The 66,923-nt window shown below is 56.6% G+C and overlaps 4 long non-coding RNA genes across 5 annotated transcripts; all 4 read left to right on the top strand.

Moving 5' to 3' along the window:
• The first annotated feature begins 30,997 nt into the window (after positions 1-30,997).
• LOC135310986 (uncharacterized) lies at positions 30,998-51,521 on the top strand. Of its 2 annotated transcripts, XR_010370898.1 has the most exons (4): positions 30,998-31,139; positions 37,469-37,578; positions 43,962-44,071; positions 51,418-51,521. It is a non-coding gene; the product is annotated as an uncharacterized LOC135310986 (long non-coding RNA). The 2 variants fall into 2 exon arrangements; XR_010370897.1 differs by lacking the exon at positions 30,998-31,139 and having other exon boundaries at positions 37,213-37,578.
• Positions 51,522-61,671: 10,150 nt separating this feature from the next.
• LOC135310985 (uncharacterized) lies at positions 61,672-62,012 on the top strand. Its single transcript, XR_010370896.1, has 3 exons — positions 61,672-61,737; positions 61,826-61,881; positions 61,967-62,012. It is a non-coding gene; the product is annotated as an uncharacterized LOC135310985 (long non-coding RNA).
• Positions 62,013-63,152: 1,140 nt separating this feature from the next.
• Positions 63,153-64,050, top strand: LOC135310988 (uncharacterized). The gene is made up of 3 exons (XR_010370900.1): positions 63,153-63,615; positions 63,835-63,880; positions 63,990-64,050. It is a non-coding gene; the product is annotated as an uncharacterized LOC135310988 (long non-coding RNA).
• Positions 64,051-64,258: 208 nt separating this feature from the next.
• LOC135310987 (uncharacterized) lies at positions 64,259-66,198 on the top strand. The gene is made up of 5 exons (XR_010370899.1): positions 64,259-64,337; positions 64,432-64,524; positions 65,704-65,763; positions 65,985-66,030; positions 66,140-66,198. It is a non-coding gene; the product is annotated as an uncharacterized LOC135310987 (long non-coding RNA).
• Positions 66,199-66,923: the final 725 nt, after the last annotated feature.

Below are 66,923 nucleotides of genomic sequence, written 5' to 3'. Positions count from 1 at the left end.
TCCGGTGTTTGCACGGCGGCCCCGATCCGGTCCGGTTTTTGCGCGGCGGCCCGTTCCGCGGGCCGGAGCCGGTCCGGTTTTTGCGCGGCGGCCCCGAGCCGGTCCGGTTTTTGTGCGGCGGCCCGTTCCGCGGGCCGCATCCGCTCCGGTTTTTGCGCGGCGGCCGCGATCCGCTCCGGTTTTTGCGCGGCGGCCCGTTCCGCGGGCCGGATCCGGTCCGGTTTTTGCGCGGTGGCCCCGATCCGCTCCGGTTTTTGCGCGGCGGCCCGTTCCGCGGGCCGGATCCGCTCCGGTTTTTGCGCGGCGGCCCCGATCCGGTCCGGTTTTTGCGCGGCGGCCCGTTCCGCGGGCCGCATCCGCTCCGGTTTTTGCGCGGTGGCTCCGATCCGGTCCGGTTTTTGCGCGGCGGCCCGTTCCGCAGGCCGGATCCGGTCCGGTTTTTGCGCGGCGGCCCCGAGCCTGTCCGGTTTTTGCGCGGCGGCACGTTCCGCGGGCCGGATCCGCTCCGGTTTTTGCGCAGCGGCCCCGTTCCGCTCCGGTTTTTGTGCCGCGGCCCGTTCCGCGGGCCGGATCCGCTCCGGTTTTTGCGCGGCGGCCCGTTCCGCGGGCCGGATCCGCTCCGGTTTTTGCGCGGCGGCCCCGAGCCTGTCCGGTTTTTGCGCGGCGGCCCGTTCCGCGGGCCGGATCCGCTCCGGTTTTTGCGCGGCGGCCCCGATCCGCTCCGGTTTTTGCGCAGCGGCCCGTTCCGCGGGCCGGATCCGATCCGGTTTTTGCGCGGCGGCCCCGATCCGTTCCGATTTTTGCGCGGCGGCCCGTTCCGCGGGCCGGATCCGCTCCGGTTTTTGCGCGGTGGCTCCGATCCTGTCCGGTTTTTGCGCGGTGGCCCGTTCCGCGGGCCGCATCCAGTCCGGTTTTTGCGCGGCGGCCCCGATCCGGTCCGGTTTTTGCGCCGCGGCCCGTTCCGCGGGCCGGATCCGCTCCGGTTTTTGCGCGGCGGGCCCGATCCGGTCCGGTTTTTGCGCGGCAGCCCGTTCCGCGGGCCGGATCCGCTCCGGTTTTTGCGCGGCGGCCCCGATCCTGTCTGGTTTTTGCGCCGCGGCCCGTTCCGCGGGCCGGATCTGCTCCGGTTTTTGCGCGGCGGCCCCGATCCGCTCCGGTTTTTGCGCAGCGGCCCGTTCCGCGGGCCGGATCCGCTCCGGTTTTTGCGCGGCGGCCCCGAGCCGGTCCGGTTTTTGTGCCGCGGCCCTTTCCGCGGGCCGGATCCGCTCCGGTTTTTGCGCGGCGGCCCGTTCCGCGGGCCGGATCCGCTCCGGTTTTTGCGCGGCGGCCCCGATCCGGTCCGGTTTTTGCACGGCGGCCCGTTCCGCGGGCCGCATCCGCTCCGGTTTTTGCGCGGCGGCCCCGATCCGTTCCGATTTTTGCGCGGCGGCCCGTTCCGCGGGCCGGATCCGCTCCGGTTTTTGCGCGGCGGCCCCGATCCGCTCCGGTTTTTGCGCCGCGGCCCGTTCCGCGGGCTGGATCCGGTCCGGTTTTTGCGCGGCGGCCCCGATCCGGTCCGGTTTTTGCGCGGCGGCCCGTTCCGCGGGCCGGATCCGGTCCGGTTTTTGCGCGGCGGCCCCGATCCGCTCCGGTTTTTGCGCGGCGGCCCGTTCCGCGGGCCGGATCCGCTCCGGTTTTTGCGCGGCGGCCCGTTCCGCGGGCCGCATCCGCTCCGGTTTTTGCGCGGCGGCCCCGATCCACTCCGGTTTTTGCGCGGCGGCCCGTTCCGCGGGCCGCATCCGCTCCGGTTTTTGCGCGGTGGCTCCGATCCGGTCCGGTTTTTGCGCGGCGGCCCGTTCCGCGGTCCGGATCCGGTCCGGTTTTTGCGCGGTGGCCCCTATCCGCTCCGGTTTTTGCGCGGCGGCCCGTTCCGCGGGCCGGATCCGGTCCGGTTTTTGCGCGGCGGCCCCGATCCGCTCCGGTTTTTGCGCGGCGGCCCGTTCCGCGGGCCGCATCCGCTCCGGTTTTTGCGCGGCGGCCCCGATCCGCTCCGGTTTTTGCGCGGCGGCCCGTTCTGCGGGCCGGATCCGCTCCGCTTTTTGCGCGGCGGCCCCGATCCGCTCCGGTTTTTGCGCGGCGGCCCGTTCCGCGGGCTGGATCCAGTCCGGTTTTTGCGCGGCGGCCCCGATCCGCTCCGGTTTTTGCGCGGCGGCCCGTTCTGCGGGCCGGATCCGGTCCGGTTTTTGCGCGGCGGGCCCGATCCGCTCCGGTTTTTGCGCGGCGGCCCGTTCCGCAGGCCGGATCCGCTCCGGTTTTTGCGCGGCGGCCCCGATCCGCTCCGGTTTTTGCGCCGCGGCCCGTTCCGCGGGCCGGATCTGCTCCGCTTTTTGCGCGGCGGCCCCGATCCGGTCCGGTCTTTGCGCGGCGGGCCGTTCCGCGGGCCGCATCCGCTCCGGTTTTTGCGCGGTGGCTCCGATCCGGTCCGGTTTTTGCGCGGCGGCCCGTTCCGCGGGCCGCATCCGCTCCGGTTTTTGCGCGGCGGCCCCGATCCGCTCCGGTTTTTGCGCGGCGGCCCGTTCCGCGGGCCGGATCCGCTCCGGTTTTTGCGCGGCGGGCCCGATCCGGTCCGGTTTTTGCGCGGCAGCCCGTTCCGCGGGCCGGATCCGCTCCGGTTTTTGCGCGGCGGCCCCGATCCTGTCTGGTTTTTGCGCCGCGGCCCGTTCCGCGGGCCGGATCTGCTCCGGTTTTTGCGCGGCGGCCCCGATCCGCTCCGGTTTTTGCGCGGCGGCCCGTTCCGCGGGCCGGATCCGCTCCGGTTTTTGCGCGGCGGCCCCGATACGGTCCGGTTTTTGCGCCGCGGCCCGTTCCGCGGGCCGGATCCGCTCCGGTTTTTGCGCGGCGGCCCCGATCCGCTCCGGTTTTTGCGCGGCGGCCCGTTCCGCGGGCCGGATCCGCTCCGGTTTTTGCGCGGTGGCCCCGATCCGCTCCGGTTTTTGCGCGGCGGCCCGTTCCGCGGGCCGGATCCGGTCCGGTTTTTGCGCGGCGGCCCCGAGCCTGTCCGGTTTTCGCGCGGCGGCCCGTTCCGCGGGCCGGATCCGCTCCAGTTTTTGCGCGGCGGCCCCGAGCCGGTCCGGTTTTTGTGCCGCGGCCCTTTCCGCGGGCCGGATCCGCTCCGGTTTTTGCGCGGCGGCCCGTTCCGCGGGCCGGATCCGCTCCGGTTTTTGCGCGGCGGCCCCGATCCGGTCCGGTTTTTGCGCGGCGGCCCGTTCCGCGGGCCGCATCCGCTCCGGTTTTTGCGCGGCGGCCCCGATCCGGTCCGATTTTTGCGCGGCGGCCCGTTCCGCGGGCCGGATCCGGTCCGGTTTTTGCGCGGCGGCTCCGATCCGTTCCGATTTTTCCGCGGCGGCCCGTTCCGCGGGCCGGATCCGCTCCGGTTTTTGCGCGGCGGCCCCGATCCGGTCCGGTTTTTGCGCGGTGGCCCGTTCCGCGGGCCGGATCCGCTCCTCTTTTTGCGCGGCGGCCCCGATCCGCTCCGGTTTTTGCGCGGCGGCCCGTTCCGCGGGCTGGATCCGCTCCGGTTTTTGCGCGGCGGCCCCGAGCCGGTCCGGTCTTTGCGCGGCGGCCCGTTCCGCGGGCCGGATCCGGTCCGGTTTTTGCGCGGTGGCTCCGATCCGGTCCGGTTTTTGCGCGGCGGCCCCGATCCGGTCCGGTTTTTGCGCGGCGGCCCGTTCCGCGGGCCGCATCCGCTCCGGTTTTTGCGCGGCGGCCCCGATCCGCTCCGATTTTTGCGCGGTGGCCCGTTCCGCGGGCCGGATCCGCTCCGGTTTTTGCGCGGCGGCCCCGATCCGCTCCGGTTCTTGTGCGGCAGCCAGTTCCGCGGGCCGGAGCCGGTCCAGTTTTTGCACGGCGGCCCCGATCCGCTCCGGTTTTTGCGCGGCGGCCCGTTCCGCAAGCCGGATCCGGTCCGGTTTTTGCGCGGCGGCCCCGATCCGGTCCGGTTTTTGCGCGGCGGCCCGTTCTGCGGGCCAGATCCGCTCCGGTTTTTGCGCGGCGGCCCCGATCCGCTCCGGTTTTTGCGCGGCGGCCCGTTCCGCGGGCCGGATCCCTCCGGTTTTTGCGCGGCGGCCCGTTCCGCTGACCGCATCCGCTCCGGTTTTTGCGCGGTGGCTCCGATCCGGTCCGGTTTTTGCGCGGAGGCCCGTTCCGCAGGCCGGATCCGGTCCGGTTTTTGCGCGGTGGCCCCGATCCGCTCCGGTTTTTGCGCGGCAGCCCGTTCCGCGGGCCGGATCCGGTCCGGTTTTTGCGCGGCGGCCCCGATCCGGTCCGGTTTTTGCGCGGCGGCCCGTTCCGCGGGCCGCATCCGCTCCGGTTTTTGCGCGGCGGCCCCGATCCGCTCCGCTTTTTGCGCGGTGGCCCGTTCTGCGGGCCGGATCCGCTCCACTTTTTGCGCGGCGGCCCCGATCCGGTCTGGTTTTTCCGCGGCGGCCCGTTCCGCGGGCTGGATCCGGTCCGGTTTTTGCGCGGCGGCCCCGATCCGCTCCGGTTTTTGCGCGGTGGCCCGTTCTGCGGGCCGGATCCGGTCCAGTTTTTGCGCGGTGGCTCCGATCCGGTCCGGTTTTTGCCCGGCGGCCCGTTCCGTGGGCCGCATCCTGTCCGGTTTTTGCGCCGCGGCCCGTTCCGCGGGCCGGATTCGATCCGGTTTTTGCGCGGCAGCCCCGACCCGGTCCGGTTTTTGCGCGGCGGCCCGTTCCGCGGGCCGGATCCGCTCCGGTTTTTGCGCGGCGGCCCCGAGCCTGTCCGGTTTTTGCGCGGCGGCCCGTTCCGCGGGCCACATCCGCTCCGGTTTTTGCGCGGTGGCTCCGATCCGGTCCGGTTTTTGCGCGGCGGCCCGTTCCGCGGGCCGCATCCAGTCCGGTTTTTGCGCGGCGGCCCCGATACAGTCCGGTTTTTGCGCCGCGGCCCGTTCCGCGGGCCGGATCCGATCCGGTTTTTGCGCGGCGGCCCCGATCCGCTCCGGTTTTTGCGCGGCGGCCCGTTCCGCGGGCCGGATCCGCTCCGGTTTTTGCGCGGCGGGCCCGATCCGGTCCGGTTTTTGCGCCGCGGCCCGTTCTGCGGGCCGCATCCGCTCTGGTTTTTGCGCGGCGGCCCCGATCCGCTCCGGTTTTTCTGCGGCAGCCCGTTCCGCGGGCCGGATCCGGTCCGGTTTTTGCGCGGCGGCCCCGATCCGCTCCGGTTTTTGCGCGGCGGCCCGTTCCGCGGGCCGGATCCGCTCCGGTTTTTGCGCGGCGGCCCCGATCCGCTCCGATTTTTGCGCGGCGGCCCGTTCCGCGGGCCGGATCCGCTCCGGTTTTTGCGCGGCGGCCCCGATCCGCTCCGGTTTTTGCGCGGCGGCCCGTTCCGCGGGCCGGATCCGCTCCGGTTTTTGCGCGGCGGCCCCGATCCGCTCCGGTTTTTCTGCGGCAGCCCGTTCCGCGGGCCGGATCCCGTCCGGTTTTTGCGCGGCGGCCCGTTCCGCGGGCCGGATCCGATCCGGTTTTTGCGCGGCAGCCCCGACCCGGTCCGCTTTTTGCGCGGCGGCCCGTTCCGCGGGCCGGATCCGCTCCGGTTTTTGCGCGGCGGCCCCGAGCCTGTCCGGTTTTTGCGCGGCGGCCCGTTCCGCGGGCCGCATCCGCTCCGGTTTTTGCGCGGTGGCTCCGATCCGGTCCGGTTTTTGCGCGGCGGCCCGTTCCGCAGGCCGGATCCGCTCCGGTTTTTGCGCGGCGGCCCCGATCCGGTCCGATTTTTGCGCGGCGGCCCCGATCCGCTCCGGTTTTTGCGCGGCGGCCCGTTCCGCGGGCCGCATCCGCTCCGGTTTTTGCGCGGCGGCCCCGATCCGGTCCGATTTTTGCGCGGCGGCCTGTTCCGCGGGCCGGATCCGCTCTGGGTTTTGCGCGGCGGCCCCGATCCGCTCCGGTTTTTGCGCGGCGGCCCGTTCCGCGGGCCGGATCTGGTTCGGTTTTTGCGCGGCGGCCCCGTTCCGCTCCGGTTTTTGCGCGGCGGCCCGTTCCGTGGGCCGCATCCGGTCCGGTTTTTGCGCGGCGGCCCCGAGCCGGTCCGGTCTTTGCGCGGCGGCCCGTTCCGCGGGCCGGATCTGCTCCAGTTTTTGCGCGGTGGCTCCGATCCGGTCCGGTTTTTGCGCGGCGGCCCGTTCCGCGGGCCGCATCCGCTCCGGTTTTTGCGCGGCGGCCCCGATCCGGTCCGGTTTTTGCGCGGCGGCCCGTTCCGCGGGCCGGATCCGATCCGGTTTTTGCGCGGCGGCCCCGATCCGGTCCGGTTTTTGCGCGGCGGCCCGTTCTGCGGGCCGGATCCGCTCCGGTTTTTGCGCGGCGGCCCCGATCCGCTCCGGTTTTTGCGCGGCGGCCCGTTCCGCGGGCCGGATCCGCTCCGGTTTTTGCGCGGAGGCCCGTTCCGCGGGCCGCATCCGCTCCGGTTTTTGCGTGGCGGCCCCGATCCGCTCCGGTTTTTGCCCGGCGGCCCGTTCCGTGGGCCGCATCCAGTCCGGTTTTTGCGCCGCGGCCCGTTCCGCGGGCCGCATCCGCTCCGGTTTTTGCGCGGTAGCCCCGATCCTGTCCGGTTTTTGCGCGGCGGCCCGTTCCGCGGGCCGCATCCGCTCCGGTTTTTGCGCGGTAGCCCCGATCCTGTCCGGTTTTTGCGCGGCGGCCCGTTCCGCGGGCCGGATCCGCTCCGGTTTTTGCGCGGCGGCCCCGATCCGCTCCGGTTTTTGCGCGGCAGCCCGTTCCGCGGGCCGGAGCCGGTCCGGTTTTTGCACGGCGGCCCCGATCCGCTCCGGTTTTTGCGCGGCGGCCCGTTCCGCGGGCCGGATCCGCTCTGCTTTTTGCGCGGCGGCCCCGATCCGCTCTGGTTTTTGCGCGGCGGCACGTTCCGCAGGCCGGATCCGGTCCGGTTTTTGCGCGGTGGCCACGATCCGCTCCGGTTTTTGCGCGGCGGCCCATTCCGCGGGCCGGATCTGGTCCGGTTTTTGCGCGGCGGCCCCGTTCCGCTCCGGTTTTTGCGCGGCGGCCCGTTCCGCGGGCCGCATCCGGTCCGGTTTTTGCGCGGCGGCCCCGATCCGCTCCGGTTTTTGCGCGGCGGCCCGTTCCGCGGGCCGGATCCGCTCCGCTTTTTGCGCGGCGGCCCCGATCCGGTCTGGTTTTTGCGCGGCGGCCCGTTCCGCGGGCTGGATCCGGTCCGCTTTTTGCGCGGCGGCCCCAATCCGGTCCGGTTTTTGCGCGGCGGCCCGTTCTGCGGGCCGCATCCGCTCCGGTTTTTGCGCGGCGGCCCCGATCCGCTCCGGTTTTTGCGCGGCGGCCCGTTCCGCGGGCCGGATCCGCTCCGGTTTTTGCGCGGCGGCCCCGATCCGCTCCGGTTTTTGTGCGGCAGCCCGTTCCGCGGGCCGGAGCCGGTCCGGTTTTTGCACGGCGGCCCCGATCCGCTCCGGTTTTTGCGCGGCGGCCCGTTCCGCGGGCCGGATCCGCTCTGCTTTTTGCGCGGCGGCCCCGATCCGCTCTGGTTTTTGCGCGGCGGCACGTTCCGCAGGCCGGATCCGGTCCGGTTTTTGCGCGGTGGCCACGATCCGCTCCGGTTTTTGCGCGGCGGCCCATTCTGCGGGCCGGATCTGGTCCGGTTTTTGCGCGGCGGCCCCGTTCCGCTCCGGTTTTTGCGCGGCGGCCCGTTCCGCGGGCCGCATCCGGTCCGGTTTTTGCGCGGCGGCCCCGATCCGCTCCGGTTTTTGCGCGGCGGCCCGTTCCGCGGGCCGGATCCGCTCCGCTTTTTGCGCGGCGGCCCCGATCCGGTCTGGTTTTTCCGCGGCGGCCCGTTCCGCGGGCTGGATCCGGTCCGCTTTTTGCGCGGCGGCCCCGATCCGCTCCGGTTTTTGCGCGGCGGCCCGTTCCGAGGGCCGCATCCGCTCCGGTTTTTGCGCGGCGGCCCCGATCCGCTCCGGTTTTTGCGCGGCGGCCCGTTCCGCAGGCCAGATCCGCTCCGGTTTTTGCGCGGTGGCTCCGATCCGGTCCGGTTTTTGCCCGGCGGCCCGTTCCGCGGGCCGCATCCAGTCCGGTTTTTGCGCGGCGGCCCCGATACAGTCCGGTTTTTGCGCCGCGGCCCGTTCCGCGGGCCGGATCCGATCCGGTTTTTGCGCGGCGGCCCCGATCCGCTCCGCTTTTTGCGCGGCGGCCCGTTCCGCGGGCCGGATCCGCTCCGGTTTTTGCGCGGCGGGCCCGATCCGGTCCGGTTTTTGCGCCGCGGCCCGTTCTGCGGGCCGCATCCGCTCTGGTTTTTGCGCGGCGGCCCCGATCCGCTCCGGTTTTTGTGCGGCAGCCAGTTCCGCGGGCCGGAGCCGGTCCGGTTTTTGCACGGCGGCCCCGATCCGCTCCGGTTTTTGCGTGGCGGCCCGTTCCGCGGGCCGGATCCGGTCCGGTTTTTGCGCAGCGGCCCCGTTCCGCTCCGGTTTTTGCGCGGCGGCCCGTTCCGCGGGCTGGATCCGGTCCGGTTTTTGTGCGGCGGCCCCGAGCCGGTCCGGTTTTAGCGCGGCGGCCCGTTCCGCGGGCCGGATCCGCTCCGGTTTTTGCGCGGCGGCCCCGATCCGCTCCGCTTTTTGCGCGGCGGCCCGTTCCGCGGGCTGGATCCGCTCCGGTTTTTGCGCGGCGGCCCCGATCCGCTCCGGTTTTTGCGCGGCGGCCCCGAGCCGGTCCGGTTTTTGTGCGGCAGCCCGTTCCGCGGGCCGGAGCCGGTCCGGTTTTTGCACGGCGGCCCCGATCCGCTCCGGTTTTTGCGCGGCAGCCCGTTCCGCGGGCTGGATCCGCTCCGGTTTTTGCGCGGCGGCCCCGATCCGGTCCGATTTTTGCGCGGCGGCCCGTTCCGCAGGCCGGATCCGGTCCGGTTTTTGCGCGGCGGCCCCGTTCCGCTCCGGTTTTTGCGCGGCGGCCCGTTCCGCGGGCCGCATCCGCTCCGGTTTTTGCGCGGCGGCCCCGAGCCGGTCCGGTTTTTGCGCGGCGGCCCGTTCCGCGGGCCGGATCCGGTCCGGTTTTTGCGCGGCGGCCCCGATCCGGTCCGGTTTTTCCGCGGCGGCCCGTTCCGCGGGCTGGATCCGGTCCGCTTTTTGCGCGGCGGCCCCGATCCGCTCCGGTTTTTCCGCGGCGGCCCGTTCTGCGGGCCGGATCCGGTCCGGTTTTTGCGCGGCGGGCCCGATCCGCTCCGGTTTTTGCGCGGCGGCCCGTTCCGAGGGCCGCATCCGCTCCGGTTTTTGCGCGGCGGCCCCGATCCGCTCCGGTTTTTGCGCGGCGGCCCGTTCCGCGGGCCAGATCCGCTCCGGTTTTTGCGCGGTGGCCCCGAGCCGGTCCGGTTTTTGCCCGGCGGCCCGTTCCGCGGGCCGCATCCAGTCCGGTTTTTGCGCGGCGGCCCCGATACAGTCCGGTTTTTGCGCCGCGGCCCGTTCCGCGGGCCGGATCCGGTCCGATTTTTGCGCGGTGGCCCCGATCCGCTCTGGTTTTTGCGCGGCGGCCCGTTCCGCGGGCCGGATCCGCTCCGGTTTTTGCGCGGCGGGCCCGATCCTGTCCGGTTTTTGCGCCGCGGCCCGTTCCGCGGGCCGGATCCGCTCCGCTTTTTGCGCGGCGGCCCCGATCCACTCTGGTTTTTGTGCGGCAGCCCGTTCCGCGGGCCAGAGCCGGTCCGGTTTTTGCACGGTGGCCCCGATCCGCTCCGGTTTTTGCGCGGCGGCCCGTTCCGCGGGCCGGATCCTGTCCGGTTTTTGCGCGGCGGCCCCGAGCCTGTCCGGTTTTTGCGCGGCAGCCCGTTCCGCGGGCCAGATCAGCTCCGCTTTTTGTGCGGCGGCCCCGAGCCGGTCCTGTTTTTTGCGCGGCGGCCCGTTCCGCGGGCCGGATCCGCTCCGGTTTTTGCGCGGTGGCTCCGATCTGCTCCAGTTTTTGTGCGGCAGCCTGTTCCGTGGGCCGGATCCGGTCCTGTTTTTGCGTGGCGGCCCCGATCCCGTCCGGTTTTTGCGCGGCGGCCTGTTCCGCGGGCCGGATCTGCTCCGGTTTTTGCGCGGCGGCCCCAATCCTGTCCGGTTTTTCTGTGTCACTGCATTCTGGGGGTGAGGTTTTTCAGCGCTGGCCATTCCAGGTCCGCTTTTACGCCTAATTCATGGCAAGTGTGAACACTTAAAGTTATTTCCAGGTGTCTGCATTCATCGCCCTACAGCACTTTGCCTCGTCGAAAGCTTACTCTTTTACGTGTTTTATCATTATCAGACTTTCCTGACTGGATCTTCCTAAGGATTACAGAGACGACCGGAAGTGCTCGGCTGTAGCCATATTAAGAGTTCCACTGACTCATGTAGGTGTCTGTCCGGGTGACACTGTCTTTCCAAATACCGGAAGTACCTTGTAGGATCCTTTTAAGTGCTGCGTCGACTCCGGAAAAGCCCGGTAGGACACCATTAGCTGTTGCCTACGTGAAATAATGTCGCGAACGCGACTAAATTCTGCGCAGATGAGTGCAGATACCCTGCAGGAAGGCATTAATTTCTGCACAACGTAGTAGAAGAGCGTATCCAAATGACAGCAAGTGTTGACTTACAACGGGAAGATACCGGCGGGATGACATTAGTTGTCGCATTGACTACCGGAAATGCCAGGCCGGGCCCTTTTACTTGTTTTGCCGCCTAACAAAAGTGCCTGGTAGGATCCCGTTAAATGTTTCTGCGGCGAAGAAATGTGCCTGGCCGAACCCCATTAAGTGTTGCACCGACACAGGCGGGTTAACGCATAACCTACCATGTTTGCTCCCACAACTAAGTGGCCATGCCATGACACATTGCCGGGACTCTCCGTCCTCCAGGGACACACGAGCACACACAGGTTGGATCTCTGAACCTGCATAGCCTCCCACTAAGCAAAACCTTCTTATTCCGGGCTACTGCATTTTTCTCTTATATTAGTGCCCCATAGGCCAGATTTTACCCACACCAAAAGGCAATGTCCAAAGTTGTAACTGGGTCTCTGGGATATCTGGTGGAGCAAGCGCATGCAAAAGAATACTTGTGCTTTGCTCCTTGCTCTATGCTAAAGGCGCCTCTTCTAGGGTAAGAGTATTTTTTGCAATAAACACTCAGAACATGGAGCTGCAGAAAAAAAAGGAGGAGAGAAGGGGAAAGAAGCATCTGAACGGCTAAATTGTGCCAGCAGCGCTGAGAGCCAGAGTCACGGTGAATCCTGGGCCACTGGGGCCCCATTGCCTCTCTTGTGCGTCCTGGGCCCTCCCTGTCTCTCCCCTGGCCCACTCTCTTTCCCTGCACCTTCTTTCTCCATCTAGCTCTGAGTGGCTGCATGACTCCCTGTAGTCAGACATATTCATTATTGTCCTGTCTACTGATTGGTACAAACTTGCTCTTTCCTTATGTAAATTACTGCGCAGGCTCGGTTGTCCTCTTCTGAGTAGGTGGTGTTACTTGAGTCGGTGGTGGTCCGTGAGTCGGTGGTCGCGATCTTCCCCCTGCCGGAATTACCTTTTGCCGTCTTGGCTCTTAATCTTGCCAGTCTTGGCTAGTTTTCTCAGTCCGCTACACGAAACCGCGTTTTGTCATCCTTTTCTGACAGAAGCACATTGCCTATTGGTCTGTTCACATTAATGATTACCTAGGGACTAAAATGCAGATCAACAGATACACTGATTCGTACGCTCCATGTTCCCATAGTGTAACAACGTCTCTGGTTGATTGATTTCATCGCTTTGGTTACACTTGTTCCTGTTGTTCTGTTTCTTCTTTTTTGGCTTTGTGTGATCCTGTTTTTCTCTGCCTCTCGCTTTTCCCAGCTCCCGTCCCTCACTTTTAATGCCCGTTATCCTTCACCAACTCACTCTTCCTTGGTTCCCGTCCCCGTTTCTGAATTCCTCCTGCTTTGCCACGTAGCCCGTGACATTTTCTTAATCTCTCTGTCTGCCTCAACGCTCCCCCCGCGCTTTTTATTCGTCTTCTCTGCTCTGTACCCTGCTACTGTTCTTGCCTTTCTGAGTTCTTCTCTGTCCAGCTCCCTTTCCCTATTCTTGAATTCCTGCTCTTCCTGCACCCACCGCTGTTCCCTGTGATCTCCATCTCTCTGTCCAGCTCCCTGTCCCTAGGTTTTAATTCCTGCCTCTGCCCACTGTAGCCTATCTAGATTTCTCTCGGCCCCTCTCTGTCCGGCTCTCTCTGTGTTCTAATTCCACGTAGACCCGTCCCTATTTAGAATTGTTTTTCTTTTCTTTCTGTACGCATTGCAATTCCTTTTGCTCTCCATCTCCCTTTTGGTGTATTTTCTTTTTCCTCTGGCTCGCTGTCCCTAAATGTTAATTCCCTCCCTGCTCATGCTCTGTACCACGTTGCCCCGTCGTTCGTTTTGTGGTGTTCCATCCCCGGCCCCTTCCCTCCGCCGTTGCCTGTCTAGGCTCCCTGTCCCTGTGGCTTCTTTCTTCCCTCTCTGCCCTGTTCTTGTCGCTTTTCTTGTCTTTCTCCATCTTGCTCTGTCAGCTTTCTGCCCCAGTCTTCATTCCTCCCTCGCTGTCGTGCTGCCTGCCCCAGGTTCTTTGTGTGTTTCCAGCCTGCTCCTCATCGTCCTTTCTTGGTCTCTGTCCTGCTCTTCCCTCTTTCTGCTTCCTCTCTTCTCCTCTCTGCTGCTTTTATCTCCACCTCTGACAGGCTCCCTCTCTGTGTTCTAATTCCACGTTCTCTGTCACGTAGACCCGTGCTGTTTGTTTGTCCTCATCTCTCTCTGTCCAGCTCCTTGCTGCTATGATTTATTGCCCAATTTCCTCCCTCTCTGTCTTGCTAGCCCATTGCTGTTGGTTTGTTTTCACTTGTTTCTTCGTTTGTCTCTGTCTGCCTCCCAGTGCCTGATCTTTAATTCCTCCTTCCCCCTAGGCCGCTGTTCCTTTTTTCCATACTACATTGTGTTCTCTTTGGCCTCTTTTCCTTATTCCTCGGTTCCCTCCTCGCTGCCCTGTGGCCCGTCCCCATTTTATTGTTGCCTCTCCCTCCCTCTCTCTGGCCTCTTACCCCTGTTTTTTAAATTCCTCCCTCTCTTCCCTGGTGGCCGTGTGATCTTTAGCCTTTCTCCGTCTCTTTCTGCCCAGCTCTCTGTGTCTATTCGTTAATTCTTCCCTCTCTGCCCTGTAGCCTGTAGCTTTTGTCCTTTCTGGCTTCCCCATGTCCCTATTTTACAATTGGTTCTCTCTTCTTTCTGTACGCATTGCGATTCCTTTTGCTCTCCATCTCCCTTTTGGTGTATTTTCTTTTTCCTCTGGCTCCCTGTCCCTAATTGTTAATTCTCTCCCTGCTCATGCTCTGTACCACGTAGCCCCGTGGTTCGTTTTGTGGTGTTCCCTTCCCTCCGTCGTTTCCTGTCTCGGCTCCCTGTCCCTGTGAATTCTTACTTCCCTCTCTGCCCTTTTCTTGTCTTTCTCCATCTTGCTCTGTCAGCTTTCTGCCCCTATTCTTCATTCCTCCCTCGCTGTCGTGCTGCCTGCCCCAGGTTCTTTGTGTGTTTCCAGCCTGCTCCACATCGTTCTTTCTTGGTCTCTGTCCTGCTCTTCCCTCTTTCTGCTGCCTCTCTTCCCCTCTCTGCTGCTTTTATCTCCACCTCTGACAGGCTCCCTCTCTGTGCTCTAATTGCACGGTCTCTGTCACGTAGAACCGTGCTGTTTGTTTGTCCTCATCTCTCTCTGTCCAGCTCCTTGCTGCTATGATTTATTGCCCAATTTCCTCCCTCTCTGTCTTGCTAGCCCATTGCTGTTGGTTTGTTTTCACTTGTTTCTTCGTTTGTCTCTGTCTGCCTCCCAGTGCCTGATCTTTAATTCCTCCTTCCCCCTAGGCCGCTGTTCCTTTTTTCCATACTACATTGTGTTCTCTTTGGCATCTTTTCCTTATTCCTCGGTTCCCTCCTCGCTGCCCTGTGGCCCGTCCCCATTTTATTGTTGCCTCTCCCTCCCTCTCTCTGGCTTCTTACCCCTGTTTTTTAAATTCCTCCCTCTCTTCCCTGGTGGCCGTGTGATCTTTAGCCTTTCTCCGTCTCTTTCTGCCCAGCTCTCTGTGTCTATTCGTTAATTCTTCCCTCTCTGCCCTGTAGCCTGTAGCTTTTGTCCTTTCTGGCTTCCCCATGTCCCTATTTTACAATTGGTTCTCTCTTCTTTCTGTACGCATTGCGATTCCTTTTGCTCTCCATCTCCCTTTTGGTGTATTTTCTTTTTCCTCTGGCTCCCTGTCCCTAATTGTTAATTCTCTCCCTGCTCATGCTCTGTACCACGTTGCCCCGTCGTTCGTTTTGTGGTGTTCCCTTCCCGGCCCCTTCTCTCTGTCGTTGGCTGTCTCGGTTCCCTGTCCCTGTGGCTTCTTTCTTCCCTCTCTGCCCTGTTCTTGTCGCTTTTCTTGTCTTTCTCCATCTTGCTCTGTCAGCTTTCTGCCCCAGTCTTCATTCCTCCCTCGCTGTCGTGCTGCCTGCCCCAGGTTCTTTGTGTGTTTCCAGCCTGCTCCACATCGTTCTTTCTTGGTCTCTGTCCTGCTCTTCCCTCTTTCTGCTTCCTCTCTTCCCCTCTCTGCTGCTTTTATCTCCACCTCTGACAGGCTCCCTCTCTGTGTTCTAATTCCACGTTCTCTGTCACGTAGACCCGTGCTGTTTGTTTGTCCTCATCTCTCTCTGTCCAGCTCCTTGCTGCTATGTTTTATTGCCCAATTTCCTCCCTCTCTGTCTTGCTAGCCCATTGCTGTTGGTTTTTCTTCGTTTGTCTCTGTCTGCCTCCCAGTGCCTGATCTTTAATTCCTCCTTCCCCATAGGCCGCTGTTCCTTTTTTCCATACTACATTGTGTTCTCTTTGGCATCTTTTCCTTATTCCTCGGTTCCCTCCTCGCTGCCCTGTGGACCGTCCCCATTTTATTGTTGCCTCTCCCTCCCTCTCTCTGGCTTCTTGCCCCTGTTTTTTAAATTCCTCCCTCTCTTCCCTGGTGGCCGTGAGATCTTTAGCCTTTCTCCGTCTCTTTCTGCCCAGCTCTCTGTGTCTATTCGTTAATTCTTCCCTCTCTGCCCTGTAGCCTGTAGCTTTTGTCCTTTCTGGCTTCCCCATGTCCCTATTTTAGAATTGGTTCTCTCTCTTCTTTCTGTACGCATTGCGATTCCTTTTGCTCTCCATCTCCCTTTTGGTGTATTTTCTTTTTCCTCTGGCTCCCTGTCCCTAATTGTTAATTCTCTCCCTGCTCATGCTCTGTACCACGTAGCCCCGTGGTTCGTTTTGTGGTGTTCCCTTCCCTCTGTCGTTGGCTGTCTCGGCTCCCTGTCCCTGTGGCTTCTTACTTCCCTCTCTGCCCTGTTCTTGTCGCTTTTCTTGTCTTTCTCCATCTTGCTCTGTCAGCTTTCTGCCCCTATACTTCATTCCTCCCTCGCTGTCGTGCTGCCTGCCCCAGGTTCTTTGTGTGTTTCCAGCCTGCTCCTCATCGTTCTTTCTTGGTCTCTGTCCTGCTCTTCCCTCTTTCTGCTGCCTCTCTTCCCCTCTCTGCTGCTTTTATCTCCACCTCTGACAGGCTCCCTCTCTGTGTTCTAATTCCACGTTCTCTGTCACGTAGACCCGTGCTGTTTGTTTGTCCTCATCTCTCTCTGTCCAGCTCCTTGCTGCTATGATTTATTGCCCAATTTCCTCCCTCTCTGTCTTGCTAGCCCATTGCTGTTGGTTTTTCTTCGTTTGTCACTGTCTGCCTCCCAGTGCCTGATCTTTAATTCCTCCTTCCCCCTAGGCCGCTGTTCCTTTTTTCCATACTACATTGTGTTCTCTTTGGCATCTTTTCCTTATTCCTCGGTTCCCTCCTCGCTGCCCTGTGGCCCGTCCCCATTTTATTGTTGCCTCTCCCTCCCTCTCTCTGGCTTCTTACCCCTGTTTTTTAAATTCCTCCCTCTCTTCCCTGGTGGCCGTGTGATCTTTAGCCTTTCTCCGTCTCTTTCTGCCCAGCTCTCTGTGTCTATTCGTTAATTCTTCCCTCTCTGCCCTGTAGCCTGTAGCTTTTGTCCTTTCTGGCTTCCCCATGTCCCTATTTTACAATTGGTTCTCTCTTCTTTCTGTACGCATTGCGATTCCTTTTGCTCTCCATCTCCCTTTTGGTGTATTTTCTTTTTCCTCTGGCTCCCTGTCCCTAATTGTTAATTCTCTCCCTGCTCATGCTCTGTACCACGTAGCCCCGTGGTTCGTTTTGTGGTGTTCCCTTCCCTCCGTCGTTGCCTGTCTCGGCTCCCTGTCCCTGTGAATTCTTACTTCCCTCTCTGCCCTGTTCTTGTCGCTTTTCTTGTCTTTCTCCATCTTGCTCTGTCAGCTTTCTGCCCCTAGTCTTCATTCCTCCCTCGCTGTCGTGCTGCCTGCCCCAGGTTCTTTGTGTGTTTCCAGCCTGCTCCACATCGTTCTTTCTTGGTCTCTGTCCTGCTCTTCCCTCTTTCTGCTGCCTCTCTTCCCCTCTCTGCTGCTTTTATCTCCACCTCTGACAGGCTCCCTCTCTGTGTTCTAATTCCACGTTCTCTGTCACGTAGACCCGTGCTGTTTGTTTGTCCTCATCTCTCTCTGTCCAGCTCCTTGCTGCTATGATTTATTGCCCAATTTCCTCCCTCTCTGTCTTGCTAGCCCATTGCTGTTGGTTTTTCTTCGTTTGTCTCTGTCTGCCTCCCAGTGCCTGATCTTTAATTCCTCCTTCCCCCTAGGCCGCTGTTCCTTTTTTCCATACTACATTGTGTTCTCTTTGGCATCTTTTCCTTATTCCTCGGTTCCCTCCTCGCTGCCCTGTGGCCCGTCCCCATTTTATTGTTGCCTCTCCCTCCCTCTCTCTGGCCTCTTACCCCTGTTTTTTAAATTCCTCCCGCTCTTCCCTGGTGGCCGTGTGATCTTTAGCCTTTCTCCGTCTCTTTCTGCCCAGCTCTCTGTGTCTATTCGTTAATTCTTCCCTCTCTGCCCTGTAGCCTGTAGCTTTTGTCCTTTCTGGCTTCCCCATGTCCCTATTTTAGAATTGGTTCTCTCTTCTTTCTGTACGCATTGCGATTCCTTTTGCTCTCCATCTCCCTTTTGGTGTATTTTCTTTTTCCTCTGGCTCCCTGTCCCTAATTGTTAATTCTCTCCCTGCTCATGCTCTGTACCACGTAGCCCCGTGGTTCGTTTTGTGGTGTTCCCTTCCCTCCGTCGTTGCCTGTCTCGGTTCCCTGTCCCTGTGGCTTCTTTCTTCCCTCTCTGCCCTGTTCTTGTCGCTTTTCTTGTCTTTCTCCATCTTGCTCTGTCAGCTTTCTGCCCCAGTCTTCATTCCTCCCTCGCTGTCATGCTGCCTGCCCCAGGTTCTTTGTGTGTTTCCAGCCTGCTCCACATCGTTCTTTCTTGGTCTCTGTCCTGCTCTTCCCTCTTTCTGCTGCCTCTCTTCCCCTCTCTGCTGCTTTTATCTCCACCTCTGACAGGCTCCCTCTCTGTGTTCTAATTCCACGTTCTCTGTCACGTAGACCCGTGCTGTTTGTTTGTCCTCATCTCTCTCTGTCCAGCTCCTTGCTGCTATGTTTTATTGCCCAATTTCCTCCCTCTCTGTCTTGCTAGCCCATTGCTGTTGGTTTTTCTTCGTTTGTCTCTGTCTGCCTCCCAGTGCCTGATCTTTAATTCCTCCTTCCCCATAGGCCGCTGTTCCTTTTTTCCATACTACATTGTGTTCTCTTTGGCATCTTTTCCTTATTCCTCGGTTCCCTCCTCGCTGCCCTGTGGACCGTCCCCATTTTATTGTTGCCTCTCCCTCCCTCTCTCTGGCTTCTTACCCCTGTTTTTTAAATTCCTCCCTCTCTTCCCTGGTGGCCGTGAGATCTTTAGCCTTTCTCCGTCTCTTTCTGCCCAGCTCTCTGTGTCTATTCGTTAATTCTTCCCTCTCTGCCCTGTAGCCTGTAGCTTTTGTCCTTTCTGGCTTCCCCATGTCCCTATTTTAGAATTGGTTCTCTCTCTTCTTTCTGTACGCATTGCGATTCCTTTTGCTCTCCATCTCCCTTTTGGTGTATTTTCTTTTTCCTCTGGCTCCCTGTCCCTAATTGTTAATTCTCTCCCTGCTCATGCTCTGTACCACGTAGCCCCGTGGTTCGTTTTGTGGTGTTCCCTTCCCTCTGTCGTTGGCTGTCTCGGCTCCCTGTCCCTGTGAATTCTTACTTCCCTCTCTGCCCTGTTCTTGTCGCTTTTCTTGTCTTTCTCCATCTTGCTCTGTCAGCTTTCTGCCCCTAGTCTTCATTCCTCCCTCGCTGTCGTGCTGCCTGCCCCAGGTTCTTTGTGTGTTTCCAGCCTGCTCCACATCGTTCTTTCTTGTCTCTGTCCTGCTCTTCCCTCTTTCTGCTTCCTCTCTTCCCCTCTCTGCTGCTTTTATCTCCACCTCTGACAGGCTCCCTCTCTGTGTTCTAATTCCACGTTCTCTGTCACGTAGACCCGTGCTGTTTGTTTGTCCTCATCTCTCTGTCCAGCTCCTTGCTGCTATGATTTATTGCCCAATTTCCTCCCTCTCTGTCTTGCTAGCCCATTGCTGTTGGTTTTTCTTCGTTTGTCTCTGTCTGCCTCCCAGTGCCTGATCTTTAATTCCTCCTTCCCCCTAGGCCGCTGTTCCTTTTTTCCATACTACATTGTGTTCTCTTTGGCATCTTTTCCTTATTCCTCGGTTCCCTCCTCGCTGCCCTGTGGACCGTCCCCATTTTATTGTTGCCTCTCCCTCCCTCTCTCTGGCTTCTTACCCCTGTTTTTTAAATTCCTCCCTCTCTTCCCTGGTGGCCGTGTGATCTTTAGCCTTTCTCCGTCTCTTTCTGCCCAGCTCTCTGTGTCTATTCGTTAATTCTTCCCTCTCTGCCCTGTAGCCTGTAGCTTTTGTCCTTTCTGGCTTCCCCATGTCCCTATTTTAGAATTGGTTCTCTCTTCTTTCTGTACGCATTGCGATTCCTTTTGCTCTCCATCTCCCTTTTGGTGTATTTTCTTTTTCCTCTGGCTCCCTGTCCCTAATTGTTAATTCTCTCCCTGCTCATGCTCTGTACCACGTAGCCCCGTGGTTCGTTTTGTGGTGTTCCCTTCCCTCCGTCGTTGCCTGTCTCGGCTCCCTGTCCCTGTGGCTTCTTTCTTCCCTCTCTGCCCTGTTCTTGTCGCTTTTCTTGTCTTTCTCCATCTTGCTCTGTCAGCTTTCTGCCCCTAGTCTTCATTCCTCCCTCGCTGTCGTGCTGCCTGCCCCAGGTTCTTTGTGTGTTTCCAGCCTGCTCCACATCGTTCTTTCTTGTCTCTGTCCTGCTCTTCCCTCTTTCTGCTTCCTCTCTTCCCCTCTCTGCTGCTTTTATCTCCACCTCTGACAGGCTCCCTTTCTGTGTTCTAATTCCACGTTCTCTGTCACGTAGACCCGTGCTGTTTGTTTGTCCTCATCTCTCTGTCCAGCTCCTTGCTGCTATGATTTATTGCCCAATTTCCTCCCTCTCTGTCTTGCTAGCCCATTGCTGTTGGTTTTTCTTCGTTTGTCTCTGTCTGCCTCCCAGTGCCTGATCTTTAATTCCTCCTTCCCCATAGGCCGCTGTTCCTTTTTTCCATACTACATTGTGTTCTCTTTGGCATCTTTTCCTTATTCCTCGGTTCCCTCCTCGCTGCCCTGTGGACCGTCCCCATTTTATTGTTGCCTCTCCCTCCCTCTCTCTGGCTTCTTACCCCTGTTTTTTAAATTCCTCCCTCTCTTCCCTGGTGGCCGTGTGATCTTTAGCCTTTCTCCGTCTCTTTCTGCCCAGCTCTCTGTGTCTATTCGTTAATTCTTCCCTCTCTGCCCTGTAGCCTGTAGCTTTTGTCCTTTCTGGCTTCCCCATGTCCCTATTTTAGAATTGGTTCTCTCTTCTTTCTGTACGCATTGCGATTCCTTTTGCTCTCCATCTCCCTTTTGGTGTATTTTCTTTTTCCTCTGGCTCCCTGTCCCTAATTGTTAATTCTCTCCCTGCTCATGCTCTGTACCACGTAGCCCCGTGGTTCGTTTTGTGGTGTTCCCTTCCCTCCGTCGTTGCCTGTCTCGGCTCCCTGTCCCTGTGAATTCTTACTTCCCTCTCTGCCCTGTTCTTGTCGCTTTTCTTGTCTTTCTCCATCTTGCTCTGTCAGCTTTCTGCCCCTAGTCTTCATTCCTCCCTCGCTGTCGTGCTGCCTGCCCCAGGTTCTTTGTGTGTTTCCAGCCTGCTCCACATCGTTCTTTCTTGGTCTCTGTCCTGCTCTTCCCTCTTTCTGCTTCCTCTCTTCCCCTCTCTGCTGCTTTTATCTCCACCTCTGACAGGCTCCCTCTCTGTGTTCTAATTCCACGTTCTCTGTCACGTAGACCCGTGCTGTTTGTTTGTCCTCATCTCTCTGTCCAGCTCCTTGCTGCTATGATTTATTGCCCAATTTCCTCCCTCTCTGTCTTGCTAGCCCATTGCTGTTGGTTTTTCTTCGTTTGTCTCTGTCTGCCTCCCAGTGCCTGATCTTTAATTCCTCCTTCCCCCTAGGCCGCTGTTCCTTTTTTCCATACTACATTGTGTTCTCTTTGGCATCTTTTCCTTATTCCTCGGTTCCCTCCTCGCTGCCCTGTGGACCGTCCCCATTTTATTGTTGCCTCTCCCTCCCTCTCTCTGGCTTCTTACCCCTGTTTTTTAAATTCCTCCCTCTCTTCCCTGGTGGCCGTGTGATCTTTAGCCTTTCTCCGTCTCTTTCTGCCCAGCTCTCTGTGTCTATTCGTTAATTCTTCCCTCTCTGCCCTGTAGCCTGTAGCTTTTGTCCTTTCTGGCTTCCCCATGTCCCTATTTTAGAATTGGTTCTCTCTTCTTTCTGTACGCATTGCGATTCCTTTTGCTCTCCATCTCCCTTTTGGTGTATTTTCTTTTTCCTCTGGCTCCCTGTCCCTAATTGTTAATTCTCTCCCTGCTCATGCTCTGTACCACGTAGCCCCGTGGTTCGTTTTGTGGTGTTCCCTTCCCTCCGTCGTTGCCTGTCTCGGCTCCCTGTCCCTGTGAATTCTTACTTCCCTCTCTGCCCTGTTCTTGTCGCTTTTCTTGTCTTTCTCCATCTTGCTCTGTCAGCTTTCTGCCCCTAGTCTTCATTCCTCCCTCGCTGTCGTGCTGCCTGCCCCAGGTTCTTTGTGTGTTTCCAGCCTGCTCCACATCGTTCTTTCTTGGTCTCTGTCCTGCTCTTCCCTCTTTCTGCTGCCTCTCTTCCCCTCTCTGCTGCTTTTATCTCCACCTCTGACAGGCTCCCTCTCTGTGTTCTAATTCCACGGTCTCTGTCACGTAGACCTTTGCTGTTTGTTTGTCCTCATCTCTCTCTGTCCAGCTCCTTGCTGCTATGATTTATTGCCCAATTTCCTCCCTCTCTGTCTTGCTAGCCCATTGCTGTTGGTTTTTCTTCGTTTGTCTCTGTCTGCCTCCCAGTGCCTGATCTTTAATTCCTCCTTCCCCCTAGGCCGCTGTTCCTTTTTTCCATACTACATTGTGTTCTCTTTGGCATCTTTTCCTTATTCCTCGGTTCCCTCCTCGCTGCCCTGTGGCCCGTCCCCATTTTATTGTTGCCTCTCCCTCCCTCTCTCTGGCCTCTTACCCCTGTTTTTTAAATTCCTCCCTCTCTTCCCTGGTGGCCGTGTGATCTTTAGCCTTTCTCCGTCTCTTTCTGCCCAGCTCTCTGTGTCTATTCGTTAATTCTTCCCTCTCTGCCCTGTAGCCTGTAGCTTTTGTGCTTTCTGGCTTCCCCATGTCCCTATTTTAGAATTGGTTCTCTCTTCTTTCTGTACGCATTGCGATTCCTTTTGCTCTCCATCTCCCTTTTGGTGTATTTTCTTTTTCCTCTGGCTCCCTGTCCCTAATTGTTAATTCTCTCCCTGCTCATGCTCTGTACCACGTAGCCCCGTGGTTCGTTTTGTGGTGTTCCCTTCCCTCCGTCGTTGCCTGTCTCGGCTCCCTGTCCCTGTGGCTTCTTTCTTCCCTCTCTGCCCTGTTCTTGTCGCTTTTCTTGTCTTTCTCCATCTTGCTCTGTCAGCTTTCTGCCCCTATTCTTCATTCCTCCCTCGCTGTCGTGCTGCCTGCCCCAGGTTCTTTGTGTGTTTCCAGCCTGCTCCACATCGTTCTTTCTTGTCTCTGTCCTGCTCTTCCCTCTTTCTGCTTCCTCTCTTCCCCTCTCTGCTGCTTTTATCTCCACCTCTGACAGGCTCCCTCTCTGTGTTCTAATTCCACGTTCTCTGTCACGTAGACCCGTGCTGTTTGTTTGTCCTCATCTCTCTGTCCAGCTCCTTGCTGCTATGATTTATTGCCCAATTTCCTCCCTCTCTGTCTTGCTAGCCCATTGCTGTTGGTTTTTCTTCGTTTGTCTCTGTCTGCCTCCCAGTGCCTGATCTTTAATTCCTCCTTCCCCCTAGGCCGCTGTTCCTTTTTTCCATACTACTTTGTGTTCTCTTTGGCATCTTTTCCTTATTCCTCGGTTCCCTCCTCGCTGCCCTGTGGCCCGTCCCCATTTTATTGTTGCCTCTCCCTCCCTCTCTCTGGCTTCTTACCCCTGTTTTTAAATTCCTCCCTCTCTTCCCTGGTGGCCGTGTGATCTTTAGCCTTTCTCCGTCTCTTTCTGCCCAGCTCTCTGTGTCTATTCGTTAATTCTTCCCTCTCTGCCCTGTAGCCTGTAGCTTTTGTCCTTTCTGGCTTCCCCATGTCCCTATTTTAGAATTGGTTCTCTCTTCTTTCTGTACGCATTGCGATTCCTTTTGCTCTCCATCTCCCTTTTGGTGTATTTTCTTTTTCCTCTGGCTCCCTGTCCCTAATTGTTAATTCCCTCCCTGCTCATGCTCTGTACCACGTTGCCCCGTGGTTCGTTTTGTGGTGTTCCCTTCCCGGCCCCTTCCCTCCGCCGTTGCCTGTCTCGGTTCCCTGTCCCTGTGGCTTCTTTCTTCCCTCTCTGCCCTGTTCTTGTCGCTTTTCTTGTCTTTCTCCATCTTGCTCTGTCAGCTTTCTGCCCCAGTCTTCATTCCTCCCTCGCTGTCATGCTGCCTGCCCCAGGTTCTTTGTGTGTTTCCAGCCTGCTCCACATCGTTCTTTCTTGGTCTCTGTCCTGCTCTTCCCTCTTTCTGCTGCCTCTCTTCCCCTCTCTGCTGCTTTTATCTCCACCTCTGACAGGCTCCCTCTCTGTGTTCTAATTCCACGTTCTCTGTCACGTAGACCCGTGCTGTTTGTTTGTCCTCATCTCTCTCTGTCCAGCTCCTTGCTGCTATGTTTTATTGCCCAATTTCCTCCCTCTCTGTCTTGCTAGCCCATTGCTGTTGGTTTTTCTTCGTTTGTCTCTGTCTGCCTCCCAGTGCCTGATCTTTAATTCCTCCTTCCCCATAGGCCGCTGTTCCTTTTTTCCATACTACATTGTGTTCTCTTTGGCATCTTTTCCTTATTCCTCGGTTCCCTCCTCGCTGCCCTGTGGACCGTCCCCATTTTATTGTTGCCTCTCCCTCCCTCTCTCTGGCTTCTTACCCCTGTTTTTTAAATTCCTCCCTCTCTTCCCTGGTGGCCGTGTGATCTTTAGCCTTTCTCCGTCTCTTTCTGCCCAGCTCTCTGTGTCTATTCGTTAATTCTTCCCTCTCTGCCCTGTAGCCTGTAGCTTTTGTCCTTTCTGGCTTCCCCATGTCCCTATTTTAGAATTGGTTCTCTCTCTTCTTTCTGTACGCATTGCGATTCCTTTTGCTCTCCATCTCCCTTTTGGTGTATTTTCTTTTTCCTCTGGCTCCCTGTCCCTAATTGTTAATTCTCTCCCTGCTCATGCTCTGTACCACGTAGCCCCGTGGTTCGTTTTGTGGTGTTCCCTTCCCTCCGTCGTTGCCTGTCTCGGCTCCCTGTCCCTGTGGCTTCTTTCTTCCCTCTCTGCCCTGTTCTTGTCGCTTTTCTTGTCTTTCTCCATCTTGCTCTGTCAGCTTTCTGCCCCTATTCTTCATTCCTCCCTCGCTGTCGTGCTGCCTGCCCCAGGTTCTTTGTGTGTTTCCAGCCTGCTCCACATCGTTCTTTCTTGTCTCTGTCCTGCTCTTCCCTCTTTCTGCTTCCTCTCTTCCCCTCTCTGCTGCTTTTATCTCCACCTCTGACAGGCTCCCTCTCTGTGTTCTAATTCCACGTTCTCTGTCACGTAGACCCGTGCTGTTTGTTTGTCCTCATCTCTCTGTCCAGCTCCTTGCTGCTATGATTTATTGCCCAATTTCCTCCCTCTCTGTCTTGCTAGCCCATTGCTGTTGGTTTTTCTTCGTTTGTCTCTGTCTGCCTCCCAGTGCCTGATCTTTAATTCCTCCTTCCCCCTAGGCCGCTGTTCCTTTTTTCCATACTACTTTGTGTTCTCTTTGGCATCTTTTCCTTATTCCTCGGTTCCCTCCTCGCTGCCCTGTGGCCCGTCCCCATTTTATTGTTGCCTCTCCCTCCCTCTCTCTGGCTTCTTACCCCTGTTTTTAAATTCCTCCCTCTCTTCCCTGGTGGCCGTGTGATCTTTAGCCTTTCTCCGTCTCTTTCTGCCCAGCTCTCTGTGTCTATTCGTTAATTCTTCCCTCTCTGCCCTGTAGCCTGTAGCTTTTGTCCTTTCTGGCTTCCCCATGTCCCTATTTTAGAATTGGTTCTCTCTTCTTTCTGTACGCATTGCGATTCCTTTTGCTCTCCATCTCCCTTTTGGTGTATTTTCTTTTTCCTCTGGCTCCCTGTCCCTAATTGTTAATTCCCTCCCTGCTCATGCTCTGTACCACGTTGCCCCGTGGTTCGTTTTGTGGTGTTCCCTTCCCGGCCCCTTCCCTCCGCCGTTGCCTGTCTCGGTTCCCTGTCCCTGTGGCTTCTTTCTTCCCTCTCTGCCCTGTTCTTGTCGCTTTTCTTGTCTTTCTCCATCTTGCTCTGTCAGCTTTCTGCCCCAGTCTTCATTCCTCCCTCGCTGTCATGCTGCCTGCCCCAGGTTCTTTGTGTGTTTCCAGCCTGCTCCACATCGTTCTTTCTTGGTCTCTGTCCTGCTCTTCCCTCTTTCTGCTGCCTCTCTTCCCCTCTCTGCTGCTTTTATCTCCACCTCTGACAGGCTCCCTCTCTGTGTTCTAATTCCACGTTCTCTGTCACGTAGACCCGTGCTGTTTGTTTGTCCTCATCTCTCTCTGTCCAGCTCCTTGCTGCTATGTTTTATTGCCCAATTTCCTCCCTCTCTGTCTTGCTAGCCCATTGCTGTTGGTTTTTCTTCGTTTGTCTCTGTCTGCCTCCCAGTGCCTGATCTTTAATTCCTCCTTCCCCATAGGCCGCTGTTCCTTTTTTCCATACTACATTGTGTTCTCTTTGGCATCTTTTCCTTATTCCTCGGTTCCCTCCTCGCTGCCCTGTGGACCGTCCCCATTTTATTGTTGCCTCTCCCTCCCTCTCTCTGGCTTCTTACCCCTGTTTTTTAAATTCCTCCCTCTCTTCCCTGGTGGCCGTGTGATCTTTAGCCTTTCTCCGTCTCTTTCTGCCCAGCTCTCTGTGTCTATTCGTTAATTCTTCCCTCTCTGCCCTGTAGCCTGTAGCTTTTGTCCTTTCTGGCTTCCCCATGTCCCTATTTTAGAATTGGTTCTCTCTCTTCTTTCTGTACGCATTGCGATTCCTTTTGCTCTCCATCTCCCTTTTGGTGTATTTTCTTTTTCCTCTGGCTCCCTGTCCCTAATTGTTAATTCTCTCCCTGCTCATGCTCTGTACCACGTAGCCCCGTGGTTCGTTTTGTGGTGTTCCCTTCCCTCTGTCGTTGGCTGTCTCGGCTCCCTGTCCCTGTGGCTTCTTACTTCCCTCTCTGCCCTGTTCTTGTCGCTTTTCTTGTCTTTCTCCATCTTGCTCTGTCAGCTTTCTGCCCCTAGTCTTCATTCCTCCCTCGCTGTCGTGCTGCCTGCCCCAGGTTCTTTGTGTGTTTCCAGCCTGCTCCACATCGTTCTTTCTTGGTCTCTGTCCTGCTCTTCCCTCTTTCTGCTGCCTCTCTTCCCCTCTCTGCTGCTTTTATCTCCACCTCTGACAGGCTCCCTCTCTGTGTTCTAATTCCACGTTCTCTGTCACGTAGACCCGTGCTGTTTGTTTGTCCTCATCTCTCTCTGTCCAGCTCCTTGCTGCTATGATTTATTGCCCAATTTCCTCCCTCTCTGTCTTGCTAGCCCATTGCTGTTGGTTTTTCTTCGTTTGTCTCTGTCTGCCTCCCAGTGCCTGATCTTTAATTCCTCCTTCCCCCTAGGCCGCTGTTCCTTTTTTCCATACTACATTGTGTTCTCTTTGGCATCTTTTCCTTATTCCTCGGTTCCCTCCTCGCTGCCCTGTGGCCCGTCCCCATTTTATTGTTGCCTCTCCCTCCCTCTCTCTGGCCTCTTACCCCTGTTTTTTAAATTCCTCCCTCTCTTCCCTGGTGGCCGTGTGATCTTTAGCCTTTCTCCGTCTCTTTCTGCCCAGCTCTCTGTGTCTATTCGTTAATTCTTCCCTCTCTGCCCTGTAGCCTGTAGCTTTTGTCCTTTCTGGCTTCCCCATGTCCCTATTTTAGAATTGGTTCTCTCTTCTTTCTGTACGCATTGCGATTCCTTTTGCTCTCCATCTCCCTTTTGGTGTATTTTCTTTTTCCTCTGGCTCCCTGTCCCTAATTGTTAATTCTCTCCCTGCTCATGCTCTGTACCACGTAGCCCCGTGGTTCGTTTTGTGGTGTTCCCTTCCCTCCGTCGTTGCCTGTCTCGGCTCCCTGTCCCTGTGGCTTCTTTCTTCCCTCTCTGCCCTGTTCTTGTCGCTTTTCTTGTCTTTCTCCATCTTGCTCTGTCAGCTTTCTGCCCCTAGTCTTCATTCCTCCCTCGCTGTCGTGCTGCCTGCCCCAGGTTCTTTGTGTGTTTCCAGCCTGCTCCACATCGTTCTTTCTTGTCTCTGTCCTGCTCTTCCCTCTTTCTGCTTCCTCTCTTCCCCTCTCTGCTGCTTTTATCTCCACCTCTGACAGGCTCCCTTTCTGTGTTCTAATTCCACGTTCTCTGTCACGTAGACCCGTGCTGTTTGTTTGTCCTCATCTCTCTGTCCAGCTCCTTGCTGCTATGATTTATTGCCCAATTTCCTCCCTCTCTGTCTTGCTAGCCCATTGCTGTTGGTTTTTCTTCGTTTGTCTCTGTCTGCCTCCCAGTGCCTGATCTTTAATTCCTCCTTCCCCATAGGCCGCTGTTCCTTTTTTCCATACTACATTGTGTTCTCTTTGGCATCTTTTCCTTATTCCTCGGTTCCCTCCTCGCTGCCCTGTGGACCGTCCCCATTTTATTGTTGCCTCTCCCTCCCTCTCTCTGGCTTCTTGCCCCTGTTTTTTAAATTCTTCCCTCTCTTCCCTGGTGGCCGTGTGATCTTTAGCCTTTCTCCGTCTCTTTCTGCCCAGCTCTCTGTGTCTATTCGTTAATTCTTCCCTCTCTGCCCTGTAGCCTGTAGCTTTTGTCCTTTCTGGCTTCCCCATGTCCCTATTTTACAATTGTTTCTCTCTCTTCTTTCTGTACGCATTGCGATTCCTGTTGCTCTCCGTCTCCCTTTTGGTGTATTTTCTTTTTCCTCTGGCTCCCTGTCCCTAATTGTTAATTCCCTCCCTGCTCATGCTCTGTACCACGTAGCCCCGTGGTTCGTTTTGTGGTTTTCCCTCCCCGGCCCCTTCCCTCTGTCGTTGGCTGTCTCGGCTCCCTGTCCCTGTGGCTTCTTTCTTCCCTCTCTGCCCTGTTCTTGTCGCTTTTCTTGTCTTTCTCCATCTTGCTCTGTCAGCTTTCTGCCCCTAGTCTTCATTCCTCCCTCGCTGTTGTGCTGCCTGCCCCAGGTTCTTTGTGTGTTTCCAGCCTGCTCCTCATCGTTCTTTCTTGGTCTCTGTCCTGCTCTTCCCACTTTCTGCTGCCTCTCTTCCCCTCTCTCTGCTGCTTTTATCTCCACCTCAGTCAGGCTCCCTGTCCTTCTCTGGCTGTCCTGTTCCCTGCCTCGTGCCTTCTCACTACATGCACACACACCCCCCACCCCGTCCAGCCGCATGCCGCTTTTCTCTTCTCTCTTCCTACTGTCCTGTGCCCTGCTCCTCACCTTTGGTGGCCTCCCCCTCTGCCCAGCAGCCCGTCGCTCCAGGAGCCAGGCAATGGACGGTCCGCTCCCTGCCAAACCAGGACAAGCGTGTGCCGTGGTTTAGCCCCAGCTGGCAACTCTGCACCAGGGAGCTGCTTGCTCACTCCACCCTCAGTGGGCTGGGGGAGAGAGCTGGAAGGGTAAAAGTGAGAAAAATCATGGGTGTTTAATAGGTAGAGCAACAGCTGTGCGTGAAAGCAAAGCAAGGAATTAATTCACTCCTCCTTTTCGGTGGGCAGGTGTTGAGCCTTCTCTGGGAAAGCAGGGCTCTGTCAAGTGTAATGGTTACTTAGGGAGTGAAATGCCGTAGCCCCTAAGGACTCCCCCTTCTTCCCCAGCTGCATGTACTCAGCGTGATGTCAAATGGTATTGAATATCCCTTTGGTCAGTTAGCTGGGAAAGCTTTCCCAGCTGTGTCCTCTCCCAGCTTACTTGCTGGTGGGGCACTGAGAGAACCAGAAGAGGCTCTGACTGTGGAAGCAGTGCTCAGCACATCTCTACATTGTTAACGCTGTTTTGAACATAAATCCAAAACTTATCCTTTCCTAGCTACTATGGAGAAAATGAGCACTATCCTAGCCAAAACCAGCTCCGTGCGGCTCTGGCAATGGCGGCCGAGGTGGCCTGGGGGCAGGGGGAGCTTTGGGGACCCTGAGCCACGAATCGCTCCTGGGACTTGTTACATGCGCGCTGCCTGCACAAACACCTGCCCTCTCCTTTGCCCTCGGGGCTGCGTTTGCGCTCCCTTTGCGTGGGGCAAGGGGCTGTGATGGAGCCCGGGGAGGAGGTGGTGCACTGTGGGGGTGAGGGGAGGGGGCCCCCCGTTGCTGCTGCGCCTCAGCTGTGGGCGGGGTCTGGATGGAGGAGCCCCAGGTGCGGGCAGTGGGGCTGCCGGTGCCGGCTCCTACCTGGAAAAGGGGTGGTGCCCTGCTCCGGGGGGCCAGTGCGAGCCGAGGGCGGGACGGGGCGGAGCTGTGGCCGAGCGTCAGCGGGCTGCGACTGTAGCGACGGAGGAGGTGAGCGGGAGCTGGGTGGTGGACGGCTGGGTCCCGGGTGAAGCCCCGAGGAGGGCTGCGGCGGGGCAGCGCCGGGTCGGAGCGGGCGGTGGGGAGAGCGAGGCTGTGCTGAGGGCTCGGTGGGGCTTCCGGGTGCATCGGCGGGAGGGACGGTGCCCCGCAGGGTGAGAGAGCGGGGAGGGCGGGCTCGCGGCGTGCCGGGAGCTGTAGTCCTTGTGGCGCGCGGCCGCCGGCCCTGTCACGTGGTTCGCCGGGGCGCGGCGGGAGGCGCGGTGTTCCGGCGCTCGGGTGGCGGGCGGCCGTGCCGCGTACGGACCGCGAGGTGTATTTTTGGGGTTGGATTCGTGTTGATTTCTGGGGGCTTCCAGGTGCGGCCGCTCCCCGAGAAGCGGTGAGTTCCCCGAGAGCTGACAGAAGGGAGGAGGATGATGCTCTTTTCCCCTGCCCAGGACGCCTAAGATGGCCGCCTCCCCGGCTCACCGGAGCTCCCCCTCAGCCTCCCCTGGCCCGCCTTGCCCGCGCGCCTGCCCCCCCCCCCTCGCCCCGCGCGCTTGCCCCCCCTCCCTCGCCCCGCGCGCCTGCCCCCCCCACCCCCTCCCCCGCGCGCCTGCCCCCCCTCCGGCGCCTGCCCCCCCTCCGGCGCCTGCCCCCCCCCTCGCCCCGCGCGCTTGCCCCCCCTCCCTCGCCCCGCGCGCCTGCCCCCCCCACCCCCTCCCCCGCGCGCCTGCCCCCCCTCCGGCGCCTGCCCCCCCCCGTCGCCCCTCGCGCCTGCCCCCCCTCCGGCGCCTGCCCCCCCCCACCCCCTCGCCCCGCGCGCCTGCCCCCCCTCCGGCGCCTGCCCCCCCCGTCGCCCCTCGCGCCTGCCCCCCCTCCGGCGCCTGCCCCCCCCACCCCGTCGCCCCGCGCGCCTGCCCCCCCTCCGGCGCCTACCCCCCCCCCCCCCTCGCCCCGCGCGCCTGCCCCCCCTCCGGCGCCTGCCCCCCCCCACCCCCTCACCCCGCGCGCCTGCCCCCCCTCCGGCGCCTGCCCCCCCCCCCACCCCCTCGCCCCGCGCGCCTGCCCCCCCTCCGGCGCCTGCCCCCCCCTCCGGCGCCTGCCCCCCCCTCCGGCGCCTGCCCCCCCCTCCGGCGCCTGCCCCCCCCCCCCCCCGCGCGCCTGCCCCTGCCCCCCCTCCGGCGCCTGCCCCTTCCCCCCCTCCCCGCGCGCCTGCCCCCCCCCGCCCTCGCCCCACGCGCCTGCCCCCAGCCCCGGCACCTCCCCTGAAGCGTGCTGCGTAGCCCTTGGCCGCCCCCAGGCCCTGTCGTGAAGGCAGCGAGCCGGCCCTCAAGCGCACTGGATTCCCCCTCGGCGCAGGGGCCCTTAGCACTAGCGCAGGGAAGGAGCGGGGGGTCCAGAAGCCCCCTGCGCAAGGAGAGGCTTTGGCCAGGGTCGATCGACGGTAATGATGGTCGCTCTTTCTTCTTTCCCTCTCCCAGAGACCTTGCTGCGGACGTGGTTGTCTGTCCTTCCCCCGGGGATGCCGTTGACTGTGGCCGTCTCAGGCTCACGTGGCTTCTCTCTGCCCGGCCTCGCCGTCCTTGCAGCGCGGGGCTCAAAAGGGATAGACAAAGCCCTTCCCGGCTGTGGACAGGACCTGCCTCGGCTGAAGCTGGAGACACCAACGAAAGGTAAAGAAGAAGAAATTGAAGGCGCTCTGGCTGACAGCTGCCTTCCTGCCGCAGGCAAGAGAGAGCCTGTCCCTGCAGGTGAGGGAGGAAGGATCCCCCTTCGTAGCCCGCAGCGGGCCAGGCCGACGTGCACCGCAGGGTCTGTACGCGTAACCCGGAGTTCGGTACGGGCGTGTAGTGCACGAGCGAGCTAGGCCACGTGCCTAGGAAGCCTCATCTTGTAAGAGCTGTAAGACACCCATGTATCCTCTTTAGGTGGAGGATGGCCTAGAGTCTGGAGCTGCAGAAGAGGCAGGGAGGAGAGAAGGGGAAACAAGCATCTGAACGGCTAAATTGTGCCAGCAGCGCTGAGAGCGAGAGTCACGGTGAGTCTTGGGCCACTGGGGCCCCATTGCCTCTCTTGTGCATCCTGGGCCCTCCCTGTCTCTCCCCTGGCCCACTCTCTTTCCTTACCTGCTGCAAAATTTTTTTTTTTGCGCTCCCCCCCCCGCACCGTCTTTCTCCATCTCGCTCTGAGTGGCTCCCTGCCTCCCTGTCTTTTCAGTCCTCCCTCTCTCTGTCCTGTAGCCTGTGGCTACTTTTTCTTTCTCTCCCTCTCTCTCCCTGGCTCTGGCTCTGTTTTTTTGTATTCCTCCTGCTCTGTCCTGTAGCCTGTCGGTATTTTGTCTTTCTCTGGCTCTCTTGGTGTGACTCCCTGTGTTACTGAAAAACGTGGTAAAATTGGAAACAACTCTGTAACTCCAATTTAGTATTAAAGAGCAGGCATTCTTTATTCACGGCGCCAGATGCACGGGGGATCGCTCCTCCTAACGTGCGTACCTCACGCACCTTTCCCCTACAATTTATAGCTCAAAATTTTACGTAGTCAGACATATTCATTATTGTCCTGTCTACTGATTGGTACAAACTTGCTCTTTCCTTATGTAAATTACTGCGCAGGCTCGGTTGTCCTCTTCTGAGTAGGTGGTGTTACTTGAGTCGGTGGTGGTCCGTGAGTCGGTGGTCGCGATCTTCCCCCTGCCGGAATTACCTTTTACCTTCTTGGCTCTTAATCTTGCCAGTCTTGGCTAGTTTTCTCAGTCCGCTACACGAAACCGCGTTTTGTCATCCCTTTCTGACAGAAGCACATTGCCTATTGTTCTGTTCACATTAATGATTACCTAGGGACTAAAATGCAGATCAACAGATACACTGATTCGTACGCTCCATGTTCCCATAGTGTAACAACGTCTCTGGTTGATTGATTTCATCGCTTTGGTTACACTTGTTCCTGTTGTTCTGTTTCTTCTTTTTTGGCTTTGTGTGATCCTGTTTTTCTCTGCCTCTCGCTTTTCCCAGCTCCCCGTCCCTCACTTTTAATGCCCGTTATCCTTCACCAACTCACTCTTCCTTGGTTCCCGTCCCCGTTTCTGAATTCCTCCTGCTTTGCCACGTAGCCCGTGACATTTTCTTAATCTCTCTGTCTGCCTCAACGCTCCCCCCGCGCTTTTTATTCGTCTTCTCTGCTCTGTACCCTGCTACTGTTCTTGCCTTTCTGAGTTCTTCTCTGTCCAGCTCCCTTTCCCTATTCTTGAATTCTTGCTCTTCCTGCACCCACCGCTGTTCCCTGTGATCTCCATCTCTCTCTGTCCAGCTCCCTGTCCCTAGGTTTTAATTCCTGCCTCTGCCCACTGTAGCCTGTCTAGATTTTTCTCTCGGCCCCTCTCTGTCCGGCTCCCTCTCTCTGTGTTCTAATTCCACGTTCTCTGTCACGTAGACCCGTGCTGTTTGTTTGTCCTCATCTCTCTCTGTCCAGCTCCTTGCTGCTATGATTTATTGCCCAATTTCCTCCCTCTCTGTCTTGCTAGCCCATTGCTGTTGGTTTGTTTTCACTTGTTTCTTCGTTTGTCTCTGTCTGCCTCCCAGTGCCTGATCTTTAATTCCTCCTTCCCCATAGGCCGCTGTTCCTTTTTTCCATACTACATTGTGTTCTCTTTGGCATCTTTTCCTTATTCCTCGGTTCCCTCCTCGCTGCCCTGTGGACCGTCCCCATTTTATTGTTGCCTCTCCCTCCCTCTCTCTGGCTTCTTACCCGTTTTTTAAATTCCTCCCTCTCTTCCCTGGTGGCCGTGAGATCTTTAGCCTTTCTCCGTCTCTTTCTGCCCAGCTCTCTGTGTCTATTCGTTAATTCTTCCCTCTCTGCCCTGTAGCCTGTAGCTTTTGTCCTTTCTGGCTTCCCCATGTCCCTATTTTAGAATTGTTTCTCTCTCTTCTTTCTGTACGCATTGCGATTCCTTTTGCTCTCCATCTCCCTTTTGGTGTATTTTCTTTTTCCTCTGGCTCCCTGTCCCTAATTGTTAATTCTCTCCCTGCTCATGCTCTGTACCACGTAGCCCCGTGGTTCGTTTTGTGGTGTTCCCTTCCCTCCGTCGTTGCCTGTCTCGGCTCCCTGTCCCTGTGGCTTCTTACTTCCCTCTCTGCCCTGTTCTTGTCGCTTTTCTTGTCTTTCTCCATCTTGCTCTGTCAGCTTTCTGCCCCTATTCTTCATTCCTCCCTCGCTGTCGTGCTGCCTGCCCCAGGTTCTTTGTGTGTTTCCAGCCTGCTCCACATCGTTCTTTCTTGTCTCTGTCCTGCTCTTCCCTCTTTCTGCTTCCTCTCTTCCCCTCTCTGCTGCTTTTATCTCCACCTCTGACAGGCTCCCTTTCTGTGTTCTAATTCCACGTTCTCTGTCACGTAGACCCGTGCTGTTTGTTTGTCCTCATCTCTCTGTCCAGCTCCTTGCTGCTATGATTTATTGCCCAATTTCCTCCCTCTCTGTCTTGCTAGCCCATTGCTGTTGGTTTTTCTTCGTTTGTCTCTGTCTGCCTCCCAGTGCCTGATCTTTAATTCCTCCTTCCCCATAGGCCGCTGTTCCTTTTTTCCATACTACATTGTGTTCTCTTTGGCATCTTTTCCTTATTCCTCGGTTCCCTCCTCGCTGCCCTGTGGCCCGTCCCCATTTTATTGTTGCCTCTCCCTCCCTCTCTCTGGCTTCTTGCCCCTGTTTTTTAAATTCTTCCCTCTCTTCCCTGGTGGCCGTGTGATCTTTAGCCTTTCTCCGTCTCTTTCTGCCCAGCTCTCTGTGTCTATTCGTTAATTCTTCCCTCTCTGCCCTGTAGCCTGTAGCTTTTGTCCTTTCTGGCTTCCCCATGTCCCTATTTTACAATTGTTTCTCTCTCTTCTTTCTGTACGCATTGCGATTCCTGTTGCTCTCCGTCTCCCTTTTGGTGTATTTTCTTTTTCCTCTGGCTCCCTGTCCCTAATTGTTAATTCCCTCCCTGCTCATGCTCTGTACCACGTAGCCCCGTGGTTCGTTTTGTGGTTTTCCCTCCCCGGCCCCTTCCCTCTGTCGTTGGCTGTCTCGGCTCCCTGTCCCTGTGGCTTCTTTCTTCCCTCTCTGCCCTGTTCTTGTCGCTTTTCTTGTCTTTCTCCATCTTGCTCTGTCAGCTTTCTGCCCCTAGTCTTCATTCCTCCCTCGCTGTTGTGCTGCCTGCCCCAGGTTCTTTGTGTGTTTCCAGCCTGCTCCTCATCGTTCTTTCTTGGTCTCTGTCCTGCTCTTCCCACTTTCTGCTGCCTCTCTTCCCCTCTCTCTGCTGCTTTTATCTCCACCTCAGTCAGGCTCCCTGTCCTTCTCTGGCTGTCCTGTTCCCTGCCTCGTGCCTTCTCACTACATGCACACACACCCCCCACCCCGTCCAGCCGCATGCCGCTTTTCTCTTCTCTCTTCCTACTGTCCTGTGCCCTGCTCCTCACCTTTGGTGGCCTCCCCCTCTGCCCAGCAGCCCGTCGCTCCAGGAGCCAGGCAATGGACGGTCCGCTCCCTGCCAAACCAGGACAAGCGTGTGCCGTGGTTTAGCCCCAGCTGGCAACTCTGCACCAGGGAGCTGCTTGCTCACTCCACCCTCAGTGGGCTGGGGGAGAGAGCTGGAAGGGTAAAAGTGAGAAAAATCATGGGTGTTTAATAGGTAGAGCAACAGCTGTGCGTGAAAGCAAAGCAAGGAATTAATTCACTCCTCCTTTTCGGTGGGCAGGTGTTGAGCCTTCTCTGGGAAAGCAGGGCTCTGTCAAGTGTAATGGTTACTTAGGGAGTGAAATGCCGTAGCCCCTAAGGACTCCCCCTTCTTCCCCAGCTGCATGTACTCAGCGTGATGTCAAATGGTATTGAATATCCCTTTGGTCAGTTAGCTGGGAAAGCTTTCCCAGCTGTGTCCTCTCCCAGCTTACTTGCTGGTGGGGCACTGAGAGAACCAGAAGAGGCTCTGACTGTGGAAGCAGTGCTCAGCACATCTCTACATTGTTAACGCTGTTTTGAACATAAATCCAAAACTTATCCTTTCCTAGCTACTATGGAGAAAATGAGCACTATCCTAGCCAAAACCAGCTCCGTGCGGCTCTGGCAATGGCGGCCGAGGTGGCCTGGGGGCAGGGGGAGCTTTGGGGACCCTGAGCCACGAATCGCTCCTGGGACTTGTTACATGCGCGCTGCCTGCACAAACACCTGCCCTCTCCTTTGCCCTCGGGGCTGCGTTTGCGCTCCCTTGGCGTGGGGCAAGGGGCTGTGATGGAGCCCGGGGAGGAGGTGGTGCACTGTGGGGGTGAGGGGAGGGGGCCCCCCGTTGCTGCTGCGCCTCAGCTGTGGGCGGGGTCTGGATGGAGGAGCCCCAGGTGCGGGCAGTGGGGCTGCCGGTGCCGGCTCCTACCTGGAAAAGGGGTGGTGCCCTGCTCCGGGGGGCCAGTGCGAGCCGAGGGCGGGACGGGGCGGAGCTGTGGCCGAGCGTCAGCGGGCTGCGACTGTAGCGACGGAGGAGGTGAGCGGGAGCTGGGTGGTGGACGGCTGGGTCCCGGGTGAAGCCCCGAGGAGGGCTGCGGCGGGGCAGCGGCGGGTCGGAGCGGGCGGTGGGGAGAGCGAGGCTGTGCTGAGGGCTCGGTGGGGCTTCCGGGTGCATCGGCGGGAGGGACGGTGCCCCGCAGGGTGAGAGAGCGGGGAGGGCGGGCTCGCGGCGTGCCGGGAGCTGTAGTCCTTGTGGCGCGCGGCCGCCGGCCCTGTCACGTGGTTCGCCGGGGCGCGGCGGGAGGCGCGGTGTTCCGGCGCTCGGGTGGCGGGCGGCCGTGCCGCGTACGGACCGCGAGGTGTATTTTTGGGGTTGGATTCGTGTTGATTTCTGGGGGCTTCCAGGTGCGGCCGCTCCCCGAGAAGCGGTGAGTTCCCCGAGAGCTGACAGAAGGGAGGAGGATGATGCTCTTTTCCCCTGCCCAGGACGCCTAAGATGGCCGCCTCCCCGGCTCACCGGAGCTCCCCCTCAGCCTCCCCTGGCCCGCCTTGCCCGCGCGCCTGCCCCCCCCCCTCGCCCCGCGCGCTTGCCCCCCCTCCCTCGCCCCGCGCGCCTGCCCCCCCCACCCCCTCCCCCGCGCGCCTGCCCCCCCTCCGGCGCCTGCCCCCCCCCGTCGCCCCTCGCGCCTGCCCCCCCCTCCGGCGCCTGCCCCCCCCCCCACCCCCTCACCCCGCGCGCCTGCCCCCCCTCCGGCGCCTGCCCCCCCCCCACCCCCTCACCCCGCGCGCCTGCCCCCCCCTCCGGCGCCTGCCCCCCCCCCACCCCCTCACCCCGCGCGCCTGCCCCCCCCTCCGGCGCCTGCCCCCCCCCCACCCCCTCACCCCGCGCGCCTGCCCCCCCTCCGGCGCCTACCCCCCCCCCCTCGCCCCGCGCGCCTGCCCCCCCTCCGGCGCCTGCCCCCCCCCCACCCCCTCACCCCGCGCGCCTGCCCCCCCTCCGGCGCCTGCCCCCCCCCCCACCCCCTCGCCCCGCGCGCCTGCCCCCCCTCCGGCGCCTGCCCCCCCCTCCGGCGCCTGCCCCCCCCTCCGGCGCCTGCCCCCCCCTCCGGCGCCTGCCCCCCCCCCCCCCGCGCGCCTGCCCCTGCCCCCCCTCCGGCGCCTGCCCCTTCCCCCCCTCCCCGCGCGCCTGCCCCCCCCCGCCCTCGCCCCACGCGCCTGCCCCCAGCCCCGGCACCTCTCCTGAAGCGTGCTGCGTAGCCCTTGGCCGCCCCCAGGCCCTGTCGTGAAGGCAGCGAGCCGGCCCTCAAGCGCACTGGATTCCCCCTCGGCGCAGGGGCCCTTAGCACTAGCGCAGGGAAGGAGCGGGGGGTCCAGAAGCCCCCTGCGCAAGGAGAGGCTTTGGCCAGGGTCGATCGACGGTAATGATGGTCGCTCTTTCTTCTTTCCCTCTCCCAGAGACCTTGCTGCGGACGTGGTTGTCTGTCCTTCCCCCGGGGATGCCGTTGACTGTGGCCGTCTCAGGCTCACGTGGCTTCTCTCTGCCCGGCCTCGCCGTCCTTGCAGCGCGGGGCTCAAAAGGGATAGACAAAGCCCTTCCCGGCTGTGGACAGGACCTGCCTCGGCTGAAGCTGGAGACACCAACGAAAGGTAAAGAAGAAGAAATTGAAGGCGCTCTGGCTGACAGCTGCCTTCCTGCCGCAGGCAAGAGAGAGCCTGTCCCTGCAGGTGAGGGAGGAAGGATCCCCCTTCGTAGCCCGCAGCGGGCCAGGCCACCAACGTGCACCGCAGGGTCTGTACGCGTAACCGGGAGTTGGGTACGGGCGTGTAGTGCACGAGCGAGCTAGGCCACGTGCCTAGGAAGCCTCATCTTGTAAGAGCTGTAAGACACCCATGTATCCTCTTTAGGTGGAGGATGGCCTAGAGTCTGGAGCTGCAGAAGAGGCAGGGAGGAGAGAAGGGGAAACAAGCATCTGAACGGCTAAATTGTGCCAGCAGCGCTGAGAGCGAGAGTCACGGTGAGTCTTGGGCCACTGGGGCCCCATTGCCTCTCTTGTGCATCCTGGGCCCTCCCTGTCTCTCCCCTGGCCCACTCTCTTTCCTTACCTGCTGCAAAATTTTTTTTTTGCGCTCCCCGCCCCGCACCGTCTTTCTCCATCTCGCTCTGAGTGGCTCCCTGCCTCCCTGTCTTTTCAGTCCTCCCTCTCTCTGTCCTGTAGCCTGTGGCTACTTTTTCTTTCTCTCCCTCTCTCTCCCTGGCTCTGGCTCTGTTTTTTTGTATTCCTCCTGCTCTGTCCTGTAGCCTGTCGGTATTTTGTCTTTCTCTGGCTCTCTTGGTGTGACTCCCTGTGTTACTGAAAAACGTGGTAAAATTGGAAACAACTCTGTAACTCCAATTTAGTATTAAAGAGCAGGCATTCTTTATTCACGGCGCCAGATGCACGGGGGATCGCTCCTCCTAACGTGCGTACCTCACGCACCTTTCCCCTACAATTTATAGCTCAAAATTTTACGTAGTCAGACATATTCATTATTGTCCTGTCTACTGATTGGTACAAACTTGCTCTTTCCTTATGTAAATTACTGCGCAGGCTCGGTTGTCCTCTTCTGAGTAGGTGGTGTTACTTGAGTCGGTGGTGGTCCGTGAGTCGGTGGTCGCGATCTTCCCCCTGCCGGAATTACCTTTTACCTTCTTGGCTCTTAATCTTGCCAGTCTTGGCTAGTTTTCTCAGTCCGCTACACGAAACCGCGTTTTGTCATCCCTTTCTGACAGAAGCACATTGCCTATTGTTCTGTTCACATTAATGATTACCTAGGGACTAAAATGCAGATCAACAGATACACTGATTCGTACGCTCCATGTTCCCATAGTGTAACAACGTCTCTGGTTGATTGATTTCATCGCTTTGGTTACACTTGTTCCTGTTGTTCTGTTTCTTCTTTTTTGGCTTTGTGTGATCCTGTTTTTCTCTGCCTCTCGCTTTTCCCAGCTCCCCGTCCCTCACTTTTAATGCCCGTTATCCTTCACCAACTCACTCTTCCTTGGTTCCCGTCCCCGTTTCTGAATTCCTCCTGCTTTGCCACGTAGCCCGTGACATTTTCTTAATCTCTCTGTCTGCCTCAACGCTCCCCCCGCGCTTTTTATTCGTCTTCTCTGCTCTGTACCCTGCTACTGTTCTTGCCTTTCTGAGTTCTTCTCTGTCCAGCTCCCTTTCCCTATTCTTGAATTCTTGCTCTTCCTGCACCCACCGCTGTTCCCTGTGATCTCCATCTCTCTCTGTCCAGCTCCCTGTCCCTAGGTTTTAATTCCTGCCTCTGCCCACTGTAGCCTGTCTAGATTTTTCTCTCGGCCCCTCTCTGTCCGGCTCCCTCTCTCTGTGTTCTAATTCCACGTTCTCTGTCACGTAGACCCGTGCTGTTTGTTTGTCCTCATCTCTCTCTGTCCAGCTCCTTGCTGCTATGATTTATTGCCCAATTTCCTCCCTCTCTGTCTTGCTAGCCCATTGCTGTTGGTTTGTTTTCACTTGTTTCTTCGTTTGTCTCTGTCTGCCTCCCAGTGCCTGATCTTTAATTCCTCCTTCCCCATAGGCCGCTGTTCCTTTTTTCCATACTACATTGTGTTCTCTTTGGCATCTTTTCCTTATTCCTCGGTTCCCTCCTCGCTGCCCTGTGGACCGTCCCCATTTTATTGTTGCCTCTCCCTCCCTCTCTCTGGCTTCTTACCCGTTTTTTAAATTCCTCCCTCTCTTCCCTGGTGGCCGTGAGATCTTTAGCCTTTCTCCGTCTCTTTCTGCCCAGCTCTCTGTGTCTATTCGTTAATTCTTCCCTCTCTGCCCTGTAGCCTGTAGCTTTTGTCCTTTCTGGCTTCCCCATGTCCCTATTTTAGAATTGTTTCTCTCTCTTCTTTCTGTACGCATTGCGATTCCTTTTGCTCTCCATCTCCCTTTTGGTGTATTTTCTTTTTCCTCTGGCTCCCTGTCCCTAATTGTTAATTCTCTCCCTGCTCATGCTCTGTACCACGTAGCCCCGTGGTTCGTTTTGTGGTGTTCCCTTCCCTCCGTCGTTGCCTGTCTCGGCTCCCTGTCCCTGTGGCTTCTTACTTCCCTCTCTGCCCTGTTCTTGTCGCTTTTCTTGTCTTTCTCCATCTTGCTCTGTCAGCTTTCTGCCCCTATTCTTCATTCCTCCCTCGCTGTCGTGCTGCCTGCCCCAGGTTCTTTGTGTGTTTCCAGCCTGCTCCACATCGTTCTTTCTTGTCTCTGTCCTGCTCTTCCCTCTTTCTGCTTCCTCTCTTCCCCTCTCTGCTGCTTTTATCTCCACCTCTGACAGGCTCCCTTTCTGTGTTCTAATTCCACGTTCTCTGTCACGTAGACCCGTGCTGTTTGTTTGTCCTCATCTCTCTGTCCAGCTCCTTGCTGCTATGATTTATTGCCCAATTTCCTCCCTCTCTGTCTTGCTAGCCCATTGCTGTTGGTTTTTCTTCGTTTGTCTCTGTCTGCCTCCCAGTGCCTGATCTTTAATTCCTCCTTCCCCATAGGCCGCTGTTCCTTTTTTCCATACTACATTGTGTTCTCTTTGGCATCTTTTCCTTATTCCTCGGTTCCCTCCTCGCTGCCCTGTGGCCCGTCCCCATTTTATTGTTGCCTCTCCCTCCCTCTCTCTGGCTTCTTGCCCCTGTTTTTTAAATTCTTCCCTCTCTTCCCTGGTGGCCGTGTGATCTTTAGCCTTTCTCCGTCTCTTTCTGCCCAGCTCTCTGTGTCTATTCGTTAATTCTTCCCTCTCTGCCCTGTAGCCTGTAGCTTTTGTCCTTTCTGGCTTCCCCATGTCCCTATTTTACAATTGTTTCTCTCTCTTCTTTCTGTACGCATTGCGATTCCTGTTGCTCTCCGTCTCCCTTTTGGTGTATTTTCTTTTTCCTCTGGCTCCCTGTCCCTAATTGTTAATTCCCTCCCTGCTCATGCTCTGTACCACGTAGCCCCGTGGTTCGTTTTGTGGTTTTCCCTCCCCGGCCCCTTCCCTCTGTCGTTGGCTGTCTCGGCTCCCTGTCCCTGTGGCTTCTTTCTTCCCTCTCTGCCCTGTTCTTGTCGCTTTTCTTGTCTTTCTCCATCTTGCTCTGTCAGCTTTCTGCCCCTAGTCTTCATTCCTCCCTCGCTGTTGTGCTGCCTGCCCCAGGTTCTTTGTGTGTTTCCAGCCTGCTCCTCATCGTTCTTTCTTGGTCTCTGTCCTGCTCTTCCCACTTTCTGCTGCCTCTCTTCCCCTCTCTCTGCTGCTTTTATCTCCACCTCAGTCAGGCTCCCTGTCCTTCTCTGGCTGTCCTGTTCCCTGCCTCGTGCCTTCTCACTACATGCACACACACCCCCCACCCCGTCCAGCCGCATGCCGCTTTTCTCTTCTCTCTTCCTACTGTCCTGTGCCCTGCTCCTCACCTTTGGTGGCCTCCCCCTCTGCCCAGCAGCCCGTCGCTCCAGGAGCCAGGCAATGGACGGTCCGCTCCCTGCCAAACCAGGACAAGCGTGTGCCGTGGTTTAGCCCCAGCTGGCAACTCTGCACCAGGGAGCTGCTTGCTCACTCCACCCTCAGTGGGCTGGGGGAGAGAGCTGGAAGGGTAAAAGTGAGAAAAATCATGGGTGTTTAATAGGTAGAGCAACAGCTGTGCGTGAAAGCAAAGCAAGGAATTAATTCACTCCTCCTTTTCGGTGGGCAGGTGTTGAGCCTTCTCTGGGAAAGCAGGGCTCTGTCAAGTGTAATGGTTACTTAGGGAGTGAAATGCCGTAGCCCCTAAGGACTCCCCCTTCTTCCCCAGCTGCATGTACTCAGCGTGATGTCAAATGGTATTGAATATCCCTTTGGTCAGTTAGCTGGGAAAGCTTTCCCAGCTGTGTCCTCTCCCAGCTTACTTGCTGGTGGGGCACTGAGAGAACCAGAAGAGGCTCTGACTGTGGAAGCAGTGCTCAGCACATCTCTACATTGTTAACGCTGTTTTGAACATAAATCCAAAACTTATCCTTTCCTAGCTACTATGGAGAAAATGAGCACTATCCTAGCCAAAACCAGCTCCGTGCGGCTCTGGCAATGGCGGCCGAGGTGGCCTGGGGGCAGGGGGAGCTTTGGGGACCCTGAGCCACGAATCGCTCCTGGGACTTGTTACATGCGCGCTGCCTGCACAAACACCTGCCCTCTCCTTTGCCCTCGGGGCTGCGTTTGCGCTCCCTTTGCGTGGGGCAAGGGGCTGTGATGGAGCCCGGGGAGGAGGTGGTGCACTGTGGGGGTGAGGGGAGGGGGCCCCCCGTTGCTGCTGCGCCTCAGCTGTGGGCGGGGTCTGGATGGAGGAGCCCCAGGTGCGGGCAGTGGGGCTGCCGGTGCCGGCTCCTACCTGGAAAAGGGGTGGTGCCCTGCTCCGGGGGGCCAGTGCGAGCCGAGGGCGGGACGGGGCGGAGCTGTGGCCGAGCGTCAGCGGGCTGCGACTGTAGCGACGGAGGAGGTGAGCGGGAGCTGGGTGGTGGACGGCTGGGTCCCGGGTGAAGCCCCGAGGAGGGCTGCGGCGGGGCAGCGCCGGGTCGGAGCGGGCGGTGGGGAGAGCGAGGCTGTGCTGAGGGCTCGGTGGGGCTTCCGGGTGCATCGGCGGGAGGGACGGTGCCCCGCAGGGTGAGAGAGCGGGGAGGGCGGGCTCGCGGCGTGCCGGGAGCTGTAGTCCTTGTGGCGCGCGGCCGCCGGCCCTGTCACGTGGTTCGCCGGGGCGCGGCGGGAGGCGCGGTGTTCCGGCGCTCGGGTGGCGGGCGGCCGTGCCGCGTACGGACCGCGAGGTGTATTTTTGGGGTTGGATTCGTGTTGATTTCTGGGGGCTTCCAGGTGCGGCCGCTCCCCGAGAAGCGGTGAGTTCCCCGAGAGCTGACAGAAGGGAGGAGGATGATGCTCTTTTCCCCTGCCCAGGACGCCTAAGATGGCCGCCTCCCCGGCTCACCGGAGCTCCCCCTCAGCCTCCCCTGGCCCGCCTTGCCCGCGCGCCTGCCCCCCCCCCTCGCCCCGCGCGCTTGCCCCCCCTCCCTCGCCCCGCGCGCCTGCCCCCCCCACCCCCTCCCCCGCGCGCCTGCCCCCCCTCCGGCGCCTGCCCCCCCTCCGGCGCCTGCCCCCCCCCCTCGCCCCGCGCGCTTGCCCCCCCTCCCTCGCCCCGCGCGCCTGCCCCCCCCACCCCCTCCCCCGCGCGCCTGCCCCCCCTCCGGCGCCTGCCCCCCCCCGTCGCCCCTCGCGCCTGCCCCCCCTCCGGCGCCTGCCCCCCCCACCCCCTCGCCCCGCGCGCCTGCCCCCCCTCCGGCGCCTGCCCCCCCCGTCGCCCCTCGCGCCTGCCCCCCCTCCGGCGCCTGCCCCCCCCACCCCGTCGCCCCGCGCGCCTGCCCCCCCCCCCCCCTCGCCCCGCGCGCCTGCCCCCCCTCCGGCGCCTGCCCCCCCCCACCCCCTCACCCCGCGCGCCTGCCCCCCCTCCGGCGCCTGCCCCCCCCCCCACCCCCTCGCCCCGCGCGCCTGCCCCCCCTCCGGCGCCTGCCCCCCCCTCCGGCGCCTGCCCCCCCCTCCGGCGCCTGCCCCCCCCCTCCGGCGCCTGCCCCCCCCTCCGGCGCCTGCCCCCCCCCCCCCCCGCGCGCCTGCCCCTGCCCCCCCTCCGGCGCCTGCCCCTTCCCCCCCTCCCCGCGCGCCTGCCCCCCCCCGCCCTCGCCCCACGCGCCTGCCCCCAGCCCCGGCACCTCCCCTGAAGCGTGCTGCGTAGCCCTTGGCCGCCCCCAGGCCCTGTCGTGAAGGCAGCGAGCCGGCCCTCAAGCGCACTGGATTCCCCCTCGGCGCAGGGGCCCTTAGCACTAGCGCAGGGAAGGAGCGGGGGGTCCAGAAGCCCCCTGCGCAAGGAGAGGCTTTGGCCAGGGTCGATCGACGGTAATGATGGTCGCTCTTTCTTCTTTCCCTCTCCCAGAGACCTTGCTGCGGACGTGGTTGTCTGTCCTTCCCCCGGGGATGCCGTTGACTGTGGCCGTCTCAGGCTCACGTGGCTTCTCTCTGCCCGGCCTCGCCGTCCTTGCAGCGCGGGGCTCAAAAGGGATAGACAAAGCCCTTCCCGGCTGTGGACAGGACCTGCCTCGGCTGAAGCTGGAGACACCAACGAAAGGTAAAGAAGAAGAAATTGAAGGCGCTCTGGCTGACAGCTGCCTTCCTGCCGCAGGCAAGAGAGAGCCTGTCCCTGCAGGTGAGGGAGGAAGGATCCCCCTTCGTAGCCCGCAGCGGGCCAGGCCGACGTGCACCGCAGGGTCTGTACGCGTAACCCGGAGTTCGGTACGGGCGTGTAGTGCACGAGCGAGCTAGGCCACGTGCCTAGGAAGCCTCATCTTGTAAGAGCTGTAAGACACCCATGTATCCTCTTTAGGTGGAGGATGGCCTAGAGTCTGGAGCTGCAGAAGAGGCAGGGAGGAGAGAAGGGGAAACAAGCATCTGAACGGCTAAATTGTGCCAGCAGCGCTGAGAGCGAGAGTCACGGTGAGTCTTGGGCCACTGGGGCCCCATTGCCTCTCTTGTGCATCCTGGGCCCTCCCTGTCTCTCCCCTGGCCCACTCTCTTTCCTTACCTGCTGCAAAATTTTTTTTTTTGCGCTCCCCCCCCCGCACCGTCTTTCTCCATCTCGCTCTGAGTGGCTCCCTGCCTCCCTGTCTTTTCAGTCCTCCCTCTCTCTGTCCTGTAGCCTGTGGCTACTTTTTCTTTCTCTCCCTCTCTCTCCCTGGCTCTGGCTCTGTTTTTTTGTATTCCTCCTGCTCTGTCCTGTAGCCTGTCGGTATTTTGTCTTTCTCTGGCTCTCTTGGTGTGACTCCCTGTGTTACTGAAAAACGTGGTAAAATTGGAAACAACTCTGTAACTCCAATTTAGTATTAAAGAGCAGGCGTTCTTTATTCACGGCGCCAGATGCACGGGGGATCGCTCCTCCTAACGTGCGTACCTCACGCACCTTTCCCCTACAATTTATAGCTCAAAATTTTACGTAGTCAGACATATTCATTATTGTCCTGTCTACTGATTGGTACAAACTTGCTCTTTCCTTATGTAAATTACTGCGCAGGCTCGGTTGTCCTCTTCTGAGTAGGTGGTGTTACTTGAGTCGGTGGTGGTCCGTGAGTCGGTGGTCGCGATCTTCCCCCTGCCGGAATTACCTTTTACCTTCTTGGCTCTTAATCTTGCCAGTCTTGGCTAGTTTTCTCAGTCCGCTACACGAAACCGCGTTTTGTCATCCCTTTCTGACAGAAGCACATTGCCTATTGTTCTGTTCACATTAATGATTACCTAGGGACTAAAATGCAGATCAACAGATACACTGATTCGTACGCTCCATGTTCCCATAGTGTAACAACGTCTCTGGTTGATTGATTTCATCGCTTTGGTTACACTTGTTCCTGTTGTTCTGTTTCTTCTTTTTTGGCTTTGTGTGATCCTGTTTTTCTCTGCCTCTCGCTTTTCCCAGCTCCCCGTCCCTCACTTTTAATGCCCGTTATCCTTCACCAACTCACTCTTCCTTGGTTCCCGTCCCCGTTTCTGAATTCCTCCTGCTTTGCCACGTAGCCCGTGACATTTTCTTAATCTCTCTGTCTGCCTCAACGCTCCCCCCGCGCTTTTTATTCGTCTTCTCTGCTCTGTACCCTGCTACTGTTCTTGCCTTTCTGAGTTCTTCTCTGTCCAGCTCCCTTTCCCTATTCTTGAATTCTTGCTCTTCCTGCACCCACCGCTGTTCCCTGTGATCTCCATCTCTCTCTGTCCAGCTCCCTGTCCCTAGGTTTTAATTCCTGCCTCTGCCCACTGTAGCCTGTCTAGATTTTTCTCTCGGCCCCTCTCTGTCCGGCTCCCTCTCTCTGTGTTCTAATTCCACGTTCTCTGTCACGTAGACCCGTGCTGTTTGTTTGTCCTCATCTCTCTCTGTCTAGCTCCTTGCTGCTATGATTTATTGCCCAATTTCCTCCCTCTCTGTCTTGCTAGCCCATTGCTGTTGGTTTGTTTTCACTTGTTTCTTCGTTTGTCTCTGTCTGCCTCCCAGTGCCTGATCTTTAATTCCTCCTTCCCCATAGGCCGCTGTTCCTTTTTTCCATACTACATTGTGTTCTCTTTGGCATCTTTTCCTTATTCCTCGGTTCCCTCCTCGCTGCCCTGTGGACCGTCCCCATTTTATTGTTGCCTCTCCCTCCCTCTCTCTGGCTTCTTACCCCTGTTTTTTAAATTCCTCCCTCTCTTCCCTGGTGGCCGTGAGATCTTTAGCCTTTCTCCGTCTCTTTCTGCCCAGCTCTCTGTGTCTATTCGTTAATTCTTCCCTCTCTGCCCTGTAGCCTGTAGCTTTTGTCCTTTCTGGCTTCCCCATGTCCCTATTTTAGAATTGGTTCTCTCTCTTCTTTCTGTACGCATTGCGATTCCTGTTGCTCTCCGTCTCCCTTTTGGTGTATTTTCTTTTTCCTCTGGCTCCCTGTCCCTAATTGTTAATTCCCTCCCTGCTCATGCTCTGTACCACGTAGCCCCGTGGTTCGTTTTGTGGTGTTCCCTCCCCGGCCCCTTCCCTCTGTCGTTGGCTGTCTCGGCTCCCTGTCCCTGTGGCTTCTTTCTTCCCTCTCTGCCCTGTTCTTGTCGCTTTTCTTGTCTTTCTCCATCTTGCTCTGTCAGCTTTCTGCCCCTAGTCTTCATTCCTCCCTCGCTGTCGTGCTGCCTGCCCCAGGTTCTTTGTGTGTTTCCAGCCTGCTCCTCATCGTTCTTTCTTGGTCTCTGTCCTGCTCTTCCCACTTTCTGCTGCCTCTCTTCCCCTCTCTGCTGCTTTTATCTCCACCTCTGACAGGCTCCCTCTCTGTGTTCTAATTCCACGTTCTCTGTCACGTAGACCCGTGCTGTTTGTTTGTCCTCATCTCTCTCTGTCCAGCTCCTTGCTGCTATGATTTATTGCCCAATTTCCTCCCTCTCTGTCTTGCTAGCCCATTGCTGTTGGTTTGTTTTCACTTGTTTCTTCGTTTGTCTCTGTCTGCCTCCCAGTGCCTGATCTTTAATTCCTCCTTCCCCCTAGGCCGCTGTTCCTTTTTTCCATACTACATTGTGTTCTCTTTGGCCTCTTTCTCATTCCTCGGTTCCCTCCTCGCTGCCCTGTGGCCCGTCCCCATTTTATTGTTGCCTCTCTCTCCCTCTCTCTGGCTTCTTGCCCCTGTTTTTTAAATTCCTCCCTCTCTTCCCTGGTGGCCGTGTGATCTTTAGCCTTTCTCCGTCTCTTTCTGCCCAGCTCTCTGTGTCTATTCGTTAATTCTTCCCTCTCTGCCCTGTAGCCTGTAGCTTTTGTCCTTTCTGGCTTCCCCATGTCCCTATTTTAGAATTGGTTCTCTCTCTTCTTTCTGTACGCATTGCGATTCCTGTTGCTCTCCGTCTCCCTTTTGGTGTATTTTCTTTTTCCTCTGACTCCCTGTCCCTAATTGTTAATTCCCTCCCTGCTCATGCTCTGTACCACGTAGCCCCGTGGTTCGTTTTGTGGTGTTCCCTCCCCGGCCCCTTCCCTCTGTCGTTGGCTGTCTAGGCTCCCTGTCCCTGTGGCTTCTTTCTTCCCTCTCTGCCCTGTTCTTGTCGCTTTTCTTGTCTTTCTCCATCTTGCTCTGTCAGCTTTCTGCCCCTAGTCTTCATTCCTCCCTCGCTGTCGTGCTGCCTGCCCCAGGTTCTTTGTGTGTTTCCAGCCTGCTCCTCATCGTTCTTTCTTGGTCTCTGTCCTGCTCTTCCCACTTTCTGCTGCCTCTCTTCCCCTCTCTGCTGCTTTTATCTCCACCTCTGACAGGCTCCCTCTCTGTGTTCTAATTCCACGTTCTCTGTCACGTAGACCCGTGCTGTTTGTCCTCATCTCTCTCTGTCCAGCTCCTTGCTGCTATGATTTATTGCCCAATTTCCTCCCTCTCTGTCTTGCTAGCCCATTGCTGTTGGTTTGTTTTCACTTGTTTCTTCGTTTGTCTCTGTCTGCCTCCCAGTGCCTGATCTTTAATTCCTCCTTCCCCCTAGGCCGCTGTTCCTTTTTTCCATACTACATTGTGTTCTCTTTGGCCTCTTTTCCTTATTCCTCGGTTCCCTCCTCGCTGCCCTGTGGCCCGTCCCCATTTTATTGTTGCCTCTCTCTCCCTCTCTCTGGCTTCTTGCCCCTGTTTTTTAAATTCTTCCCTCTCTTCCCTGGTGGCCGTGTGATCTTTAGCCTTTCTCCGTCTCTTTCTGCCCAGCTCTCTGTGTCTATTCGTTAATTCTTCCCTCTCTGCCCTGTAGCCTGTAGCTTTTGTCCTTTCTGGCTTCCCCATGTCCCTATTTTAGAATTGGTTCTCTCTCTTCTTTCTGTATGCATTGCGATTCCTGTTGCTCTCCGTCTCCCTTTTGGTGTATTTTCTTTTTCCTCTGACTCCCTGTCCCTAATTGTTAATTCCCTCCCTGCTCATGCTCTGTACCACGTAGCCCCGTGGTTCGTTTTGTGGTTTTCCCTCCCCGGCCCCTTCCCTCTGTCGTTGGCTGTCTCAGCTCCCTGTCCCTGTGGCTTCTTTCTTCCCTCTCTGCCCTGTTCTTGTCGCTTTTCTTGTCTTTCTCCATCTTGCTCTGTCAGCTTTCTGCCCCTAGTCTTCATTCCTCCCTCGCTGTCGTGCTGCCTGCCCCAGGTTCTTTGTGTGTTTCCAGCCTGCTCCTCATCGTTCTTTCTTGGTCTCTGTCCTGCTCTTCCCTCTTTCTGCTGCCTCTCTTCCCCTCTCTGCTGCTTTTATCTCCACCTCTGACAGGCTCCCTCTCTGTGTTCTAATTCCACGTTCTCTGTCACGTAGACCCGTGCTGTTTGTTTGTCCTCATCTCTCTCTGTCCAGCTCCTTGCTGCTATGATTTATTGCCCAATTTCCTCCCTCTCTGTCTTGCTAGCCCATTGCTGTTGGTTTGTTTTCACTTGTTTCTTCGTTTGTCTCTGTCTGCCTCCCAGTGCCTGATCTTTAATTCCTCCTTCCCCCTAGGCCGCTGTTCCTTTTTTCCATACTACATTGTGTTCTCTTTGGCCTCTTTCTCATTCCTCGGTTCCCTCCTCGCTGCCCTGTGGCCCGTCCCCATTTTATTGTTGCCTCTCTCTCCCTCTCTCTGGCTTCTTGCCCCTGTTTTTTAAATTCCTCCCTCTCTTCCCTGGTGGCCGTGTGATCTTTAGCCTTTCTCCGTCTCTTTCTGCCCAGCTCTCTGTGTCTATTCGTTAATTCTTCCCTCTCTGCCCTGTAGCCTGTAGCTTTTGTCCTTTCTGGCTTCCCCATGTCCCTATTTTAGAATTGGTTCTCTCTCTTCTTTCTGTACGCATTGCGATTCCTGTTGCTCTCCGTCTCCCTTTTGGTGTATTTTCTTTTTCCTCTGGCTCCCTGTCCCTAATTGTTAATTCTCTCCCTGCTCATGCTCTGTACCACGTAGCCCCGTGGTTCGTTTTGTGGTGTTCCCTCCCCGGCCCCTTCCCTCTGTCGTTGGCTGTCTAGGCTCCCTGTCCCTGTGGCTTCTTTCTTCCCTCTCTGCCCTGTTCTTGTCGCTTTTCTTGTCTTTCTCCATCTTGCTCTGTCAGCTTTCTGCCCCTAGTCTTCATTCCTCCCTCGCTGTCGTGCTGCCTGCCCCAGGTTCTTTGTGTGTTTCCAGCCTGCTCCTCATCGTTCTTTCTTGGTCTCTGTCCTGCTCTTCCCACTTTCTGCTGCCTCTCTTCCCCTCTCTGCTGCTTTTATCTCCACCTCTGACAGGCTCCCTCTCTGTGTTCTAATTCCACGTTCTCTGTCACGTAGACCCGTGCTGTTTGTCCTCATCTCTCTCTGTCCAGCTCCTTGCTGCTATGATTTATTGCCCAATTTCCTCCCTCTCTGTCTTGCTAGCCCATTGCTGTTGGTTTGTTTTCACTTGTTTCTTCGTTTGTCTCTGTCTGCCTCCCAGTGCCTGATCTTTAATTCCTCCTTCCCCCTAGGCCGCTGTTCCTTTTTTCCATACTACATTGTGTTCTCTTTGGCCTCTTTTCCTTATTCCTCGGTTCCCTCCTCGCTGCCCTGTGGCCCGTCCCCATTTTATTGTTGCCTCTCTCTCCCTCTCTCTGGCTTCTTGCCCCTGTTTTTTAAATTCTTCCCTCTCTTCCCTGGTGGCCGTGTGATCTTTAGCCTTTCTCCGTCTCTTTCTGCCCAGCTCTCTGTGTCTATTCGTTAATTCTTCCCTCTCTGCCCTGTAGCCTGTAGCTTTTGTCCTTTCTGGCTTCCCCATGTCCCTATTTTAGAATTGGTTCTCTCTCTTCTTTCTGTACGCATTGCGATTCCTGTTGCTCTCCGTCTCCCTTTTGGTGTATTTTCTTTTTCCTCTGACTCCCTGTCCCTAATTGTTAATTCCCTCCCTGCTCATGCTCTGTACCACGTAGCCCCGTGGTTCGTTTTGTGGTTTTCCCTCCCCGGCCCCTTCCCTCTGTCGTTGGCTGTCTCAGCTCCCTGTCCCTGTGGCTTCTTTCTTCCCTCTCTGCCCTGTTCTTGTCGCTTTTCTTGTCTTTCTCCATCTTGCTCTGTCAGCTTTCTGCCCCTAGTCTTCATTCCTCCCTCGCTGTCGTGCTGCCTGCCCCAGGTTCTTTGTGTGTTTCCAGCCTGCTCCTCATCGTTCTTTCTTGGTCTCTGTCCTGCTCTTCCCTCTTTCTGCTGCCTCTCTTCCCCTCTCTGCTGCTTTTATCTCCACCTCTGACAGGCTCCCTCTCTGTGTTCTAATTCCACGTTCTCTGTCACGTAGACCCGTGCTGTTTGTTTGTCCTCATCTCTCTCTGTCCAGCTCCTTGCTGCTATGATTTATTGCCCAATTTCCTCCCTCTCTGTCTTGCTAGCCCATTGCTGTTGGTTTGTTTTCACTTGTTTCTTCGTTTGTCTCTGTCTGCCTCCCAGTGCCTGATCTTTAATTCCTCCTTCCCCCTAGGCCGCTGTTCCTTTTTTCCATACTACATTGTGTTCTCTTTGGCCTCTTTCTCATTCCTCGGTTCCCTCCTCGCTGCCCTGTGGCCCGTCCCCATTTTATTGTTGCCTCTCTCTCCCTCTCTCTGGCTTCTTGCCCCTGTTTTTTAAATTCCTCCCTCTCTTCCCTGGTGGCCGTGTGATCTTTAGCCTTTCTCCGTCTCTTTCTGCCCAGCTCTCTGTGTCTATTCGTTAATTCTTCCCTCTCTGCCCTGTAGCCTGTAGCTTTTGTCCTTTCTGGCTTCCCCATGTCCCTATTTTAGAATTGGTTCTCTCTTCTTTCTGTACGCATTGCGATTCCTGTTGCTCTCCATCTCCCTTTTGGTGTATTTTCTTTTTCCTCTGGCTCCCTGTCCCTAATTGTTAATTCCCTCCCTGCTCATGCTCTGTACCACGTAGCCCCATGGTTTGTTTTGTGGTGTTCCCTCCCCGGCCCCTTCCCTCTGTCGTTGGCTGTCTCGGCTCCCTGTCCCTGTGGCTTCTTTCTTCCCTCTCTGCCCTGTTCTTGTCGCTTTTCTTGTCTTTCTCTATCGCACTCGGTCCAGCTTCCTGCCCCTATTCTTCTTTCCTCCCTCGCTGTCGTGCTGCCTGCCCCAGGTTCTTTGTGCGTCTCCAGCCTGCTCCTCTTCCTTCTTTGTTGGTCTGTGTCCTGCTCTTCCCTCTTTCTGCTGCCTCTCTTCCCCTCTCTCTGCTGCTTGTATCTCCACCTCCGTCAGGCTCCCTGTCCTTCTCTGGCCGTCCTGTTCCCTGCCTCATGCTTTCTCACTACACGTACACACGTCCCCCCCGCCCCATCCAGCCGCATGCCGCTTTTCTCTTCTCTCTTCCTACTGTCCTGTGCCCTGCTCCTTATCTTTGGTGGCCTCCCCCTCTGCCCAGCAGCCCGTCGCTCCAGGAGCCAGGCGACGGACGGTCCCTTCCCTGCCAAACCAGGACAAGCGTGTGCCGTGGTTTAGCCCCAGCTGGCAACTCTGCACCAGGGAGTTGCTTGCTCACTCCACCCGCTATGCTTTTCCCAGTCTCTGTCTGCCTCCTTGCCTGTCCCTGCCTCTGTCTCCTTTTCGGGCTGCACAGTTCTCCAAAGCTTTTTGGTCTTCTGCCAATACTGCCCTGCACCCCGTCGCCTTCTATGTTGCCTTCCTATACCTCTCCTTTTCTGGCTCCACACCTGCTATTATTTCTTTCTTCCCTATTACTTGTAAAAATTGCATTTCCAGGTCTGCCTCTACCCAGCGACCTATCTCCATTGAAGTGACTCCCTCTGCTCTGCCCCGGTTTGCTCTTCCTACGTCCTTTCTCTGTGGCCATCTATCCATCTCCCTCTCTTGATATTTCACTTCTACCCATGTGGCCAGAACCCCGTTGATTTCTACATTTGTGCTGCCTGTCTACGTTGATTTCCACATCCACGTTTGTTTCTTCCTGCCTGTCCTCAACTAAATCACTTTTTCAGTTTTGTTTGTCTTCACTGATTTAGTTTGCGGACCTTATTTCTTACTTTTTCCTGTCTGTCCCTTACCCCATTGCTTTTAAAATTCTCTTTCTAGGTTTAGTTTTACGAAGCTGCCAATCCCTAATTTTAAGGGTTATTTGTTGTCCGTGCACCCCATTGCTTTTAAAATATTTTATCAAGGTCACTGTTTATTTTTTTAATAGACCTAAGGTTGGAAGAGACCTGTGATATCATTGAGTCCAGTCATCAACCCCATACTACCATGGCTCCTAAAGCACGTCCTCAAGTGCCACGTGTACGCATCTTTCTAACGCCTCCAGGGAGGGCAACTGCACCACCTCTCTGGGCAGCCTGTTCCAATACCTGATGACTCTTCAGGTAAAGAAATTTTTCCTAATACCCTATCTGATCATTCCCTGATGGAACTCGACACCATTTCCTCTTGTCCAATCGCTAGCTCATTGGGAAAAGAAACCTACACCCAGTTCACTACAACCTCCTTTGAGCCTTCTCTTCTGCAGACTTAAACCACCCCAGTTCCCTCAGCCGCTCTTCATAAGGCTTGTTTTCCAGACCCTTCCCCAAGCTTTGTTGCCCTTCTCTGGACATACTCCAACTACTCAATGTCCTTTTTGTACTGAAGGGCCCAAAAGGGAACACGATACTCAAGGTACGGCCTCACCAGTGCCAAGTCAGGGGTACAATCACTTCCCTACTCCTGCTGGCCACACTATTTTTGATACAAGGCAGGACCCCATCGGCCTCCTTCCCAACCCAGGCGGACTGCTGCCTCACGTTCAGCCGGCTGTCAACTGGCACCCCCGGGTCCTTCTCTGCCACACAGTTTTCCAGCCGCTATTCCCCAAGCCTATTGCATCGGGTCGTTGTGACCCGAGCACGGGACCTGGCACTCAGCCTTGTTAATTCTCATAGAACTGATGTCAGGCCATGGGTCCAGCCTGTCCAGATCCCTCTGCAGAGCCTTCCTACCCTCAGACAGATGAACACTCCCGGCCAACTTGGTATCATCTGCAAACTTACTGAAGGCACACTGTCCCCTCATTCAGATCATTGATAAAGACATGGAACAAGACTAGTCCTAAAGTTGACCCCTGGGGAACAGCGCTCATGACCAGCCACAAATTTGATTTAACTTCTTTCACCACTACTCTTGGGGCTCAGCCATCCAGCTAGTTTTGTACTCAGCAAAGAGTACACCTGTCCAAGCTAGGAACCACCAGCTTCTCCAGCAAAATGCTGTGGGAGACAGTGTCAAAGGCTTTACTGAAGTACAGGTAGATAACATCCACGGCCCTTCCCTCATCCACTGGGTGGGTCACCTGGTCATAGAAGGAGACTGGGTTGGTCAGGCAGAACCTGCCTTTCAAGAACCTGTGGTGTCTGGGCCTGATCCCCTGGTCATCCTGTACATGCCTGGTGAATGCACTGAAGGTGACCCATTACTACCCTGGTGATAAACAGCCAGTCTACTAGAGACTGAGGCCAAGAAGGCATCAAGTACCTCAGTCTATTCCTCAGTGGCAGCATTCCCCACCCCGGCCCCAGTAGAGGATGGAGATTCTCTTTGGCTCTCTTTCTGCTGGTAGCATATGTGTAAAAGCATGTTTTGTCATCTCTAACAACAGTGGCCAGTTGAGTTCTAGCTGGGCTTTTGCCTTCCTGGTTTGCTCTCCGATTGGCATAACAAGCTCTGTGTTCTGTTCTTGACTTGCCTACCCAGTCTTCAAAAGCAGTAAACTCTCCTTTCCCCTCACCCCCCACCGAGCCACCACAAAAGCTCTCTGTTCAGCCAGGCCTGTCATCTTCCTGCCCGTTTGTCTTACTACACACGGGGACAACCTGGTTCTGTACCTTCCAGATTTCCTTCTTGAACGTCCAGCCTTCCAGGACCCCTTAGCCCTTCAGGACTTCCTCCCAAGGAACCCTTTTAACCAGCGTCCCGAAGAGTCCAAAGCCTGCCCTCCGCAAGTCCACGGTATAGATTTTGCCAGCCCCCCTTCCTTATTTTGCCAGGCATCAGGAATTCCATCAGGGTGCAGTCGCTAGGCACAAAATGGCTTCCAACCCCCCCATCTCCCACCAGTTCTTCTGTTTCTAAAGAGCAGGTCAGTCGAGGCACCTCCCCAGTAGGCTCATTTACCAGCTGCATCAGGAAGTTACCTTCCACGTGCTCCACGAACCTCCTAGACAGTTTCCTCTGCTGCGTTTTCTTTCCAGCAGACATCTGGTAAGTTCAAGTGCCCTGTGAAAATAAGGGGTAGCAATTGGGAGAGTTCTGCCAGCTGCCTGTAGAATTCTTCAGCTACTTCTTCATTACAGTCAGGTGGTCTACAGCAGACCCCCAGCTGGATACCTGCCTCGTTGGCCTTTCCCCTCATCCTTACCCATAAGCCATCAACCTCATCCTCCCAATCATTGAGCTCTCTACAGCCAAAACAGTACGTAACATACAGAGCCACCCCACCACATCTCCTTCCTTGCCTAACCTTTCGTAAGAGATTAGAGCCATCCGTCACAGCACTGGAATCATACGAGGCATCCCACCGCATGTGGTGAGAAACCGTACTAGGAGCAGCTAAAGTCACTTGGTTTATTAAGCCTAGAGACAGGGAGACCTCATCTCCCCTCTGCAGCTTCCTCACAAGGGGTGGAGGGGGTGCCAATCATTTTTCTCCGGTGACCAACAATAGGACCTGAGGGAACGGCAGGAGGATGGGCCAGGGGAGGTTTAGGGTGGGTATTAGGAAAAGGTTTTTCACTCAGAGGGCCACAGAACATGGAACAGGCTCCCCAGGGAAGCAGGCACAACGCCAAGCCTGACAATAATCAAGCAGCACTAGGGCAACACCATTGGAGGCGTGGGGTGAATTTTGGGTTGTCCTGTGCAGGGAAAGGAGTTGGACTCTAATCCTCGTGGGTCCCTTCTGACCCAGAATGTTCTATGATTCTGCGATGTCTGCGACGGCAAGAAAACCAAAGCTATCCCGCTGCACAACAGCTTCTATCTCCCGGCTTACGGCATCCGTGCTGCGTGCACCAGGATAGACACGCTCAAGCTGGGATATCGATTTCACCCTCGAGCTCGGCACGCCGCCCCTAGGCTCTTCTTTAGCGAGCCTGGCTATATCCCTTCCCCTCCAAGTCTCCCTTAAAGCCGCCTCCCCGAGCCCTGCAAATTCCCAAGGAAGAATGCTTTTCCCCCTTTGAGATAGCGGAACTCCTTATTCAATCCCTTTTAATTTTTTTCCATTGGTACCGTAACCACCCTTGCTTTTATCGTGTTCTCTTTGTGTACTATTATCACCTTTGCTGTGGTCACTTGTTCATTTTCAGCATTTTCCTTAGCACCATCACTTTTTAAATTTTATGTCTGTGTTTTAATTCTGTTACTATTTTTTAGTTATTATTGTCTCTTAATCCCTTGGCTTTTAAAGTTTTCTCCTTTTGTCTCTTTCGCTGGTGTTACTTCTCAATTATTTTTCTTTTTCATAGCGCTCTCGCTTTTTACATTTCCTTTTCATGTCTTTTTTGGGGTCGCTGTCCCTATTTCATAAGATTGTCTTTATTTCCTAATACTCACTGCTTGCTAAGCATTCTTTCTACAGCAACCTCCGTTCCCTTTGCTGTCTTTGCAAAATTATTTCTCGTCTCTCTCTAGCGCCCTCGCTTTTTCCATTTTCTTTCTACCTCTCTTCTAGGTTACCGTCTCTGTTTTAATTTTTTTCTTTTATTTCCCTATAAGCCCTTCCTTTTTAAATGTTATTTGTAAGTTAACTCTCATTCCTTTGGAAGTTTTAAAAAATTATTTCTTCTCTTTCACTAATGACCTTGCTTTTTCCACTTTCTACATTTCCATTTTACTTGACCTTTGCTATTTTTAAATCTTTTGCCTCATTTCTTGAATTGTATTTGCCGCTAAAATTTTGTATAATTTTATCTGGTGTCTTTATGTTTTAGAGTTATTTCTTGTCTTTAGTAGCAGTACCTTTGCTTTTATAATATTTTTCTATTTTTCATCCCTGTTATTAATAGTTTGCTCTCGGTTTCCCTAATCCCCGTCATTTTTCAGATTTCTTCCTTTAGCCAGTGTCCTGTGCTTATTTTGCTCTGTTTTCTTTAAAGTATATGTCTTCCCTTAACACCATCACTTTACCAGTTTTCTTTATCCATCTCTGTTTGCTGTCCCTATGGGTTAAATTTTATCTTTATTTCCATAATCCCCCTTGCTTTTTAAACCTTTTCTATGCCAATTTTAACCCCCTTTGCTGTCTTATTTTAAAATTACTTCTTCTCTTCCCTTAGTGTCACAGATTTAAAAATTTGCTTTCTCTTTTAGATTGCGGTCCCTGTTTATTTTTGCCCTTCCCATTCCTAATGTCTTGCTTCCTAAGTGTTCTGTCTACTGTTATTCCCTTTGCTGTTTCTCAGAATTATTTCTTATCTTTCATTAGTACCGCTGCATTTTAACTTTCTTTTCGCTCCCGTTTCAGTTTGCTGTCTCTGTCTTTTCATTTTTCTCTTTGTTTTTTTAACATCCCTCAGTGTTTAATTTTTTTTTTTCTACATCTCCAATTCAATTGCCCTTGGGTATTTATGTTTTTCCCTATTTCTTTACTATCAGTTTTTAACCTTTCTGCCTCATGTTATCCATTGGCTGTATTAGCACTTGAATCATTTCTTGTCTTTTGTTAGTGTCACAGCTTTTTAAATTTCTTCTTTTACCTCATCGTCCTTTTACCTCACCGTCTTAGACGTTCCCCAGCGGCACATTGTTGTCACAATCGCACCTCTCCCGAGACATCTGTTCCCAAAAAAGAGCAATCTTTTTCTTTTCTATGCCATCTAGGATGCCTCCCGAGACCTTCCCTGTGCTCCACAGTATTTTGGTAGCATTTACTCTCCTTTTCAATCTCTTACCCCGCGAGCCTTTCGTGACCCCTCCGCTCCCAGTCGCCGTGCGTCCAGAGAGCCCCTTTGCGTCCCACAACCCTGTTTTAGCTCAGTAGCGGACTTTGGTCTTCCCTTGTTATCTCTGAACCCAGTCTTCGGGTTTGCTTGTGCCTCGGAGCACTCTTAGCATACCGTCTGCTGACTACGGTACCTCCAGCCGGTCCCCGGCTCCTGAGGAGATCTGTAATTTGGTCACACCCCTCCAGACCGTATCCTCATTTCCCAGAGCATTCTTTTGTCTCTGCGCCTCATCCGGGACCCCTCAGGGTGCCGCCACACCTACCGGCCCCTTTGAGGTCGCATTCTGCGCACTTTTAGCTTTGCCGCGGCACTCGCACCCCTCTCTCACCATCTGAAGATTTCCCGAGTCTGTATATGCTGCGCACAGCAGTCATTCTGTCCTTTCTTCTTCCCGTTTGTGCCTCCATTTGTTCCCTGGCTTTCTCATGTTGCGTTTACTGAGCTCAGATGCCCTCTGGATGTAATTGTCACATCCCCAAATATTTTTCTGTCTCTCTGCCTTCCTCAGGACATCTTCTATCCTAGTCACGGTCCTTTCCTAGACTTCCCTCAGGCTCCCGCTCCAAGGGTTCTTTGGTGTCTCGGGCTCCCTCGGCACTCCTCTGCTCCGTTTGCTGAGTTCCCGTGAGACATCCCCTATAGCCCAGGACTCTGTTCTAGCTCAGAAGGGCACTCTGCACCCCTCTTTACCCTCCAGCTCTATTCCTGAGTCGGTATCTGTTACCCCGATCCCCATTTTGTTTTCTCAATTCTTTGCCGCCCCCCTGTTCCGGCTCCCCCGAGAATATCTGTTAGTTTGGTGAATTCCCTTTTGAGCTTCCTGCATTCTCACCACTGCTTTAGTTTCTCTGGTCCATTAGAAACTATTTCTATCCCTGTGACAACGCCTCTTGTTCTGCCAGAACCTTTCCTAAAGCCATCTTTGTACTCTGCAGTAATTAATTTGTTTTCTGTCTTATTGTATGTTTCTCTTTGGTATCTGGTACCCCAAAAATGTCTACGGGTGGCTCTGATCTTCTCTCGAGGTTCTCGGAGAATCAATAGCGTGGATCTATTTTTAGCAACACACGTCTCAATGAGTTTTTATTGCACTTCCCCATTTATTCTTTATTTAGCTGCTTATATGCTCATTAGGACTCTTCATATAACTTTTGATACCATTCCTGTGTTTCCCTTTCGTAATTTTTGTCCTTTGAGACTGCTATCAATCTCTTAAGGAAATCAGTCAGAGAGTGTCAAAATTACTCTGAATTATCAGTGATTTATACAAAATAATTTTGTTTGAACCAGAGATTTAATTCACTTTGCCATTCAGTCATAGCTAGACTATAGCTCTGCTAGTATGTAGATAGTATGTGTGGTTTTGCTAGAAGTGAACCATAACTGTATAACTCTTCTGTTTTACAGAAAAGTAAAACATGCAACTAACGGTCATAATAGTGTTGTTATAATCCAGGAGCTGGTCCTCTCTATAAATTAGTAAGACATGGTTTTTCCCTGTATGCATCCCAAGAAAATGAAATGTAATTTCTTACCTGGCTACGTTGCTGCTGCAATACACGTAGGTGAAGAAAAACAAACGGTAGTATAATTGCAGTAAGAACCACTCTTTTAGTTTTCTTCCATGCTGTAAACATAAAGTACTTGAGAAAACTCCCTGCTGTTCCTTCAGCTGCCTTTATACCCTGTGGTGGTTCACCCCTCCCCTTTCCCAGGTGATTGTGGGAAGGGTGGTGGGCAGGGCCCGGGGTATATGAGCCACAGCCTCTGGTGAGGGAGCTCACTTTCCTCCTGGGTTTCTCCAGTGTGGGTGCTTTAGTGTTCGTGCACTTAATTGTAAGTTTTGAGCTGTTTAAATCTTTTGGATAGGTGTGTTTTGATATTTAAAGAAATGCAGATGTTTGTGGGAGGTAAGGCTTTTAGAACTCGATAAGGGTTGGTGGCATTTAAATTTGAAAGATCATTTGTGTCTAAACTTATATGTTTTTCCTTATCTAATACTGCATTGGAGGTTCAGGTGTGGTAAGATGGCTTGATAGTATGCTGTTCTGTTATTTTTTTCTTTTTAGTTTTAAGTATGTTTCTTTTTATTATTGGAATTCTCAACTTTATTGAATCTTAAAATTATTTTCATTAACTCTCTTGTGTAATCTGGAAGGTGTCAACATTAACTGTTAAGGGTATTGATAAGATGCGGTAGGGGTTAGGGTGAGTGTTCCGTATGCTTTTACGTATGGGAATTTATATATGCTGTTTCTTTAGGAAAAGAAGAGCGATACAAGTGGATAGTTAATATCCATAGACTTCTGTAAAACCCTGCGTAGCCTTGTGCAGAGCCGAGAGCCAAAAGCAATGGGAAAGGTCAGTAACATTAGTAGTATTTTGTAGATGTTAAGGGGATGAATGTAGCTGGCAGCTAGAGTGCTAGCTGAGAGTACATCCTAACGGTCTTCAGGTTTGTACGTGTATAGGGTGTAATGCTTGAGTTACCGTATGTCTTTTAACGGCAGGTGGTAGTTGGGCTCTACATGGTATTCCTACGTGGGAGCAAAACCTATGGATCGGTTAAGCTATTGCTGTGCATCCAGGTGACTTCCACCATGTCCTTTTTTTCCAGAGGCGGCGGAGGAGTTGTTCAGGGTGACAGAGGAAAGCCGGGGAAATGCTGTAAGAAGGTAGGCCGGTGTGTGGTATATAGAAGGAAGATGTGACTGACGGCTGAATGAGTCTGCAGTGTGTTTTGGGGGGTTAGAAGGCGGTAGGAACGAGCCAAGTGTGAGCTGGACACGGGAGGGGAGTGGATCAAGGTGAGAGGTGATTGGTGTGCTGAAGTAGCGGTTCTTTCTGAGGTGTTGTGTTGATAGCGAAGGTAAAAGTGACCTGTGTTACTTGTGTGTTACAGGTGATGGGTGAGCCTCAAAGTGGCAGCTGGAACTGACAGAGGCTGGGCAGGCAAGCTGTCAAAGAAAAGATGTGTGAGAACGGGATTCGGCGTGGGTAGGTTGCTGTTGTGGGTAATATCGTAGCATGTATCTTCTTACTTAAGTTCTTGCACATGCTCCATGTAGGCTTTGTGGGAGAGACACAGTGTGGTGATGAGACCTCAGCGAAGGCTACGGTAAGCGGTGATGGGTGGGCTGAAGCGTAGCGATTCGTCCCGAGGGGTCGCGTTGCAGGTGGTTGTGAGCAACATGCGTTTGGCTCTTGCAGGTGGTGGGCGAGCCGTATCTGAAGGATGGGCAGACCGAGACTCTCGGCCCCTTGAAAGCTAAGTTGAGGCAACGGTGCTGGGGAAGGGGTTGCGGGAGGGAGGGGTTTTAAAGATGGCGCAGCGGAGCGGGCTGTCCGGGAAGCGGTCCCCTTTGGGAGCAGGGAAAAGGAGCAGGTTCCTCTTCAATGTGACGGGAGCGTGTGCCGGGCAGGGCGGCTCCAGGCTGTGTGTGTTACTGTGCAGCGTGTGTGTTTTGTGTTGGGTGTCTCCGACCTTCCTCGGGTCTCGGTTGTTCTCTTTGTTCTTTAGGAGCCAGACAGGTGCCTCGGCAGTGTTACTAGGGCCCGGCGAGGCCCTAGTCGTGGGCTCGGCGCCCATCGGGCGCTTCTCTTTTGGCGTCGCAAGCTTCAGGCGTGGATCGTTTTGGCGTCTCGGACGGTCGTCTTGGGCGGCGTCGTTCCCGGCCACGTGAGCGGCGCCGCTCTGTCGCTGTGAGTTTTTTGAGGACTGGCATTTCTTCCTCGCGTCCTTAGGCGGTTAGGTCTTGAAGCTGGGCTGCGTGCACGTCTGTCGTCTCGGTTGTGAGAGGAAGCTCTTGTCACGGTCCGCGAAGCTGTTGGCGTTCTCTGGTGTTGCCGTAGGGCCTGCCGACGTCACCGTCGGGGTCCCGCAGGCGGTCTTGCCGGACGGGGGGTTCCGTCTGGGTGTCGTCGTTCGCTCCGAGAGCTGCCTCTCATCCTTCGGGGTCCGTTGCTTGTAGCGTTCTGCGTAGCGTTGTTCTGCGTTTGTCTTGGAGCCGCCCCGCCCGGGGATGTAGAGTCAGGGCGAGGTGGGTGGTGCTGGCATCTAGGGATGCGCCCAGGCTTTGCGGGGGTGGGGGAGGAGGGGAAGGAATTTTGCAGCCGTCTTGGATCGACTGGCTGTTGTCGGTGGGTGAGGGAAGTAATTCCTGTTGGGTTTTGTGGGCCCCCAGGGAACAACCGTAGGTGTCTGTGGGAGGGAGCTAGAGTCTTAGCCGAGCAGGTAGCATGTCAAGGGTGTTCTGGCTTGTCTGTGTGCTGGGCTTAATGTTTGATGTATTGTGCTCATGTTTAAGAGCCGCCCTAGTTGGGCTCTCGAGGGGTGTTCCTGCATGCGATTGAGACCTGTGTCGTGTTTCAGCTGTCGCCGTGCATGCAGGTGACTTGTTTGACATCGGTTTGGCAGGTGCCGAGGGAGGAGTCGTGCAGGGTGATGGAGGACGGCGTTGTCAGCAGGTGAGTTGGTGTGCGATGTATCTAGAGGGAAGATGCGGCTGTTGGCTCTATGAGCCCATTATGGTGTTTTTCTTTGGGCGCGTGCGAGGAGCCGAGCGGGATCCGGGCACAGGAGGGGAATCGCACAGGGCGAGCGGTGACGGGTGGGCTGAAGCGTAGCGATTCGTCCTGAGGGGTCGCGTTGCAGGTGGTTGTGAACAACATGCGTTTGGCTCTTGCAGGTGGTGGGCGAGCCTCAAGGTGGCGACCGTATCTGATGGAGGCCAGGCAGGTGAGCTGTCGAGGAAAAGGTGCGTGTCTGAGATGGGGGGTTGGTGCGGGTATCCTGAGACTCCCGCAGCACCTGAGCGGGTCCTTTTTTTGCTTGGGTTCCTGCAGGTGCCGCACGCAGGCTTCGGAGGGGAGACGCCGCATGGCGACGAGAGGTCCGAGAGGTGAGGGGCTTGAAGGCCAGGCTGTTGTCTGAGAGCAAGGTGTCGTACGGCCACCCAATTGAAGCGTTTGTCTTTGGCGTTGCAGGTTGTGCGCCGGCTGCCTTTGGGCCTGGATGCGCGTTTGAGGTGAGCTGGGTCGCAGAGGGGAGGGGCGTGGGGCTGGTGTGGTTCGTTCTTCCTTTTTTGGCAGAGCGATGGTAACTTTGTGTATCCTGTGGTATCTCTAGGGGCTGCAGGGGGTGGCGTTCATCCTCGTCCGGAATGGGCACGGAGCAGCCGGGTGAGCGGAGCAGCTGGGCGCATCTGAGGTAGGCGGATGCAGCAGCCTAGGTCTTTGTAGAGCGATGGGATGCTGACTGACAGGGCTGTTGTGTGGGGCTTGTGATAGTTTTTGTTTTTCAGATGACGAAGAGGCAGCTGGTGACTGGAGGAGTGATGTGTGCTTGTCCTTCAGAAGGAAGGGAAGAGGGAGACTCTCGGCCCCTTGAAAGCTAAGTTGAGGCAACGGTGCTGGGGAAGGGGTTGGGGGAGCGAGGGGGGCACGGTTGGCTGTGGCAGGAAGGGGTTTTAAAGAGAGCGTAGGGGAGAGGGTTGTCTAGGAAGCGGTCCCCTTTGAGCAGGGGAATGGAGCGGGTTCCTCTGAAATATGACAGGAACGTGTGCCCTGGGCAGGGCGGTTCCAGGCTGTGCATGTTGTTGCGTAGTGCGTCTGTGTGTTTGGTGTTGGGTGTGTTTGACCTTCCTCGGGTCTCGGTTGTTCGTTCTTCCGTAGGATCGAGGCAGGTGCCTCGGCAGCGTTAGTAGGGCCCGGCGAGGCCCTAGTTGTGGGCACGGCGCCCATCGGGCGCTTCTCTTTTGGCGTCGCAAGCTTCCAGCGTGGATCGTTTTGGCGTCTCGGGTGGTTCTGGCCGGTGGTCTTGTGCTGCGCCGTTCCCGGCCGCGTGAGTGGCTCTGCTCGCTAGCTGTCGCTTTTAGGGAGTGGCGCTTCTTCCTTGCATCTTCAGGGGCTGAGGTCTTGAAGGCGGGCTGCTTGTGCATCCATCTTGTCAGTTTTGAGAGGAAGCGCTTGTCCCCGCCCACGAAGGTCTCGTCGTTTTCTGGCGTGGTGCTAGGAGCACGCTAGGGTTCTGCGCGTGCTCTTCCCGGATGGAGGTTTTCTGTCTGTGCGTCGTCGCTCTCGCCGACCAACTTGGCTTGTTTTTTGAGGCGTGTTGTTGTTGGCGTTCTGTGTAGAGTTCGCCTGTGGTTGTGGTGTCTTGGCTTGGAGCTGCCCTGCCTGGGGGTGTAGAGTCAGGGCGAGGCGGCACAGAAGCCACAGCCTCTCATCGCTCATGTGTCAAAGTGCCTTGCTTCTTTGGGGGAAAAGATGTGTGGCCCTTTTAGATCGAGCGGCCGTTGTCAGTGGGTGAGAAGAAGAATTCCCATGGTGTTTTGTGGCCTCCCAGGGGATGATGGTAGCTGTCTGGGAGAGGGAGCTCCTGCTTCAGCGGAGCAGAGAGCATCTCAGGGGCATTCCGGCTTGGATGTGGGTCGGGCGTAATGCTTGGTTTACGGTGTTTAGATGGCAGAGCAGGCCTAGCTGGGCTCTCGATGGGCTTGCTACCTGGGAACAAGGCCTGTGGAATGGCTAAGCTATTGCTGTTCATTGAGGGGACTTGTTTGATATTTTTGCAGATGCCGAGGGAGGAGTCGTGCAGGGCGACGGAGGAGGGCCGAGGATAGCGCTGTAAGCAGGTGAGTTGGTGCGTGGTGTATGTAGAAGGAAGTGGTGACTGATGGCTCTGTGAGTGCAATATGGCATTAATATTTGAGGGTGCATGTGGTGGGCCAAGCGGGATCCGGGCACCGGAGGGGAACTGCACGGGGTGAGCAATGTTAGGTGCGCTGAAGTAGCGATGTGTCTCTCTGGGGCTTTGCAGTTAGTCATGAACAACCCATGTTTGGGTCTTGCAGGTGGTGGTCAAGCTTGAACATGGCAGTTGGATCTGATGGCGTCCAGGTAGGTGAGCTGGTGAGGAAAAGGTGCGAGTCTTAAACGGGGATTGGTGTGGGTAGCTTGTCAGTTCTGCAGCCTCTCAGCAGGTGCCTTTCTGCTTGGATTTTTGCAGGTGCCGCAATCAGCCTTCAGAGGGGAGACGACGCATGGCGACGAGGGGTCCGAGAAGGTGAGGCGATTGCGGTCAGGGCAGCGGTTCCGTACCAAGGTGTTGTGCGGCAAGCGGGTTGAAGCATTTCTGTTTGGTTTTTTAGATGGTGTGCGGCTGCCCTTGGGACTGGATGCGCGTTTGAGGTGAGCTGGGTTGCAGGGAGGAGGGGCGTGGGGCTGGGGAGAACTTCCTTTGGAAGGGCAGTGGTAACATGGTCTCCTGGTATCCCTAGGGGCCACAAGGGAGGACAACAGTGTGAGTTGGGCACGGCCACAGAGCAAGTGAGCAGAGCAGCTGGGCGCATCTGAGGTAGACGGATGCAGCGGCCTAGGTCTTTGTAGAGCGACGGGATGCTGACTGACAGGGCTGTTGTGTGGGGCTTGTGATAGTTTTTGTTTTTCAGATGACGAAGAGGCAGCTGGTGACTGGAGGAGTGACGTGTGCTTGTCCTTCAGAAGGAAGGGAAGAGGGAGACTCTCGGCCCCTTGAAAGCTAAGTTGAGGCAACGGTGCTGGGGAAGGGGTTGGGGGAGCGAGGGGGGCACGGTTGGCTGTGGCAGGAAGGAGTTTTAAAGAGAGCGTAGGGGAGAGGGTTGTCTAGGAAGCGGTCCCCTTTGAGCAGGGGAATGGAGCGGGTTCCTCTGAAATATGACAGGAATGTGTGCCCTGGGCAGGGCGGTTCCAGGCTGTGCATGTTGTTGCGTAGTGCATCTGTGTGTTTGGTGTTGGGTGTGTTTGACCTTCCTCGGGTCTCGGTTGTTCGTTCTTCCGTAGGATCGAGGCAGGTGCCTCGGCAGCGTTAGTAGGGCCCGGCGAGGCCCTAGTTGTGGGCTCGGCGCCCATCGGGCGCTTCTCTTTTGGCGTCGCAAGCTTCCAGCGTGGATCGTTTTGGCGTCTCGGGTGGTTCTGGCCGGTGGTCTTGTGCCGCGCCGTTCCCGGCCGCATGAGTGGCTCTGCTCGCTAGCTGTCGCTTTTAGGGAGTGGCGCTTCTTCCTTGCATCTTCAGGGGCTGAGGTCTTGAAGGCGGGCTGCTTGTGCATCCATCTTGTCAGTTTTGAGAGGAAGCGCTTGTCCCCGCCCACGAAGGTCTCGTCGTTTTCTGGCGTGGTGCTAGGAGCACGCTAGGGTTCTGCGCGTGCTCTTCCCGGATGGAGGTTTTCTGTCTGTGCGTCGTCGCTCTCGCCGACCAACTTGGCTTGTTTTTTGAGGCGTGTTGTTGTTGGCGTTCTGTGTAGAGTTCGCCTGTGGTTGTGGTGTCTTGGCTTGGAGCTGCCCTGCCTGGGGGTGTAGAGTCAGGGCGAGGCGGCACAGAAGCCACAGCCTCTCATCGCTCATGTGTCAAAGTGCCTTGCTTCTTTGGGGGAAATGATGTGTGGCCCTCTTAGATCGAGCGGCCGTTGTCAGTGGGTGAGAAGAAGAATTCCCATGGTGTTTTGTGGCCTCCCAGGGGATGACGGTAGCTGTCTGGGAGAGGGAGCTCCTGCTTCAGCGGAGCAGAGAGCATCTCAAGGGCATTCCGGCTTGGATGTGGGTCGGGCGTAATGCTTGGTCTACGGTGCTTAGATGGCAGAGCAGGCCTAGCTGGGCTCTCGATGGGCTTGCTACCTGGGAACAAGGCCTGTGGAATGGCTAAGCTATTGCTGTTCATTGAGGGGACTTGTTTGATATTTTTGCAGATGCCGAGGGAGGAGTCGTGCAGGGCGACGGAGGAGGGCCAAGGATAGCGCTGTAAGCAGGTGAGTTGGTGCGTGGTGTATGTAGAAGGAAGTGGTGACTGATGGCTCTGTGAGTGCAATATGGCATCAATATTTGAGGGTGCATGTGGTGGGCCAAGCGGGATCCGGGCACCGGAGGGGAACTGCACGGGGTGAGCAATGTTAGGTGCGCTGAAGTAGCGATGTGTCTCTTTGGGGCTTTGCAGTTAGAGTCATGAACAACCCATGTTTGGGTCTTGCAGGTGGTGGTCAAGCTTGAACATGGCAGTTGGATCTGATGGCGTCCAGGTAGGTGAGCTGGTGAGGAAAAGGTGCGAGTCTTAAACGGGGATTGGTGTGGGTAGCTTGTCAGTTCTGCAGCCTCTCAGCAGGTGCCTTTCTGCTTGGATTTTTGCAGGTGCCGCAATCAGCCTTCAGAGGGGAGACGACGCATGGCGACGAGGGGTCCGAGAAGGTGAGGCGATTGCGGTCAAGGCAGCGGTTCCGTACCAAGGTGTTGTGCGGCAAGCGGGTTGAAGCATTTCTGTTTGGTTTTTTAGATGGTGTGCGGCTGCCCTTGGGACTGGATGCGCGTTTGAGGTGAGCTGGGTTGCAGGGAGGAGGGGCGTGGGGCTGGGGAGAACTTCCTTTGGAAGGGCAGTGGTAACATGGTCTCCTGGTATCCCTAGGGGCCACAAGGGAGGACAACAGTGTGAGTTGGGCACGGCCACAGAGCAAGTGAGCAGAGCAGCTGGGCGCATCTGAGGTAGACGGATGCAGCGGCCTAGGTCTTTGTAGAGCGACGGGATGCTGACTGACAGGGCTGTTGTGTGGGGCTTGTGATAGTTTTTGTTTTTCAGATGACGAAGAGGCAGCTGGTGACTGGAGGAGTGACGTGTGCTTGTCCTTCAGAAGGAAGGGAAGAGGGAGACTCTCGGCCCCTTGAAAGCTAAGTTGAGGCAACGGTGCTGGGGAAGGGGTTGGGGGAGCGAGGGGGGCACGGTTGGCTGTGGCAGGAAGGGGTTTTAAAGAGAGCGTAGGGGAGAGGGTTGTCTAGGAAGCGGTCCCCTTTGAGCAGGGGAATGGAGCGGGTTCCTCTGAAATATGACAGGAACGTGTGCCCTGGGCAGGGCGGTTCCAGGCTGTGCATGTTGTTGTGTAGTGCATCTGTGTGTTTGGTGTTGGGTGTGTTTGACCTTCCT

This window comes from Phalacrocorax carbo, unplaced genomic scaffold (genome assembly GCF_963921805.1).
Source record: "Phalacrocorax carbo unplaced genomic scaffold, bPhaCar2.1 SCAFFOLD_81, whole genome shotgun sequence".
Lineage (NCBI taxonomy): Eukaryota > Metazoa > Chordata > Aves > Suliformes > Phalacrocoracidae > Phalacrocorax > Phalacrocorax carbo.
This window is presented reverse-complemented; position numbering and strand designations above follow the sequence as displayed.